A 72,089-nucleotide genomic window follows, 5' to 3' on the forward strand; every position below is an offset into this window, starting at 1 on the left:
TGTGCTCCAGAGCCTTGTGAGTACCCATTTGGCTTTTTTCTGTGGCTTTATGCTTATTTGATGATACTATACATGAGGGCGCCCCTTTGTTTTGCCTTTTATAAAGCAAGGATACTTGCCTAGATGTGTTAATTGGCAAATTTTTGTAGCTCTAGTGCAGATATATGGGCCTATTAATCAAAGGTCTTGCAGACCTGATCCACAGTGCGGATCAGGTCCGCAAGACCTCGCTAAATGCGGAGAGGCAAGTACGCTCTCCGCATTTAACATTGCACCAGCAGCTCACAAGAACTGCTGGGTGCAACGCCGCCCCCCTGCAGACTTGCGCCAATCGGCCGCCAGCAGGGAGGTGTCAATCAACCCGATTCGGACTCGATCGGGTTGATTTCTGGCGATTCCTGTCCGCCTCATCAGAGCAGGCGGACATGGTTTATGGAGCAGCGGGTCTAAACTAACTGCTGTTTCTGGTGAGTCTGAAGGACCTCGCCAGAACACGGGCCCCACAAGCTCCGTTCGGAGCTTGATAAATGGGGCCCCATAGTTTATGCTCACCAGTTCAACAGGTTGTTCAGTTTAGGGTGCTAGTAACTTTGGATTGGGCACTGTCAGAAATGCTGAAGATTTTAAGCAACTTGGTTGACTATTTTTGAGATATTACATATTAAAGAAGTGATATTGTGCTATTTTTTTGCTCTTTCTTATTATGAAATTTATTACAATATTGAAAATGTAACAAGCTTTATGATATGTCGCATGCAGGTAGATTTTGTTGTCTAGTAGGTGCTTAATTTGTTCATTGAGAAAAACAAGCAGTGTTTGCTGAGATATAAAGACTAAGGGCTAGATTACAAGTGGGGGCACTACATTATTGCGCTCCCCGCAAACTAGCAATAATTAAACAGCCATTACAAGTGTCTGATTATGTACCCATCCGCAGCTCACGGTAGCAATTAGCGCTTATAAAATTAACCAGAGATCGGATCTCTGGTTAATTTTATAAATCTGCCCCAAATGCCCCTAAAAATACTGTCTAGTGTAGTTTATTAAAAAATAAATATGGCAGCATCTTTACTTTTTAATAAACTTACTGCACTAGGCATTATTTTGGGGTTAAAGTTGGTGGGAGTGGGGTGTTAGAAAAAAAAGGCAGTGAAAAAAAAAGTGCCTTTACATTGCGGTCAGTGGAAACTATGTGTTCATAGTAAACCATGTATGTGACAACACGTTTCGCACCCCCTACAGACGTTACTCATAGACATACTGTAAATATTTGATTGCACCATCACTGTGCAACGTACCCCCTTCACTGGCGCTGAAGTTCTGATGCCGTCTGTGATGATATCTGAATGAGGCTCCCATAGGAGCCTATGGAAGCGCACGTTTGCATTAACGGCTAACTTGTAATACCAGCGTACATTATCTAAATATACGTGTGCTGTTTTTGGGGGCACAATGCATGTTACCAACTCAAAACACTGCTATTGAAACTAGTACACTGCTTTATGATTACGTGTTAAAACAGGGCGGGAAGCTTTATAGTTTGCATACAAACAACTGTTTACAATTACGTAGGCAATACTTTAAAGAATTTTACATTCCAAATGCGAATATTACAAAATTAACATCAATAAAATGCAGAAATAGCTTCATGAACACATGAAAAAAAAAAATTACAACACATTTATAGAGGTTTCTTTCAAACGAGTTGAACAAATATTCCAAACATATTTACATTGCACGCACACAAAATACATTTAAGTAATCAACATTATAATCTTGAATGGAGTTTTTACTCTTACATTACTATATAGTATAAAGAAGTCACCTCTATGTTAATACATAGGCCGCTACTTGAGACAGATGTGTTTAAAGGGACAGTGAGACTTCAATAATTGTACTCATCCTACTATAAATTGTCATTTTGTACTATTATATTAAATTGGATTATTATCATATTGTACAAAAAGAAGAGGGTGCCTCATAGTGTGAATCAGTCTTTATAGGACCGCAAAGTGAAATTTAAAAGGCTTACCGGATAGAGATGCACCATACTGGTGACCGGTGCCAGCTAGCAGGCTAACTCTTGCAGTGGTTAGCACACTGAGTGGTTCAGCCGATCCTCTGTGTCTTTAAGCACCAAAATGCTTTCTGCTGTGTTTAGAGGAACCCTTGTTCCTAAACAATGGGTTGATATAGCGACTGGCTTGCTGTGCAGTTAAAAAGCAATGACAACTCCAGATGAAGTTAAAAATAACAAGCTTTTATTCCAAAACACTGCTACGCGTTTCTCGACCGTAAACTGGTCATTTCCTCAGGCAATACAAATTTGGATCATTATCATATTGTTATGAACTAATAAAAATATTTTATTGAAATTGCAAGATATAGCCAAATATTTTCCTTTATTAAGAGATATACATTAAAGCTGCTAAAAAAACAAACTGCAAACACATAAAGGATGTACACTACACTGCACCTTAAGTTGTTGTCATTAAAAAATGTCCCATTATTACAAACAAATAAAGACACACATGTATTATCATTGGAAACATTTATTTACATTTTTCTAGCACTGGCATATTTGAATTAATACACAAGAAAATAAGGTTACATGGCAGTGTTCAATTAGGAGTCCAAAGGGAGTGTTGTGAGTTCCACCACCAAAAAAAACCAAGACAAGAAATGCTGTGTCCCTTCAGTTCTGCATTATGCCATTCTTCCTCCACTAGGCCATACAGTTATCATCAACTAGGCCTCTGCTAGAATCATTAGATTATAATGGGCAGGGTATCCGTGAATGTCAGTAGACAATATATAGATACTAATATAATAAAATAAGTATACAATCTATCAAATATTAAATTTGACCATGCTCATTTATCTCTGAATACATTCTGTGTATTGCAAATCTGAGGTCAGACATGAGATGCTTTTTCCTGATTAACAGAACATCTGAGAACAAAGGAACTCACTACCTGTAAAGCCTTAGAATGACACTCTCAAGTTTGAAAGCCCATATATGGGGTTTCCTGCCCAAAATGTATAATAAAGGATATCAGGTGGTGACCCCATGTAAAGATATACGAGGCATGCTGTCTGTGATGACCTATTTGGAACTGGCTAAGAGCCCAGAAAGATAGTAATTAACACTTACTTGGCAATCAAATGTTAGATCACAAACAACCCTTTGAAGATTCTCAAAATGCATCCTGGGGTGTTGGAGATGAAATTCTGCACTATTTTCAGATAAGCTAACATAATTTCAAGATATTATGAGCTAACAGACACATGTGATAATTTAACACAATGGCTCACTGGATTTCCTTTGAAGACTAGATACGCATTTAGGCTGGCTAACAAGAAACACATGTTTGCATTGTAACTCTGAAATTCATTTTAAAGTACAACTTAGGTTTAATTTTCAATAAGGTATACCTCAGTCTTGTATAACAATGTATATGTCCATGGATCTGAGAAATGCATTTCAGGTTTGTAATAAATGTAATGGATAACATATTCTTATATTTTTCAGGTATCTAATAAGTATATATATAATTGGTGTTTCAAATAATATCATATGTTTTATACACTCAGCAAGACATATGCAGATATGAAATATTTATATGGGATAGTAATCCAATATAGATATAATTATATGAAACTACATCTGATTGCTGATCTCAAGGTATATGTGATATTAAGATGATAACTGAGAAAGTAATTGAGTCCATGATGAAGGTATTATAATCCTTTTAAATCTTTTCATAGGCCTAGATTTGGAGTTTGGCGTTAGCCGTGAAAACCAGCGTTAGAGGCTCCTAACGCTGGTTTTAGGCTACCTCCGGTATTTGGAGTCACTCAAAATAGGGTCTAACGCTCACTTTTCAGCCGCGACTTTTCCATACCGCAGATCCCCTTACGTAAATTGCGTATCCTATCTTTTCAATGGGATTTTTCTAACTCCGGTATTTAGAGTCGTGTCTGAAGTGAGCGTTAGAACTGTAACGACAAAACTCCAGCCGCAGGAAAAAAGTCAGTAGTTAAGAGCTTTCTGGGCTAACGCCGGTTTATAAAGCTCTAAAGTACACTAACACCCATAAACTACCTATGTACCCCTAAACCGAGGTCCCCCCACATCGCCGACACTTGAATTAAATTTTTTTAACCCCTAATCTGCCGACCCGCCACCTACGTTATACTTATGTACCCCTAATCTGCTGCCCCTAACACCGCCGACCCCTATATTATATTTATTAACCCCTAACCTGCCCCCCACAATGTCGCAGCCAGCTACCTACAATAATTAACCCCTAATCTGCCGACCGCAAAGCGCTGCCACCTACGTTATACTTATGTACCCCTAATCTGCTGCCCCTAACACCGCCGACCCCTATATTATATTTATTAACCCCTAATCTGCCCCCCTCAACGTCGCCTCCACCTGCCTACACTTATTAACCCCTAATCTGCTGAGCGGACCGCACCGCTATTATTATAAAGTTTTTAACCCCTAATCCGCCTCACTAACCCTATAATAAATAGTATTAACCCCTAATCTGCCCTCCCTAACATCGCCGACACCTAACTTCAAACATTAACCCCTAATCTGCCGACTGGAGCTCACCGCTATTCTAATAAATGTATTAACCCCTAAAGCTAAGTCTAACCCTAACACTAACACCCCCCTAAGTTAAATATAATTTAAATCTAACAAAATAAATTAACTCTTATTAAATAACTTATTCCTATTTTAAAGCTAAATACTTACCTGTAAAATAAATCCTAATATAGCTACAATATAAATTATAATTATATTATAGCTATTTTAGGGATTAATATTTATTTTACAGGTAACTTTGTATTTATTTTAACCAGGTACAATAGCTATTAAATAGTTAAGAACTATTTAATAGCTAAAATAGTTAAAATAATTACAAAATTACCTGTAAAATAAATCCTAACCTAAGTTACAATTAAACCTAACACTACACTATCAATAAATTAATTAAATAAACTACCTACAATTACCTACAATTAACCTAACACTACACTATCAATAAATTAATTAAATACAATTCCTACAAATAAATACAATTAAATAAACTAGCTAAAGTACAAAAAATAAAAAAGAACTAAGTTACAAAAAATAAAAAAATATTTACAAACATAAGAAAAATATTACAAACAATTTTAAACTAATTACACCTACTCTAAGCCCCCTAATAAAATAACAAAGCCCCCCAAAATAAAAAAATGCCCTACCCTATTCTAAATTACTAAAGTTCAAAGCTCTTTACCTTACCAGCCCTGAACAGGGCCCTTTGCGGGGCATGCCCCAAGAAGTTTCAACTCTTTTGCCTGTAAAAAAAAAACCATACAATACCCAAGCCCCCCAACATTACACCCACCACCCACATACCCTAATCTAACCCAAACCCCCCTTAAATAAACCTAACACTAAGCCCCTGAAGATCTTCCTACCTTGTCTTCACCTCACCGGGGGTCACCGATCTGTCCAGAAGAGCTCCTCCGATGTCGCTGAATCCAAGCCCAAGCGGGGGGGCTGAAGAGGTCCATGATCCGGCTGAAGTCTTCATCCAAGCGGGGCAGAAGAGGTCTTCCATCCGATTGAAGTCTTCATCCAAGCGTGATCTTCTATGGTCATCCATCCGGAGCGGAGCGGCAGGATCCTGAAGACCTCCGACGCGGAACATCCATCCTGGCCGACGACTGAACGACGAATGACGGTTCCTTTAAATGACGTCATCCAAGATGGCGGTCCCTCGAATTCCGATTGGCTGATAGGATTCTATCAGCCAATCGGAATTAAGGGTAGGGAATATTCTGATTGGCTGATGAGTCAGCCAATCAGAATCAAGTTCAATCCGATTGGCTGATCCGATCAAGCCCAATCAGATTGAGGTTCGCATTCTATTGGCTGATCGGAACAGCCTGCGTTAAATATGCTCTACGCTCCTTTTTTGGAGCCTAACGCAGCCTTTATGTGGGACTCTCAATACCAGAGTTATTTTTATGGTGCGGCCAGAAAAAAGCCGGCGTTAGCTACGCGGGTCGTTACCGACAAAACTCCAAATCTAGGCCATAGAAAATATGATTTTTAAACACATTTTTAAGATCTTATAAATGGAGTAAATTCATGTTTAATCTTGAAATTCTCAGAATAAATTATATTAAACAGACCATATATGGAACATATAATTATTAAAACTAACGCCTAGATTTAGAGTTCTGCGTTAGCTGTCAAAACCAGCGTTAGGGGGTCCTAACGCTGGTTTTGGCTGCCCGCTGGTATTTAGAGTCAATCAGGAAAGGGTCTAACGCTCACTTTTCCAGCCGCAACTTTTCCATACTGCAGATCCCCTTACGCCATTTTAGTATCCTATCTTTTCAATGGGATCTTTCTAACGCCGGTATTTAGAGTCTTGGCTGAAGTGAGCATTAGAAATCTAACGACAAGACTCAAGCCGCAGAAAAAAGCCAGGAGTTAAGAGCTTTCTGGGCTGAATGCCGGTTCATAAGCTCCTAACTACTGTGCTCTAAAGTACACTAACACCCATAAACTACCTATGTACCCCTAAACTAAGGCCTCCCCACATCGCCGCCACTCTATTAAAATTTTTTTAACCCCTAATCTGCCGACCGCACACCGCCGCAACCTACATTATCCCTATGATACCCCTAATCTGCTGCCCCTAACATCGCCGACCCCTACATAATATTTATTACCCCCTAATCTTCCCCCCCCACATCACCGCTACCTACCTACAATTATTAACCCCTAATCTGCCGACCGGGCCTCACCGCTACTATAATACATTTATTAACCCCTAATCCGCCTCACTCCCGCCTCGCAAACCCTATAATAAATAGTATTAACCCCTAATCTGCCCTCCCTAACATCGTCGACACCTAACTTCAAGTATTAACCCCTAATCTGCCGACCGGACCTCGCCACTACTATAATAAAATGTATTAACCCCTAAAGCTAAGTCTAACCCTAACACCCCCCCTAAATTAAATATAATTTTATTCTAACGAAATAAAATAATTATTATTAAATAAATTATTCCTATTTAATATCTAAATACTTACCTGTAAAATAAACCCTAATATAGCTACAATATAAATAATAATTATATTGTAGCTATTTTAGGATTAATATTTATTTTACAGGCAACTTTGTATTTATTTTAGCCAGGTACAATAGCTATTAAATAGTTAATAACTATTTAATAGTTACCTAGTTAAAATAATTACAAAATGACCTGTTCCGATCAGCCAATAGAATGCAAGCTCAATCTGATTGGCTGATTGGATCAGCCAATCGGATTGAGTTTGAATCTGATTCGCTGATTCAATCAGCCAATCAGATTTTTCCTACCTTAATTCCGATTAGCTGATAGAATCCTATCAGCCAATCGGAATCCGAGGGGACGCCATCTTGGATGACGTAATTTAAAGGGAACCTTCATTCGAAACTTAGGACGTCCGTTGAAGAGGATGGATCTGCGTCGGCTGCTTCAAGATGGTCCCGCTCCACGCCAGATGGAAGAAGATAGAAGATGCTGCTTGGATGAAGATTGTTTGCCGGTCCGGATCTCATCTTCTTGCCGGATAGGAGGAAGACTTCGGACCCTCTTCTGGACGGATCGGTGATACCCGGCGGTGGTGAAGACAAGGTAGGAAGATCTTCAGGGGCTTAGTGTTAGGTTTTTTAAGGGGGGTTTGGGTTAGATTTAGGGGGTATGTGGGGTGGTGGGTTGTAATGTTGGGGGGGGGTATTGTATGTTTATTTAAATGCAAAAGAGGCTGTTTTCCTTGGGACATGCCCCGCAATAGGCCCTTTTTAAGGGCTGTAAGGTAAAAGAGCTTTACAATTTTTATTTTAGAATAGGGGTAGGGCATTTTTTATTTTGGGGGGCTTTGTTATTTTTTTAGGGGGCTTAGAGTAGGTGTAATTAGTTTAAAATTCTTGTAATCTTTTTTAATATTTTGTAATTTAGTGTTTTTTTTTTGTAATTTAGTGTTTGTTTTTTTGTAATTTAGTTTAGTTTATTTAATTGTAGGGTACTTGTAGATAGTTTAATTAATTTATTGATAGTGTAGTGTTAGGTTTAATTGTAACTTAAGTTAGGATTTATTTTACAGGTAATTTTGTAATTATTTTAACTAGGTAACTATTAAATAGCTACAATATAATTATTATTTATAATGTAGCTATATTAGGGTTTATTTTTACAGGTAAGTATGTTAGATTTAAATAGGAATAATTTATTTAATAAGAATTATTTTATTTTGTTAGAATAAAATTATATTTTAATTTAGGGGGGGTGTTAGTGTTAGGGTTAGACTTAGCTTTAGGGGTTAATACATTTATTAGATTAGCGGCGAGGTCCGGTCGGCAGATTAGGGGGGTTAATACTTAAAGTTAGGTGTCGGCGATGTTAGGGAGGGCAGATTAGGGGGTTAATACTATTTATTATAGGGTTTTTGAGTCTGGAGTGAGGCGGATTAGGGGTTAATACATTTATTATAGTAGCGGGTGAGGTCCGGTAGGCAGATTAGGGGTTAATAAGTGTAGGTATGTAGCGCGACGTTGGGGGTGGCAGATTAGGGGTTAATAAATATAGGGGTCGGCGGTGTTAGGGGCAGCAGATTAGGGGTACATAGGGATAATGTAGGTTGCGGCGGTGTACGGAGCGCAGATTAGGGGTTAAAAAAATATGCAGGGGTCAGCGGTTAGCGGGGGCGGGCAGATTAGGAGTTAATAAGTGTAAGGTTAGGGGTGTTTAGACTCAGGGGTACATGTTAGGGGTGTTAGGTGCAGACTTAGGAAGTGTTTCCCCATAGGAAACAATGGGGCTGCATTAGGAGCTGAAACGCTACTTTTTTTGCAGGTGTTAGGTTTTTTTCAGCTCAAACTGCCCCATTGTTTCCTATGGGGGGAATCGTGCACGAGCACGTTTTTGAAGCTGGCCGCGTCCGTAAGCACCGCTGGTATTGAGAGTTTGCAGTGGCGGTACATCTGCCTGTACGCTCCCTTTTTGGAGCGTAACGCAGCCCCTTCTGAGAACTCTCAATACCAGAGTTGTTTAAAAGGTGCGGGGGGGAAAAAAACACGCATAGCTAACGTACCCCTTTGGCCGCAGAACTCTAAATCTAGGCGTAGAGATTAAAAGTATGTAAAAATATAGGCATTTGATAAAAAAATATAAGAACTGTATTTACTGTATAGCAATGTTGAAAATGAAACTGTTTGTCTTGTCTGCTGCCCCCGATGACCTAAATCCAGAATTACAACCAAAAGGCATTTGGCTGTTAAACATGACATTTCCCAGTAGCCAATCAGAGAAGTGTGCATATACAAATCTATTGAATGATTAAGAGATGGGGAGGAGTTTTGTCTCCCCTGCACACAGAGAGAAAAAATCTTGGCTGAATTTTTTTTCTTGGTAACTGTTGCAATCCTGCTGGCTGACCATTTTGCTTATAGAGAGACCTGTGTGCGAACACATTTTTCTGTAAGACAAATACGTTGGAACGCTCTTTGTGGATAAGAAACTATCATGATTAATTCTCTTACAAATGTGTATAATTCTCCTATAACATATGACTATAGACATATTTGGGATATTAATTCTCAAACTGGTGAACCTTGTAAAGTATAAGCAACCGTATATTTAATATTTTAAATCAAAGATATTCTAAAGCTTTAGTTAGATTGTAGTAAGTATACCTGGTATTAAATATTAATGTTTAGAAAGAATTTCGTATTTTAGTATCATAAATTAATTACAGTTATTACTATATATATATATATTTTAGAATTTGCTTTATTGTAGCTACATAAGAGATCATTTCAGGTTAGACATATTGGCATATAAATTGGCTGTTTGCATTAATAATATATACAATTTCTGGTGTTTTTAATTGAATAATTTGTGGGCTAAATAACTTAATTATACTTGTCTGAAAGTTATCTTAAATCTATTGAAATCCAGTAAGAATTGTGTAAAGTATCTTGGTATATTGTTTATCTAAACACTGTGAAATTAGCAGTCCATATTCAGGTATTTTATTGTGGTATTTTAATGCGATTCATTGTGAGTAAGGTTAATATGTGTATGGTTGATTCATAATCTAGTTCCTATAAATATAATTCAATGTGTTTATAAATTTTAACTAATCTAAAGAATTTAGGAATAATTATTAATTTCAATTGGTTTCGTATATACCTTTTTTAATTGGGGGTTTGTTTTAAAGAATAATAACAAATAAATTATATTATAAAACAATTCCTTATGCTGCTCGAGGCCTGACGACGCTACTCCTCCTTCCACTGACAGGACTGCGTGTGTTGCAAATGTTTGGGGTGGTACTGGATACTGTGACGTGGTGCATGCCAGCGCTGAGCACACCGCAATAAAGATCCCACAAACCATGGGCAAGCAACACTCAAGGGAAATGTTAAAATCCAATGTTTTATTAGTATAGTTAAAATGACACATTCCAAGAGTTAGGGGACAGAAAGCAAGGCATCTTTACGCATTTCGTGCCTGTCGACACTTAGGTCATAGGATAATGTGAGCACCCACAAGTTAAAGAATTAGTATAAAGCGCCTAGAAAATGCTGAGTGATAACTGGCCCTACAGTCCTGGTCAGACTCCAATAAAGTTAAAAAGCCCTTAGTACATTAAAACGACATAAAAAAGCCCATAATGGGAGATTAAATGTTTAAATCTTAATTTAATACAAATAGTAATGACATAGAAATAAATGTAAAACCAAAATAAATTACAATGATAATACGATCCGGATATAATAGTCTCCTAAAAATGTTCAATGGAATGTCCAAAAGATTGTTCCTATAGGTAAAATCCTGAAAAATGCTTTTGAAGTCACACAGTCACAAAGGGTTTGTCCTCCAAATGTTGAGACTGGCAAAACTGGAGTGATGCACACAATGAGAAAATAAAAAACTGACGTGATAAAAACAATCAATGTAGACGGTATGTGCAAAATTGTGAAAAAAAATAGAAAAAAATAAAAAATAAAAACCATATATATGTATGTATGTAAACAAAACAAATGTGTAAAATGTTAGTGTTAAAAATGGTGAAAAAAATTAATGAAAAAATATAATGAAAAAATAGTATAGAAGTCAAAAACATGAGCCAAAAGTGTGAGAAAAAAAGAGACCAAAAAACGTTTTGACTATTATACTATTTTTCATTAATATTTTTTCATAAATTTTTTTCACCATTTTTAACACTAAATTTTTACACATTTTTTTAATATATATATAATATATATATATATATATATATATATATATATATATAGTTTTTATTTTTGACTTTTTCTATTTTTTCACAATTTTTCAAATTTTTTCACATACCGTCTACATTTGATTGTTTTTATCACGTCAGTTTTTATTTTCCTCATCGTGTGCATCACTCCAGTTTTGCCAGTCTCAACATTTGGAGGACAAACCCTTTGTGACTGTGTGACTTCTAAAGCATTTTTCAGGATTTTACCTATAGGACAATCTTTTGGACATTCATTGAACATTTTTAGGAGACTTATTATATCCGAATCGTAATTATCATTGTAATTTATTTTGGTTTTACATTTATTTCTATGTCATTACTATTTGTATTAAATTAAGATTTTAACATTTAATCTTCCATTATGGGCTTTTTTATGTCGTTTTAATGTACTAAGGGCTTTTAACTTTATTGGAGTCTGACCAGACCGTTGGGCCAGCTATCACCCAGCCTTTTCCTAGGCGCTTTATACTTATTCTTTATCTTTCCACAGTTCATTTGAGACCAGCTAGGAGGCCTCACGTATAAAGCTTAAAGGTAACCACCTGTGGCTCTCATCTATTTGTCTTAGCACCTCCACAAGTTAGCCCTCTTATTGGCCTTTCATGCAATCATCTAAAGGGTTCACAAGCTGAACACTATTAAAATCACTTAGACCATCAAGAGAGGAAACAGTGTTGCTTACAAAAAACATAACAATGTAGCAAATTAAAATCAGTAAAAGAGACAAATATCTCAATCACAATTTGAATTAGAGATCTTATTGAAAAGTATATAACATAAAAAAGAAAATAAGATTAGACGTAAGTATTGTTCAAATTTCAGAAAGAATATATAGAGAAATGGATATAAAAATGAGAATGAAAAGAGAATTATTTTCAACATCTCTACAATCATTTTTATAGTTGGAACTGAACACCAATCATCCATTCTTATAAATAATTACTTAAACATCAAAAACACTCTTTGATAATATCAAGTGAATCTAAATATTGCAAATTATATAAATGTGTGAAATATTTGGGATATGAAATTCCATAGTATCTTTATAATCCATAAGCATAAAGAACTAGTAAAGTACAAAAGAAAACATATATATGTTATTAAAGAGAACATATAATGTTAATGAGCCAATAAAGCCCATTATTCATTATTAATATATATACATATATGCAAAAACACACAGCCTAAGTATATATTATACGTTCCCCTTCCAAATATCACATATAACGATTCAGTATGAAATACCAGACACAGACCAAAACCATTTATCATTTTCATTTTTTTTTAAATATATGTAAATAGTATTAGTCAATGAAGTAGTTCTTTATTCATGCCATGGGGCATCTTTGTTTTTAACATGAATATCTAATATAATTCCTTTTTCATCAGGATTTTATTCCTATTCCCACATCTTGGTGGCAATTTTGCCAAATCAATTATTTTAACTCCTATTCTAGGTTTATTTAAAAAGTGATAACAGTTAAAATGCCTAGCCATACTTGAATCTTTGTTGTAATTCTTAATGTCTCTTTTATGTTCTCCAATTCTCGACCTCAAGCTATGAGTTGTTTGACCCACGTACTGTTCATGGCAAATTAAGCATTCTAAGAGATACACCAAGAACTCTGTGCCACAATTACCATAGTGTTCAATTTTGAACTCTTTGCCCGTGGTTGTACTTTTAAAGGATTTACCTTTCAGTACAAAACCACAAATACCACAATTAGTGGTACCACATTTAAAAGTACCCTTTTTGTTTAGCCAATCAACACCAGTACTGTTGTTCCTTCGGGACACCAAGCTTGGTGATAACCTCATTGCCAGAGTTGGTGGCTTTTTAGAGACAAACTTAATGTTGTCAATCAAAGGAGCCAAAATATCATCACTCTTTAAAACAATAAAATTTCTTTTTAAGATATCACAAATCTGTTTAAACTGAATTGAATATTCAGTAGAGAAAACAATGGTTTGTTTACCCCCAACTAAATTCCAATCCTTACTCTTTTTCTTTTTGGCTTTGAAATCCATTTTCCTGATCTCCTCCAGATCTTGTAACATATTTGATTCTTCATATTCTCTACATTTAAGTCTTTCAATGAGTTTACCAGCCTGTATCTCAAACAGAGATTCTGAGTTTGTATTTCTTCTTAACCTTAGGAGTTGGCTTCTTGGAATCGACTTGATTATATGTGCAGGGTGACATGAAGCAGCATGCAAAATTGTATTGCCCGAAGTAGGCTTTCTAAAGGTATCAGTCCCAATAGAACCCAGCACAACCGAACCATCAACTCCAAATCCAAAAAGTTAACCTTGTCATCTAGCAATTCCCCTGTAAATCTCAACCCTAATTCATTGTTATTTACAAATTTAAAAAATAGCTCAAATTCAAAAGGTTCTTCAACAATGAAGATCAAGTCATCAATAAATCTATTGTATTGTATGATATTACTGCAGAATGGATTCACGTCTCCATATAGGTAGTTGAGCTCCCACCATCCAACATACAAATTTGCAAACGAGGGGCAAATTTTGCCCCCATCGTGGTGCCACATGTTTGTAAATAATAGGCACCATCAAACATAAAAAAATATGTTTCAGTAGGAACTCAACCACCTCACAAAGAAACAATTTAAACTCTACAGAGAAATTAATATCCCTGTCTAAGAAGAACTTTATGGCAACTATGCCCAGAGAATGGGGTATACTTGAATATAACAAAGCTGCATCAATGACCACCCATTTGTACCCACTCTTCCACTTAATATTGTTCAGAATAGATAACAAGTGCCCTGAATCTCTGAGATAACTACTCAGATTTATTACCAGGGGCTGTAAAATACTATCTACCCATTCCGAAAGTGACTCAAAAAGTGAGCCAATTCCGGAAATAATGGGTCTTCCTGGTGGTCTTTCAGGGTTCTTGTGAATCTTGGGTAAGAAATGAAAAATGGGCACAACTGGGTGCTCAGGAATAAGGGAGTTAATTTCTTCCTCTGTCAAAACATTCAGTGCAACCACTTGTTGGAATAATCTCCTCATCTTCAATCTAAAATCATGTACGGGATTGTGCGATAAATTCCTATAGGTGATACCATCTTGTAATTGCCTATGAGCTTCCTTAAAATATTCCTCCTTTCTCATAACCACAACATTGCCACCCTTATCCGAAGATCTGATGACAATGTTGTGGTTATCCTGTAGTTCAGCAATAGCTTTCCTCTCCCTAACAGAGAGATTGTGATGAAACCCCTTACTCTTGTTGGTTTCACCCAATTCTATAATTTCCTGTTCAACCTTTTTATGAAAGATATCAAAACAAGAACCACTAAAATTAGTGGAATAAAAATCTGATCTTTTTTTCATAGGTTTAGGGCATTCATCATCATAAGAACAACTATCATGATTATCCAAATCTCTAAGCTGTTCTAATAAACAACTATCCTTGAAATCAAGATAACCCACAATTTCATCAGATGAAAAAATTGTTTCAATGCCAACTTCCTAACCAATTTATTAACATCAATCAATGTTTTAAAAGGAGAAAAGATGTTAGTCGGTGCAAACCCAAGTCCTTTAGACAAAACACTCAAATGTTCCTGGTTAAGCTCAAAATTTGACAGATTAATGACTGTTAAACTTAATCCTTCTTGTGAACTCTTTTTGATTGTCTTTGTTTTTCTTCTCCCAGCTCTACGTTTTTTTTTCCTCCTAAAGGGACAGCTGTGTTCTTAATCTTCGGCTGCACACTTGGCTGTTCTTCCTCCGAGTCACTATCAGAGGAATCCTGTAAAGAAAAAGAGGGATGAAAGGCTCACATTATCCTATGACTAAGTGCCGACAGGCACGAAACGCATAATGATGTCTTGCTTTCTGTCCCCCCAACTCTTGGAATGTGTCATTTTAACTATACTAATAAAATATTGGATTTTAACATTTCCCTTGAGTGCTGCTTACTGTGGTTTGTTAAATTATATTATAACCCTGGTATATACTGACAATAAGGATATCTCGAGACAATTCCAATAATGATAGTGATCATGATTTCATTAAGCATATTTTTCCCCTGATGTTTGACGTGCTTAGTAATCGTCTGTAGTTCTTATTTTGTGGTTTTATAATCCATATGCATCATTTGTATGGCGTCTTTTGTTGTCTTAACTAATAAAGTATATGGTTAGTCTATAGGTATCTGACATATACATAATGTGATGTGTGGTGATGTCAGAGGTTGGTGAGGCACTAGATATGATACGTCGGAGAAACACATATACCGCGTGCCGCAAGTACCCCCAACAGGGCAGGTTTTAATTAAAGCTGAACCAGTACACAGGTGAAATAATCAGCTGATGGTTGAGAGCAAGTTAGTAACCACTGTTACTGGTCAGCTGATTACTTCATCTGTGCACCGATTCAGCAATAATGAAAACCTGGCCTGTTTGGGGTACTTGAGGACCATGGTTGAGAAACACTGCATTTAAGCACCAGCTCATCTGAATACCAGCAGATAAAAGCATATAGTAAAAGTAATCATATATCTCAAATACAGCTCCAATACCAGCAGATAAAACCATGTAGTAAAGTTATAAATATATCTCAAATTCAGATCCAATACCAGCTCCAATATATTGACCTCTCCTGCATTATATTACTCACTAAGTAAAGGATCTTGCTCTGCACTGTGCAAACTACAAATTGCTTTTATGCTTTCTTTTAACTAGATAGGTGTCAGAATGTTCCCATCAGAAACTTCACACTAAAGGGAAAATGCAGAGTAATTAAATTCTATATTTTTTAATTAATATATTTCAGACAACTCAGGACAACAGTGTGTATACTGTATGTGTAAACTATGTTTATGTGTGTATGTATATGTGTGTGTATATATTATGTATGTGTGTGTATGTGTATTTATGTTTTATGTGTGTATTTGTGTGTGTGTGTGTATATGTATGACTATGTATGTATGTGTGTTTTTATACATGTGTGTGTGTATTTGTGTATATGTGTGTGTGTATGTGTCTGTGTGTTGTATGTGTAATGTGTATGCATGTATGTGTGTGTGAATTTCACTTATAAAATGATTAGTTGTAGCACATAATTAGCAGTGCTAATGACTGTTTTCCTACCAATTAATATGTCAGTGTTACAGAATAGGGCTTGTAAGCATAAGCAAGCTAATACAAAGATTACAAAGGGGGCAATACAAGGGGACACCCTCTGCATTTCCTATTTTATTCTCCCTTTACATCTGACCTGGAAAATTGGTTGGGGGGTGTTTGAGTTTCAGCTGCCAAAAAGTTTGCTGAGCTACACAGCAACCTGAGAAATTTTACAGGAGGGTGGTACTACCCCTCTACACACCCCCACCCCATGACCCTAAAAATGCTTCTTTCTGTTTTTTTAAGTAAATACACATCCTCAGCGTGAGTCCCATAGAAGCACTAAATGAAACATCAGCTGCATGATCAGCACATCAATTAAAAATAAACACTCCTTTCTTACTGTAAGACAGGCAAGTTAGGCAACTACAATTTAAACAGTTACCTTTTCCTCCCTCCCTCCCTCGCCTCACCATGTTCACCACGCCATCAGTGGCCCCCAAGTCCCCAATGCACTGTCTTGCCTGCTGTCACCTCTGAACTGACTAGCACAGCCCCTGCAAATGCAATATGTGGACCGGGTGACTGTGGATTACTCAGGTGACCAGTCCACATATAAATTACCTCCAGGCTCCAGCTCCACCGAGTCCACCCACCCATCAAGTGCCCTGCATAGATATTTTGATGCAGCACATCGCAAAGCTCCAGCTACTAATGTGATATATGATATGTAAAGATCACTAGTTCTTCTGGTGCACTTTAAGATTAGCTAAAACTGCTACACCATTATATAAACATTTAGAAGAAGATCCTATGATTTTAAAATCATGCTTTTGCTTAGGGATTAAAATTTTATTTTTTCTACTTCCTGAGATTAATGTGCTTGTATCTAGACCATAAGCTATTTAACAATAGTTCAATTTGACCAATATGCCACTGTGATCGTACATTACTCATCTACCTTTGCCCATTCACAACACATATTTGCTCTTTCCCTTTGCATCTATAAAATACTTGAATCATTTCGGTAGAGGTATATCTTTCTTTTTACATTTGTGGCCATTATGAGACTGAAATCAACATGACAATAAGTGCACGTATGAAATTTGTTTATGTAAAAAATATAATTTTGTTCAGATTAATGGAATACCCATGTTTTCCCTTCTTTAGATTAATTATTTAAATTACATGCACCTTAACATTATTCCATTAAAAATGTATCCAGCAAATATTTGTGCTGTCACCTCTGAACTGACTAGCACAGCCCCTGCAAATGCATTATGTGGACCGGGTGACTGTGGATTACTCCGGTGACCGGTCCACATATAAATCACCTCCAGGCTCCAGCTCCACCGAGTCCACCCACCGACCAAGTGCCCTGCATAGAAATTTTGACGCATGCACACATCTCAAAGCTCCAGCTACTAATGTGATATATGATTTATATCATATTAGTAGATGGAGCTTTGCGATGAGCTGCCTCAAAATTTCTATGCAGGGCACTTGGTGGGTGGGTGGACTCGGTGGAGATGGAGCCTGGAGGTGATTTATATGTGGACCGGTCACCGGAGTAATCCACAGTCACCCGGTCCACATATTGCAGAGGCAGTGCTAGTGTGCCATGTATTTCCTCCGCACCGACATATTTATTATTATTTTAGATTCCATTTACCAGCATTTGCCTCACAGCTTGCTTGTTTATTTGTCTTGCTATTTGTTTTACATCGTATAGTCAATAATTAATGTGCTTAACAAGTAGTGACTACGCTGCTAATGCCTTTTTTATGTTACTGCTTCATTTATTCTGGCGCCAGCAGCTAAGGTGTTAATTGGAGTTACTGTATTACTATTAGATGTGCAGGAAGTTTACATCCATTTTACCTGCATTCACTCACTCACAATGTCCTTTCTCTGTTCTGTACTCGGCATTAAAGCCAGTGATGTGGATACTGTGATACATGTGCTGTATGCTGCCAATTGCCATGTCACTTACGTGTGGCTCCTTCCACTGTCTTGACTGTTTACAACGGATCTAACTTCACTGAGGCCATGATGACTCACGTGACTGCTCACTGGATGCATCTCTCTCCGTGCCTCTGTTCTCTATTTCCCAGACAGACCCACTATGTAAAAGAGAGAGGCTCTTATTGGCTGTGCCCCTGCCGAGGCTGCTAATAAACATAGCCTCTGTATTGAGCATATGGGCTGCACGAACTAAAGAGACAAGCCTTAAATACCACTGGGTGGCAGTCTCTAGCAGCTCATTTGCTCAATACATAACATATCCATATTGCGTAAAGGAGGGATAGCTGAACAGCTCACAGCCGCTCCTTTGCGCAATATGAATCTTGTCTTGTGCCTTGGATCATTTAATAGTTACGTTTATTTTTGACATGACGGCGGTGTCGGGGTGGGGGGGTACATGGGGTACATTGGAATACCTAAAAAATATAAAAAAAAAATTTAAGAAATAAATAAATATTTTTTAAAACATTATTTAAAAAGTGTAATTACACAGATAGGACAGGTGAGGCGCTGCCTCACCTGCCTCCTATGACTGCACATCACAAATACAATTAATTTGCAATTCTACCTGCACCACACATTTTAACAATTTTGTTAAACAAAACACACATCAACCATAATGCAGTGCAAAGTTTATTTTACCACAAATACAATTATCATCCGTATTAACAGCCAATGAGAATTTATAACACATTTTACTAATTACATTAGAAAAAATATATAAATTGGATCACTTCCTTAAATCACATTAGTCTTGAAAAATATTGCCATGGTGGCATCACGCTTTACCCTGGAAGAAAATAAAGTGCTTGTGGCCACCTTAGAGCCACAATATATCTACCTCATTGGATCACAGAGAAGGGAGAAGAATCCACATTAAAGGGTTATCATGGGGAGTGACGTCACAGACGTCACTTTTAACTCTTAACTATGTACTATTATCAATCTATACTACCTATGTCCATCTAATTAAAAATAATTTAGTGTACTTTTTCATTACTGGACTACTAATGTTCCAGATTCCTTGTCTGCATATTTGTTGGGTTTCCTGGTGCCTGACTACTGCTTCATTTGAGACTTCTCTTCTGGATTTTTCCTTTGGCACTGTGTTTCAGTTCTGGAGTGATTTCCTGGAATCAGACCTTGGCTGGTTCCCTGATAATTCCTAAGGAATGTCCCAGGTACTTTTGCTTGTTTCTTACCTGCTATTGCAGAATTACCTATCTACAGCATATCTACATACACTGCCTGTTATTGCAAAGTTACCTGTCTACAGCATATCTACGTTTCCCTGCCTGCTATTGCAGAGTAACCTGTCTACTGCATATCTATGTACCCTGCCTACTATTGCAGTGTTACCTGTCTACTGCATATCTATGTGCCCTGCCTGCTATTACAGAGTTACTTGTCTACAGCATATCTACGTATCCTGCCAGCTATTACAGAGTTACCTGTCTACAACATATCTACATACCCTGCCTGCTATTGCAGAGTTAACTGTCCACAGCATTTCTACATACCCTGCCTGTTATTGCAGCATTACCTGTCTTCAGTATATCTACGTTTCTTGCCTGCTATTGCAGAATGACATGTCTACAGTATATCTATGATCCTTATTGCAGAGTTACCTGACTAACAAGTGTCTACATTTCCTGCCTGCATCTTGTATCCTTGACTACAGCACTGGAAGTGTTAACCTTGACTGCTTTACTAAAACGTCCTGGAAGTTGTGGTGTTTAGCACTCCTTGTTGCAGCATACTCAAGTATTCTAATTGCCTTTGTGTACAACCTGCCTGCTTTGCGACTGTCTGAACTGTGTTACCAACCTTGTATACTTGTCTGCACAGATACTTTGCCTTACATCCAGTGGGCACTTATCTGCCTTGCTAATTAATCTGTTCAATAAACCCTTTACCTTTATTCTTAATATCTTGTACCAGTTTCATAATGCCTAAAAGTAAAAGACTCACGAAAGACACTACACAACTCTATCCCCAGAACCAAACACCTCTGCAAAACAGCTCCAATCACCTGAACCTGATCCTATGAGAGTAAAACATGCTGTAGGGTTTCATTTACCATAAGCATACTTCACATTTCAGGCAATCCACTGCAGGAATTCCAACTAAAACACTATTGGCTAGATTACAAGTGTCGCTTTTAACTGTGCAAGATTTACATATGTGTTCACAAGCTCGCAGTCGTGGTTTTGGCACCCACCCAAATTACAAATTCAGCGGCGGTCAGATTCTTCCAAACTAAGCTTCACAAGTTTTTAAAAAATTGCACTGTCTTTTTAATGGGCAATGAAAAACGCTATTATTCACCTGTATTACAAGTTGCTGGATAATATGTGCGTGACCGCTCTGTGGAGAACATTTCCATATTTTTTTAACCACAACTCTCACCTCTGGTTAAATAATTGGGCTTCTATGTTTTCAATACGTTTCATCTGCATATGGTCAATAATAATTACTAAGGTGCTCACATAGGTCTAGTGCACTAGAAATTAAACAAACATGACAGCCAATAAAGCATATCTACATCTCCCTGCCTGCTATTGTAGAGTTACCTGTCTACTGCATATCTATGTATCCTGCCTACTATTGCAGAGTTAGCTGTCTACTGCATATCTATGTACCCTGCCTGCTATTACAGAGTTACCTGTCTACAGCATATCTACGTATCCTGCCTGTCATTACAGAGTTACATGTCTATAACATATCTACATACCCTGCTTGGTATTGCAGAGTTAACTGTCCACAGCATTTCTACATACCCTGCCTGTTATTGCAGCGTTACCTGTCTTCAGTATATCTACGTTCCTTGCCTGCTATTGCAGAATGACATGTCTACAGTATATCTACGTTCCTTATTGCAGAGTTACCTGACTAACAAGTTTCTACATTTCCTGCCTGCATCTTGTATCCTTGACTACAGCACTGGAAGTGTTAACCTTGACTGCTTTACTAAAACGTCCTGGAAGCTGTGGTGTTTAGCACTCCTTGTTGCAGCATACTCAAGTATTCTAATTGCCTTTGTGTACTAAGTGCCTGCTTTGAGACTGTCTGAACTGTGTTACCAACCTTGTATACTTGTCTGCACAGAGACTTTGCCTTACATCCAGTGGGCATTTATCTGCCTTGCTAATTAATCTGTTCAATAAACCCTTTAACTTTATTCTTAATACCTTGTACCAGTTTCATAATGCATAAAAGCAAAAGACTCACGTAGACACTACACAACTCTAGCCCTAGAACCAAACCCCTCTGCACAGCAGCTTCCATCCCCTGAACCTGATCCTACGAGAGTATAACATGCTATAGGGTTTAATTTACATAAGGATACTTCACATTTTTAACAGGCAATCCACTGCAGGAATTCCAACTAAAACACTATTGGCTAGATTACAAGTGGCGCCCTATCAACTGTACAACTAGATAAACTAAATGTATAAAGAAATACAAAAAAGTTTGTAGCAAAGAATTCCACAAAAATATAATAAGTCTTAACTCAAAAAATCTAATATGATTCGGATAATTCTTATAATATTAAAAAGTTCCATTCCATTCATACATTATAGTCTTTATTGAATAAACTAGGAACACACATTCATGCTGTAGCAAAGGCAAGTGAATTAAAAATACTTAAACCTGGTTTAATAAATAATATAAGTTTGCTGAAATATTCATAGTAATTATTGGTATAAGCCCACTATTGATATTGTACTAAAGTAAGCTAAGCCCTTACAATCCGAGGGCTGTATTACTTTTAAATATTAATAGCTAATACTATTTAGGGGACCCCCTCTGTAGGGAGAAACGTGCTGATGTTTTAAATTAGATGCAGCCAGAAACATTTTAATTTTCTTACAATTTATATTCTCTGTGTTAGCAGAGGTGTCATTGGGACTTGACACAGGACTTCTGAATAGTTGAGACACCAGCTGGTACAACTAACTGGAGCCTTCGTTTGGCATTTGCTGAACCTGCCGTGTTTCACTGCTGGATAGTGACACCAAGATTTGCAACAAATTTTATCACAAAGATTATATGAGTATCTAGCAAGCAATTTGCACTAAGGGCGGATGCTTTTCTTCTCTCTCAAGTCTAACCGAGAGCGGACATACGGATCAGCTGGAGAGTGTGTATAAGCAGCACTGACTAATAGGAGCTGAGCAGTCTAACAGATCCTCTACACGTGACCATAACGGCTGGAGGAAGAGACTACACAGAGGTTAAACGGCTATTCAAGCTGGATGTCCTCTATGTCTATTACCACTCCCGAATAAAAAGGTAAAAATACATCTATGTGCCTAAGAATACATCTATGTGCCTAAGGATCAATCCATTCTTTAATCAGACTGTGTGAACTGCAGTTGTTACCTTCGTCTGAAATCTGTAACATTTCTTGACACTTGTTTGTTACATTTTGGCCAGAATTCGCCTTTTTCTAGTGGTGGCAATATATATATTTTTCCCTACTTGTTTTCTAATTGTGCTAAATCGGAGACGTCCGAAACTTTTATCTATTTTTATCAATGTGATATATTTAGGTAGCAGATATTGATTACATATATTTGCATTATTGTTTAAGTTTATTAAATTGTTTGCTTTTTTACTATTTGGATATTTGTGTTTCCTTATTTGCCATATATTGGTTTTTCCCTTCATCACAATACTTTTCAGTTATACATTAGTTGTTATAACGATCATTAATATCTGAATCATAATGTTTTATTATTCAATCCAATTACTAATATTGATGGTATATAAACCACTGTCTTTTGGTCTACTTATTAACCTTTAGCCTGTGAGTGCTCTTAAAGATTGTTTTATCTGTTTAAATAGTTAATAGTAAGTAGTTCATAGGTAGTAGGATATAGTTGTAACTTGTTAATATTTTGCATACCTTCCTCCTAAGTTTTTTCTTTCTGCTCATATATGTTTTCATCTATGTAAATAATTGTTTAAACAAAGTGTTCATTACCAAAAATTCCCATGTCTATATCTATGATTACATTATTTTTTGTTTTGTTAATGTTTGACATTTTACATTGCAAATAGTTAATTAAATATCAAGTTACCTGAGGAATCTGATATCAGTATATTGAAATCTGGCATTTCTGGCACAAATGAATCTTGAAAAATATTACCATAATCCAGAGTGTTTGAAATATAGGTTAAACATTTGACAATGGACATTTAAAAAAAAAAGTTCTTACCTGCTGAACACTCATCTTTGCCGTGTTCATTTTTTTCAATATTTGCAGGATGGGAGGGCGACACAAAACCAACATGAGAAGGATGTGATGGTTCCTCAGAGCAAATATGAATCTGTTGTGAAATGTTTGGAATCTGGAATTTCTGACCTCAAAAGGTTCAGGAAATCTTTTTCATACTGTTCAAATTTTGGTCATCTAATTTTTTCAATTATGTTCTTTGCTTTTACTTTTTTTAAATTTGCCTAATTGTTTTTCTTCTTTAAAACATTTCTTTGGATGACAGAAATCCTTTCCAGACATTGCGCGACAGATTTTTCATTCTGTGTAGTCAAGTTGACAATATTTGCGTTTTCACTTCACATGACATCCCTTTCATGTGGATTCTTCTCTCTTCTCCGCGATCCAATGCGGTAGATATATTGTGGCTCTAAGGCAGCCACAAGTACTTAATTTTCTTCCAGGGTAAAGCGTGATGCCACCTATGGCAATATTTTTGAAGACTAGAGTGGTCTAATTTATATTTTTTGTCACGCAATTAGTAAAATGTGTTATAAATTCTCATTGGCTGTTAATGCGGATGATAATTGTATTTTTGGTGAGGCCAGGGGTTAGTAGGGGTTAATAGGTTTATTTAGTGGTAGTGATGTGGGAGGCCAGAGGTTTAGGGGTTAATAACTTTAGTATAGTGGCGACGATGTCGGGGAGCGGCAGAATAGGGGTTAATAAATTTTATTAGTGGGGGCGATGTCGGGAGCGGCAGATTAGGGGTTAATAACTTTAATATAGTATTTGCGATGTGGGAGGGCCTCAGTTTAGGGGTTAATAGGTAGTTTATGGGTGTTAGTGTACTTTGTAACAGTTTAGTTATGAGTTTTGTGTAACAGTTTTGTTGCGTAAAACTCATAACTACTGCTCTCAGATGGTGGTACGGAACTTGTCGTTATAGGGTGTAACACAAGCTTTTTAGCCTCACCACAGCGGCAAATCTCGTAATGGCAGCGTTATGGGAATTCCATAAAAAAAACTTCATTTTTTTGAGTGTGTGACTGATGTTGTGTTACAGTTAAAAGGCTTGCGGTACAGCTGTACCGACAAGACTCGTAATGGCTGCGTTACTGTTTTAATGCTGAAATGGCCATTTTTTCAGTGTTTAAACACAAACGCAAAACTTGTAATCTAGGTGATAGTGAAGTATGTTTGAACTTAAGCTAATTCACACAGTGGTCCTACCAAAGGGTTACTCACACTTTACAGAGCCACCCAGGCTCAGGTGCAGACGCACACCCAGTTTTATACGGCCAGGTTCCCAGTATATCACCAAACGCAGGCCGCTGCTTTAGAAAGATAACATTTATTTTAAAAACATTTAAAACATATAGAAAGCCACAAATATGCCCCTTCACACAATGTCACTCGGGTATCTGTCCACCTAAATAGCCGGATGGGAGCTCAATCACAACCCCTTTCCTGGATGGAAGCAGATGGTGTGCTGAAATGCTATGCCAATGAAACTGCTTGGTAAGTGATACACTCGATACCTGTCCTGGTGACTGACAGTGGAGGCGTGGCTGTGACGTTCTGATAGATACCCGAGGCTCTGTAAAGTGTGAGTAAGTAGTAACCCCTTGGCGGGACCACTGTGTGAATTAGCACTAGTTCAAACATACTTCACTATATTATCTTATCTTTGTTTTCTTTAAGGCAAGAAATCACCTAATCAACCACAATTGGAGATATCCTGTGGAGGATATATATCCTTATATTTGCATTTGTTTTTCACTTTTTATTGTATATACTTTATTAGTGAAGGCAACAAAAGACTCCATAGAAATGTTGCTTATAGATTATAAAACCACAAAATAAGATCTAAAGACGATGACCAAGCACGTCAAACATCAGGGGAAAAAATATGCTTAATGAAATCATGATCACTAGCATTATTGCAATGTCTTGAGATATCATTACATCCAGTGATTCTAGCAGAGGCCTAGTTGATGTTAACTGTAAAGCCTAGTGGAGGAAGTATGGCATATTGCAGAACTGAATGGACACAGCATTCTTGCCATGGTTTTGGTAGTGGTGGAACTCACAACACTCCCTTTGGACTCCTAAGCGAACACCGTTGTGTAACCTTATTTTCTTGTGTATGAATTAAAATATGCCGGTGCTACAAATATTTAAATAAATGTTCCAAATGATAATACATCTGTGTCTTTATTTGTTTATGTTTATAATAACGGGACATTTTTAAGACAATTACTTAAGGTACAGTGTAGTGTACATCTATTATGTGTTTGTAGTTTGTTTTTTAGCAGCTGCAGTGTATCTATTTTTTAGTAAAAGAAAAATATTTGTATATATCTTGTAATTTGAATAACATTTCTATAGTCATTTATACCACAATGATAATGTTTAAATATTTAAAATAATCAAATTCAATGTAATAGTACAAAATGAAAATGTATAGTAGGATGTGTGCAATTATTGCAGTACTCTAGTAGGGGCCTATGTATTTACATAGAGGTGACTCCTTTGTGCTATATATCAAATGTAAGAGTAAAAACTCCATTCAAGATATCATGTTGATTACATAAACTTATTTGTGTGTGTGCAATGTAAATATGTTTGGAAATCTCTATAAATGTGTGGTAATATTTTTTTTTAACGTTTGTAGGAATCTATTTCGGCTTTTAAGCGATGTTAATTTTTGTAATATTTGCTTCTGCAATGTAAACAAATTATTCTAAAGTATTGCTCACGTAATTTCTGTCTAAACAGTTGTTTGTTTGCAAAATACATAATGCCTCTGCCATGTTTAATACATAATCATAATGCATGCACACGTTTATGTATTAGGCTCCAACATGAGTTTCTATAAAAACATGGCGGAGGAATCAACTCTAAGCGCACTTCAGCGATCATTGTAAACTGTGCTAAAGATGTAAATCCAATTAAAGTGACCATTGCCCTTTCTTGTGATGCCCCTATAATTAGATTTTGTAAATGCATATGCACATAGTAGATATGTTAATACACAGTTGTTCTAAGTGTTTTTCCAACACATTAATGGTTCTCACCATTGTAATTAATTAGTCCATTTTAATTTAAAAACGTGTTCATATCTCCTCAATTAATTATGTCCCAGCCCAAATAGGTCTTTGAGGGATAGAAAATCCCTTTGAGATAATATATGCTAACCCATAAATGGCATGAGCAAGTGACTTTTCTACTTTCAACTTCTCACGCCAAAACACCATGAGCAAGGTTGATGATAAAAAGGTCTTGTCAGCGCAATTAAAAGACATGTGCGATTCGTTTCGGATCGATTCAGAAATTCCGAATTAAAATACTGCTGAATCTACCGAATAAATCCGAATTAGTTCGGATTTATTCGGTAAATTCGGATGGCCATGGATTACACTAGTATTATACAGTATATTAGGTTATATCACTCTGCTATGGGTTACACCTAATATACAGTACATAATACTAGTCTAATACACAGCATATCCCACCTAACACATACCGAAATTCTGAATTACCGAACCGAATCGAACCGAATCCAGCCGAATTTATTCGAATCCGAATGAATCTGAAACGAATCCGAAACGAATTAATTCGAATTTTTCCGAATTTGAATCGATCTGAACCAAAATTCTAAAAAATCCGAATCGATCCGAAACGAACCGAAACAAATTTTTCGATCATGCACAAGTCTAGCAATTAACAGGTTCGGGGAAATGCGATTATGCACTCCAATTGTAATCTAACCTTATAGAAGTTAGCTATAGCGGCACAGAGGAGACGAATAGAACTTCCAGTGGACATTATTATTTATTAATGAAACTAAAAGTTAATCTGAGTTTAGTTGATCACTTATTAAAAAAGTGCTAAGCTCACCCTTTCTGTTCCGCGGCAACTCGCTAAAGTCAGAGCCTCCGGCTGCCCACGGCACGGAACTCTTCTCTCAATGAGGTGAAGTTTCTAAACCAATAGCCGTGCAAGTCATCTGACAGTGTTCTGTATGCTAGCATGATTATTTATTTAGAGGTGGAAACATTAACTTTCTTTAGCAATAAGTTAATGTTTCCACCTCTAAATCAATAATCATGCTGTGCCGTGGACAGCCTCGGGCTCTGACTGTAGTGAGACAGGGTGAGTTTAGCACCCTTTTTTTTTTTAGAAGGGATCAATGAAACTCCAGTTTATTTTTAGTGATGGTAACCCTAGGGTTTTTTAAATGACCTGTTAGAGCCTGCCAACTATTTCAGCATGTGCTCTGCAGTGATAGAAATGCTTTGCTTTATTTCCCAAAAATAAAATGTCTCTTTTTCTAAAAACATATAATGAACAATTAGCACCAAATAATCAAAGCCAAAAGCTGAAATAAGTGGATTTTGTCAAAGGATTTAGCGCTGTATATCAAAAATAGTTTCATATAAACGAGAAACAAGATACTGAGGTGAACAACTGTTGGAAACAAGCTTCAAAATCTGCTAGTTCATGGTCAGTGCAAACTATATTTTTCTTCCATTTCTTTAATTGTGGTTTTCTGCCTTTGCTCAGAAACCGCAGTGTTCTAGTTTAGTGTGTGCATGACACAAATGCAAAGCGAAAGGCAGAAGTGACCCATGTCCAACGAAACTTCTAGTTTTAAATTTGTACTCACATTTTATTTTTCCAATTAGAACAGAAATATGATATTTTGTTTTGTAGGTGTTTTGGTCACAATTACTAAGTGAAATCATCTAGAAAAACATTGCACAGATTCTCACTGATTCAGCCATTGTGCTTCATAAACAATGCTTTTAACAAAGCAAAATAATATGCCTATTTAGTTTTACAAAATCTGTGTGCAGAAAAAAAATAAAATCTTAATTCAACCTTATTGAGTCTTAGACAGAGGGCAGTACCCCTCCAAATTTTTATCATCTAACGAAATATACAATATGGGCTAGATTACAAGTATACATTTTTTTGCATAAGCAAAAATTCAGCTAGGATTTACATTTTTACGCTTTTCGGGTTGCGTTCGTATTCTACGTAAAAAAAAACACCATATTTTGCACTAGCGTTAACCTAGCGTTAACCTGAATAACGTGAAAAACCAATTGTAAGTATCCGCGTGCGCATTCATGTATTCCTCTATAGAGATCAATGGAGTAAAAAAAAGTGGAAAAAAAAATAACACCCAAGATTGCGCAAATGCATTTTCGCATTCTCCATAGAAGTCAATCAAGAAAAAAAAAATTGAAAAAAACACAAACCCATGGTGCAACCAACATAGCGTATTTGAATGAGCAAATTTGAAATATTTACAATAAATACATGAATATTGCATAAAGATGTTTTATCATGTTTTTATCTGCTTAATATTTATATATGTTTACATATATATTAATGGTTTTATATGTGCATATAAGACTGTAAATACACATATACACATATAAATAAATTCATATATATGTACACATACTGTATATAGACATGTATCTATGCATACATATACATCTTTAGCAATGTATATAAATATATATATATATATATATATATATGTGTGTGTGTGTGTCTCAATGTTAAATCCATTTGCCTGCCTTTTTTTTTTCTAACACCCGAGATCTCCTATCATTGAGCTTTAATAACTTTTTCGTTCAAAATGTTTTTTAAATACTTTTTATTAGAGAGTGTTAATATGAGTATAACTGTACTTTGTAATGTATTTTTGAATTTTTTTGTGCAACTTTTTAGTTTCGGAGATTGCGTTAAGGATTAAAAAGTAAAGCTTTTTACAATAGGATGAAACGAAAAAGCTTTCATCCTATTGACTGATTTGAATTTGAAGAATAGTTAAAGGTAGTTAGGATATTTTATATTTAATTTATGATTTTAATTAAGGTTAAGTTAGGGGGTGTTAGGTTAGGCAGTTTAGATGTTAGTTTATTACTTTGCGTTGTGGGGGATGGCGGTTTAGGGGTTAACAGTTTTATTTAGTGTTTGCAATGTGGGGGGATGGTGGTTTAGGGGTTAATAGTTTATTTAGTTAGTTTGTGTTGAAGGGGGATGGCAGTTTAAGGGCTAATAGTTTATTTAGATAGTTTGCACTGAGGGGGGTGGCGGCTTAGGAGTTAATAGGTATTCTGGTGCCAGAGTGCTGAATGTAGGTTAGAATCCCAAACATTGCCAACACTAACTAAACCTATTAACCCCTAAACTCGCCAGAAACAGCAGTTATGAAGCAGCGGTCACAAAGACCGCTGCTCCATAACCTGTCCGCCTGCTCTGAGCAGGGGGACAGACATCACCGGAAATCAACCCGATTGAGTACGATCGGGTTGATTGACACCCCCCTGCTGCCGGCCTATTGGCCGCGAGTCTGCAGGGGGCGGCGTTGCACCAGCAGCTCTTGTGAGCTGCTGGTGCAATGCTGAATACGGCGAGCGTATTGCTCGCTGTATTCAGCGAGGCCTGTCAGACCTGATCCGCACTGTCGGATCAGGTTCGACAGACCTTGATAAATATGGGCCATTGTATTCATAAATATATAAAAACCAACATGCATATAAACAGACACATGAAGACAAACAGACATACAAAACACATGGGCCCCTCACAAATGAGCATAACTAGCCGGCTTAGCAAGTTCCATATGGTGCACCATAACATGTAAAGTTCAGCATAACGATGCATAAGCTGAATGTTAGTAGCATAAAACACTCAAAGCGGGCAAGTCAGAACTCAAAGTATAAACTCTGTATAGGACGACCAAACATGAAGTGTCCTCATGAACACTAGCAGGGTAATAATCAGGCAGACTGCCGATAGCAGCCGCCAACTTCACCGGTCAACCCGCCGTCAGCAAGCAGTCAACTCCACCGGTCTTAGATCAAGTACCTGTACCTTTGCTAGTTAATGGCGATTAAGCGACTCACTCCACTTCCACAAGGTCAAATCTTGTGTGTTTTTCTCCATCACAATAGCAGCCGGGAGCTTCTTCCGGGTAATAGTCAGGTGAGAAGTTGATCCTCTTATTGGCTGCTGATTCATAAAGCGGTTGTAGTTTAGTACTCTGGTACATCCAAAGAAACAATGTCCTTTAAACTAAATGCCGTACTACTTGGATATTTTAATCAGCATACAAGGACAACAAAAAACAAACAACAAATACACAATCTCAAAGACATTAAGACATAAATCACAGTGCAAATAACAATTCTAAATCTACTTAAATAATAATAAATCTAAATTAGTTCTTTTATATTGGGGTACCGTTGTGTTCCTATTGGCTGAAAAATGCAAATCAACCAATATGAATGAGAGCTGCTTAAATCCTATTGGCTGATTTGAGCAGCCAATAGGATTTAAGCAGCTCTCATTCCTATTGACTGATTTGAATTTTTCAGCCAATAGGAATGCAAAGGTACCCCAATATAAAAGTGGTACCTTGCATTTAATCTTCAGTGTGCGGCGGTCGATAGAATGAAGAGGACCTCCAAGTCGGACCGATGGAACTCCACCTGGACCTTCACCCCCGCGCATTCACCGATCGCTCCGCCTCTGCTGGGATGAAGATAGAAGATGCCGGTCCCGCGATGGATACAGATGGAGCCACCTGGATGAAGATGCTTCGCCGCTGGGATGAAGATCTTTCGCAGGTCTTCAGCAACTGTGAGTACCAATTTTGGGGTTAGTGTTAGGTATTTTTTATGTTTTTTTGGGGTGTTTTTTTTTTTAGATTAGGGCTTTTTTTTAATGGGCCAAAAAAAAGCTGAACACCCTTTTAAGGGCAGTAAAAGAGCTGAATACCTTTTTAAGGGCAATGCCCATACAAATGCCCTTTTCAGGGCAATGGGTAGATTAGTTTTTTTTAGATATTTTTTTTTAATTTTGTGGGTTTGGGGGGGTTTGTAATGTTTGGGGTGTTTGTTTTTTAGCAAAAGAGCTGTTAACTTAAAGGGACAGTAAACCATAAAAAAAAGTTATATAATTCTGCACATAGTGCAGAATTATATAACATTATAATAGCGCAAACATTGTAAAACCAAATTTCCCCTTTGAATTTAAAAAAATAACTGCTGTTTTACAGACCCGCCCTCTGTGATCTTCTGAGCGGGTCTGTTTTTTTCAAACAGCGCATCGGGCCAGCTGTATAGTCACAGCCCGGCCCGACCGCGCCATAGCACTAAGTGCAGCTCGCTCCTGCTGGAAATTTGGTTTTACAATGTTTGCGCTATTATAATGTTATATAATTCTGCACTATGTGCAGAATTATATAACATTTTTTTTATGGTTTACTGGCACTTTAAGGGCAATGCCCTACAAAATGCCATTTTAAGGGCTATTGGTAGTTTATTATAGATTAGTTTTTTTTATTGTGGGGTATTTTTTTTTAAACAGGGGTATTAGAATAGATATCATTTTTATTATTTTGGATAATTTCGTTTGTTATTTTTTGTAATGGGATTTTTTTTATTTTTGGGGTGTATTTATTATTTGTAATGGGCCGAAAAAGAGCTGAATGCCCATACAGATGCCCTTTTCGGGGCAATGGGTAGATTAGGTTTATTTTTATTTTGTGGGTTTTGGGGTGGGGTTTTTTTTTTTTTTTTTTTTTAAAACAGGGTATTAGAAAAGGAATATTTTTTATTGTTTTGGATAATTTCTTATGTTATTTTTTGTAATGGTAGTTTTTATTTATTTTTGTAATTTTAGTTTTTATTATTTTTTGTAATTGTAGTTTAAATTTTTTAGTAATCTTACGGCTAGATTATGAGTTGTGCATTAGGCTTAAAAAGCAGTGTTGTACAAAAGGATAGTGTGAGACTGTGGCTATAGAACCAAACAGAACAGCCGACCTCACTTACCGCACCTCTCACTAAAAAGTGCAGTTGGCAATGAACAGACAAATGAAAAACAGGATGGAGGTGGTGCCTACGGCAGTCTGTGGTTTATAAATGGGGTTCCCAGTGGGTCATAAAGGTTCTCATAAAGTGCACAATTTGAAACAGTTATGCTTTGCAATAAAATTGATAGTTTATTAACACATTCTAAAAATAACCATAATCATAAAATCAAGCTGATATATTCTAAAAGATAATAAATTGACACCGGTGTCTATATAAATATTTTTAAAAAACTAAAACAATCCAAAACACTCTAATAGGCTCTCTGAGACTGTATAATATAATTGGATAAGTTCCCAACAAAGGTAACAATGTCAATCGGAATTGAAGGGACGCCATCTTGGATGACGTCACTTAAAGGAACCGTCATTTAGTAAGAAGACTTTGATGGAAGAGGATGCTCCGTGCCGGATATCTTGAAGATGGACCCGCTCCGCACCGGATGGATGAAGATAAAAGATGCCGTCTGGATGAAGACTTCTGCCCGTCTGGAGGACCACTTCGCCCGGCATGGATGAAGACTTCTCTCGGCTTCGTTGAGGATTTCGGCCCAGTTGGGTGAAGACTTCTCCCGGTAAGGTGATCTTTAAGGGGTTAGTGTTAGGTTTTTTTAAGGGGGTATTGGGTCGGTTTTAGAGTAGGGTTGTATGTGTATATGGTGGGTTTTAATGTTGGGGGGGATTTGTACTTTTTTTACAGGTAAAAAAGCTGATTACTTTGGGGCAATGCCCTGCAAAAGGCCCCTTTAAGGGCTATTTGTAATTTAGTGTAGGGTAGGGCTTTTTTTATTTTGGGGTGGCTTTTTATTTTGGGGAGGCTTTTTTATTTTGTTAGGGGGATTAGATTAGGTGTAATTAGTTTAAAAATATTGTAATTTGTTTATTATTTTCTGTAATTTAGTGGGGGGTTTTGTACTTTAGATAATTTTATTTAATTGTATTTAATTGTATTTAATTTATGGAATTAATTTAATTATAGTGTAGTGTTAGGTGTAATTGTAACTTAGGTTAGGTTTTATTTTACAGGTAACTTTGTATTTATTTTAGCTAGGTAGTTATTAAATAGTTAATAACTATTTAATAACTATTGTACCTAGTTAAAATAAATACAAACTTGCCTGTAAAATAAAAATAAACCCTAAGATAGCTACAATGTAACTATTAGTTATATTGTAGCTAGCTTAGGGTTTATTTTACAGGTAAGTATTTAGTTTTAAACAGGAATAATTTAGTTAATTATAGTAATTTTATTTAGATGTCTTTTAATTATATTTAAGTTAGGGGGTGTTAGGTTTAGGGTTAGACTTAGGTCTAGGGGTTAATAATTTTAATATAGTGGCGGCGATTTTGGGGCGGCAGATTAGGTGTTAATAAATGTAGGTAGGTGGCGTCGATTTTAGGGCCAGCAGATTAGGGGTTAATAATATTTAACAAATTTTTGTGAGGCAGGAGTGCGGCGGTTTAGGGGTTAATATGTTTGTTATATTGGCGGTGACAATGGGGGCGGCAGATTAGGGGTTAATAAGTGTAGGTAGGTGGTGGCAACATAGGGGACAGCAGAATAGGGGTTAATAAATATAATGTAGGTGTCGGCGATGTTGGGGGCAGCATATTAGGGGTTTATAAGTATAATGTAGGTGGCGGCGGTGTCCGGAGCAGCAGATTAGGGGTTAATAATTATATGTAGGTGTCGGCGATGTCGGGGCGGCAGATAAGGGGTTAATAAGTGTAAGATTAGGGGTGTTTAGACTCGGGGTTCATGTTAGGGTGTTAGGTGTAGACATAAATTTGATTTCCCCATAGGAATCAATGGGGCTGCGTTAGGGAGTTTTACGCTGCTTTTTTGCAGGTGTAAGACTTTTTTTTAGCTGGCTCTCCCCGTTGATTCCTATGGGGAAATCGTGCATGAGCACATTACACCAGCTCACCGCTAACGTAAGCAGCGCTGGTATTGGAGTGCGGTAAGGAGCAGAATTTTGCTCAACGCTCACTTCTTGTCTGGGTTGTAAAAACCCGTAATACCAGCGCTGTCTGTAAGGGAGCGGTGAGCATAAACTGCTCGTTAGCACTGCACAGCTCAAAACGAAAAACTTGTAATCTAGCCGTTAGTTTTTTTTATTTTTAGTAATGTTAGTTTTTTTTATTTTTAGTAATGTTAGGTTTTATTAGTGTAAGCTTAGGTTTTATTTTTATTTCACAGGTAAATTTGTATTTATTTTAACTAGGTAGTTATTAAATAGTTATATGGCAGCTAGCTCAGGTTTTATTTTTATATCACAGGTAAGTTTGTATTTTTTTACAAATAGGTAGTTAGTTAATAATTGTAACTTTAATTTAGGTCTATTTTCTATTATGTTAAAGATAGGGGATGTTAGGTTTAGGGGTTAATATAGTTTAATTTAGGTTGTTGAGATGTCCGGGCAGCGGTTTAGGGGTTAATAGGTTTAGTTAGTGTTGGAGATATGGGGGCGTCGGTTTAGGGGTTAATAGGTTCATTTAGTGTTTTAGTTAGTGTTGGCGATGTGGGTGTATGGCGGTATAGGGGTTAATAGGTTTAGTTAGTGTTGGCAATGTCGGGGAACTGCGGTTTAGGGGTTAATAGGTTTAGTTAGTGTTTGCGATGTTGGGGAACTGCGGTTTATGGGTTATTAGGTTTAGTTAGTGTCGGCGATGTCGGGCAACTGCGGTTTAGGGGTTAATAGGTTTTTGTTAGTGTTGGCGATGTCGGGGAACTGTGGTTTAGGGGTTAATAGATTTAGTTAGTGTCGATGATGTCGGGGAATTGCGGTTTAGACATTAATAGGTTTAGTTAGTGTCGGCAATGTCAGGGAACTGCGGTTTAGGGGTTAATAGGTTTATTTTGTGTTTTAGTGTCAGCGATATCTGGGAACTGCGGTTTAGGGGTTAATTGGTTTAGCTAGTGTTGGCAATGTGGGGGGGGGGTGGCGGTTTAGGGGTTACTAACTTTATTTAGTGTCAGCGAAGTGGGGGGCAGTGGTTTTAAATAATTTTGTTTCGGCAATCGGCGGTAACATAGTTATGTTTAGTTAAATTGTTTTTTCAGATCCTTTCGTTTTTTCAGATCCATTTCTTTATTCATATGCATTTCTTCTATTTTTTAATAGTATAATGAATATGAATAAAGAATGGATTCGAAATAAACGGATCAGAAAAAACTATTTAACTTAACATAACTAATTTGCAGAAACATTTTTTTTAAAAACTTAACCAAACTAATTTGCTAAAACAAAATTATTTATTTAACTAATGAAAATGAGACGGAACCAGAATTTTAGCGTTGCACATGTCTAGTATTTTTAAATATATATAGGTATAGATATATTTTTGACCAAAAATTAATTATATACATATAGCAATATTTATTTAAGAATAAATAGAACACATTCTTCTATGTGAAGAACATTGGAAAGTGAAATATTAAAATTTCATGTCGGGTTGAGCGCAATTGTTTAAATGCAATCAGGTTAGCGCGCGAGTATGGGTGTCTCCAGTTTTTGAGCTCCATTGAAGTCTATGTGGGAATATGTAAACGAGTTTGCGATATTCTAAGTTCCACTTTTTGCGAGTGTCAGGTTAGAGCTTGTGCACATTTTTTACTTTGAACTCATATTACGAACGCAACCTGAAGTGTGCTAAAATTCTTCGTCCAGAGCTGTTTACACTTGAGCGAGAGCACTAAATAGTGCGTAAAGGGACATAAAACCCAAACATTTTCTTTCATGATTCAGATAGAGCATTTCATTTTAAGCAATTTACTTCTATTATCTAATTTACTTTATTCTCTTGATAATCTTTGCTGAAAAGCATATACAGATAAGCTCAGTAGCTGCTGATTGGTAGCTGCACATAGATTCCTCGATTGATTGGCTCATTCATTTGCATTGCTATTTCTTCAACAAAGAATATCTAAAGAATAAAACAAAATTAGATAATAGAAGTAAAATGGAATGTTACTTAAAATTGTATTCTCTATCTGAATCATGAAATAAAAATATTGGGTTTAATGTCCCTTTAACTCATAATCTAGCCCTTAATGTTTTAAGAAATCAGTATGTATTCTTTTTTTTTTGCAAGACCCTTCTAAAGGGTTGGAGTAATAGCCTTTATTTAAAATAGACCAATATCAGCAAGCTGTGTTGTCTCACAAGTATTTATCCCACTATCCTCATAATCAGGAACATCATTTAATTCTCTCTCTCACGCTCTATATTTAACAATTATAATTTTGTATTCTTAATAAACAGTCATCTCTACACTCTGTAAGGAACTGAATGTATGATAAAAAAAAATGTTTTATCAAAATTATAGCCCAGTCCTTTCCTTTTCAAATAGGCATCAATTATAATAAAATGTAAAAAAGATTTAAGTCAACCTATCTGCCACTTAACAAATCGATTCACTGCTAGCATTTCATGATCTCTCTGAAATTTACGAAATTGTTTTTTGATGGTTTTATAAAATAATTATATATTAATAATGTATATATACAAAACATAAAACAATAACATAAAGCATATTATAGACAAAGACAAACTTTTATAGCTTATTATCAAGGTCAGGGAGAGAGGATTATTTATCTTCATAATCATGTATGAAAGAGTTGATTCCCAAACCTATTGGACATAACAAGAGGAGCGGGCAAATCCAAGAATCACATCCATAAATCATCAATCATGTAGACAGTCCAAGATGGGTGTCGGGTGGCAAAGTAATGGGGCACACAGAAAGTCTAGATAACAGGACATGGGCATAACAGTTAGGGCAAAAAAGGAACCTTCAGGACCTTCACACTGAATAACCAAGTTTCTAATAGTGCATTCACAGGCCTTGTAACACTTCCTGTACAGCTACAAATTTCTGCCACAGGTTCACTTACAATGTTAGAATTACACCATCTTTACACTGGTCCCACTATTTGTATTCTACTTACCGCTATCAATGCAACATACTGCACTAAACTTAAGGCACTCTGCTCATGAAATAGCACAGAGCAACATTCTCCCTGGATACCAGACATCCAATAGTGCGCCATAGAGTCCTGACAGTGCTAACATCAATCCTCTTCTTAGGGCTAGATTTATCAAAGGCTAGGCGAACTCTGTATGTGCTTCGCCTTTACCTGCACCCTAGCTCGCCTCCGGAGAAGCACACATGTGCGCCTGAATTTATCACAAAAATAGACGTAACTTTGCGCAGGCGAGCTGGGGCGTAATAATGATAAATTTCGCCTGTCAGAAAAAGCATTTACTCCCTATTTACTCCCTATTTATCACAGTACATCCCTATAAATATTTACGCCGCCATGTTTTGATTATTAAAAAAGCGTTTTTTAGGTATCTATTTAGCTTATATTTATATTATATAATGTTTATGTGCTGTTTTTGCCATATGTTGATAATTTAAGATCACAAAAATAAATATATCAGTATATCGATATATATATATAAAACTGTTGGTACCCATATGCGCCTGTGGAAGCACAAATTTCTTGCAATAACAGTCTCTTTTTGTTGCTGAGCCTTTGAAAAATTAGTTAAAAGAAGAAAGTACTGCAGCACAAGATGTAAAAGCATGTATTATAATGGTGTTCGCCTCCGTCTGTATGGCGAAATATACAACACGCAATTGAAGCCGAAATTTCAGTTACCTATCAGCGCAAACAAGTCGTATTTCTATGACTGCATCTAAAATTACGTCTGTAAGCAATGTGTATTAGCACTGTCGGGAGAGCGCCCATGTGCCTAGGCGAAGGCAAACAGATTTCTTTCAGATTTGCACAATTAAAGGTGCACAGTAGTTTACTGACTATAGGGATCAGTGCGTATGAGTTATTTTGAGCATGATTATAGGAGAATTACTTTGATAAATCTAGTCCTTAGGGCTAGATTTATCAAATGCTAGGCGAACTCTGTATGTGCTTCGCCTGCAACTGCGCCCTAGCTCGCCTCTGGAGAAGCGCACATGTGCGCCTGAATTTATCATAAAAATAGACTTAACTTTGCTCAGGCGACCTGGGGCGTAATAATGATACATTTCGCCTGTCGGCAAAAGCATTTACTCCCTATTTACTCCCTATTTATCACGGTACATCCCTATAAATATTTACGCCACCATGTATTGATTATAAAAAAAGTGTTTTTTAGGTAACTATTTAGCTTATATTTATATTATATAATGTTTCTGTGTTGTTTTTGCCATATGTCGATGATTTAAGATCACAAAAATAAATATATCAATATATATATATATATATATATAAAACTGTTGGTACCCATATGCGCCTGTGGAAGCACAAATTTCTTGCAATAACAGTCTCTTTTTGTTGCTGAGCCTTTGCAAAATTAGTTAAAAGAAGAAAGTACTGCATCACAAGATGTAAAAGCATGTATTATAATGGTGTTCGCCTCCGTCTGTATGGCGAAATATACAACACGCAATTGAAGCCGAAATTTCAGTTACCTATCAGCGCAAACAAGTCGTATTTCTATGACTGCATCTAAAATTACGTCTGTAAGCAATGTGTATTAGCACTGTCGGGAGAGCGCCCATGTGCCTAGGCGAAGGCGAACAGATTTCTTTCAGATTTGCGCAATTAAAGGTGCACAGTAGTTTACTGACTATAGGGATCAGTGCGTATGAGTTATTTTGAGCGTGATTATAGGAGAATTACTTTGATAAATCTAGTCCTTAGGGCTAGATTTATCAAATGCTAGGCGAACTCTGTATGTGCTTCGCCTGTAACTGCGCCCTAGCTCGCCTCTGGAGAAGCGCACATGTGCGCCTGAATTTATCATAAAAATAGACTTAACTTTGCTCAGGCGACCTGGGGCGTAATAATGATACATTTCGCCTGTCGGCAAAAGCATTTACTCCCTATTTACTCCCTATTTATCACGGTACATCCCTATAAATATTTACGCCACCATGTATTGATTATAAAAAAAGTGTTTTTTAGGTAACTATTTAGCTTATATTTATATTATATAATGTTTCTGTGTTGTTTTTGCCATATGTCGATGATTTAAGATCACAAAAATAAATATATCAATATATATATATATATATATATATTTATATATATATATATAAAACTGTTGGTACCCATATGCGCCTGTGGAAGCACAAATTTCTTGCAATAACAGTCTCTTTTTGTTGCTGAGCCTTTGAAAAATTAGTTAAAAGAAGAAAGTACTGCATCACAAGATGTAAAAGCATGTATTATAATGGTGTTCGCCTCCGTCTGTATGGCGAAATATACAACACGCAATTGAAGTCGAAATTTCAGTTACCTATCAGCGCAAACAAGTCGTATTTCTATGACTGCATCTAAAATTACGTCTGTAAGCAATGTGTATTAGCACTGTCGGGAGAGCGCCCATGTGCCTAGGCGAAGGCGAACAGATTTCTTTCAGATTTGTGCAATTAAAGGTGCACAGTAGTTTACTGACTATAGGGATCAGTGCGTATGAGTTATTTTGAGCGTGATTATAGGAGAATTACTTTGATAAATCTAGTCCTTAGGGCTAGATTTATCAAATGCTAGGCGAACTCTGTATGTGCTTCGCCTGTAACTGCGCCCTAGCTCGCCTCTGGAGAAGCGCACATGTGCGCCTGAATTTATCATAAAAATAGACTTAACTTTGCTCAGGCGACCTGGGGCGTAATAATGATACATTTCGCCTGTCGGCAAAAGCATTTACTCCCTATTTACTCCCTATTTATCACGGTACATCCCTATAAATATTTACCCCACCATGTATTGATTATAAAAAAAGTGTTTTTTAGGTAACTATTTAGCTTATATTTATATTATATAATGTTTCTGTGTTGTTTTTGCCATATGTCGATGATTTAAGATCACAAAAATAAATATATCAATATATATATATATATATATATATAACTGTTGGTACCCATATGCGCCTGTGGAAGCACACATTTCTTGCAATAACAGTCTCTTTTTGTTGCTGAGCCTTTGCAAAATTAGTTAAAAGAAGAAAGTACTGCATCACAAGATGTAAAAGCATGTATTATAATGGTGTTCGCCTCAGTCTGTATGGCAAAATATACAACACGCAATTGAAGCCGAAATTTCAGTTCCCTATCAGCGCAAAGCAATAATGAATTCCAAACAAGTCGTATTTCTATGACTGCATCTAAAATTACGTCTGTAAGCAATGTGTATTAGCACTGTCGGGAGAGCGCCCGTGCGCCTAGGCGAAGGCGAACAGATTTCTTTCAGATTTGCGCAATTAAAGGTGCACAGTAGTTTACTGAATATAGGGATCAGTGCGTATGAGTTATTTTGAGCGTGATTATAGGAGAATGACTTTGATAAATCTAGTCCTTAGGGCTAGATTTATCAAATGCTAGACGAACTCTGTATGTGCTTCGCCTGTAACTGCGCCCTAGCTCGCCTCTGGAGAAGCGCACATGTGCGCCTACATTTATCACAAAAATAGACGTAACTTTGGTGAGCTGGGGCGTAATAATGATACATTTCGCCTGTTGGCAAAAGCATTTACTCCCTATTTACTCCCTATTTATCACGGTACATCCCTATAAATATTTACGCCATCATGTTTTGATTATAAAAAAAAGTGTTTTTAGGTAACTATTTAGCTTATATTTATATTATAGAATGTTTCTGTGCTGTTTTTGCCATATGTTGATGATTTAAGATCACAAAAATAAATATATCACTATATAGATATATAAAACTGTTGGTACCCATATGCGCCTGTGGAAGCACACATTTCTTGCAATAACAGTCTCTTTTTGTTGCTGAGCCTTTGAAAAATTACGTAGACATGTGCATGGCGAAAAATTTCGGTTCGGATCGATTCGGAATTTTTCTAAGTTCGGTTCGGATCGATTCGAATTTGGAAAATTTCGAATCAATTCGTTTCGGATTCGTTTCGGATTCATTCGGATTCGAAGAAATTCGGCTGGATTCGGTTCGATTCGGTTCGGAAATTCGGCAATTCGGTAAGTGTTAGGTGGGATTAGACTAGTATTATACTGTATATTAGGTGTTAACCTAACATACTGTATAATACTAGTGTAATCCCAATGGCCATCCGAATTTACGAATCGATTCGGTTCGATTCGGAAAATTCAGCAACAATTTAATTCGGAAATTCGGTTCGATCCGAATCGCCGAATTTGCTGAATTTTCCGAATTTCCGAATCGAACCGAACCGAATCGCACATGTCTAAAAATTAGTTAAAAGAAGAAAGTACTGCATCACAAGATGTAAAAGCATGTATTATGATGGGGTTCGCCTCAGTCTGAATGGCAAAATATACAACACGCAATTGAAGCCGAAATTTCAGTTCCCTATCAGCACAAAGCAATGATGAATTCCAAACAAGTCGTATTTCTATGACTGCATCTAAAATTACGTCTGTAAGCAATGTGTATTAGCTCTGTCTGGAGCGCGCCCGTGCACCTAGGCGAAGGCGAACAGATTTCTTTCAGATTTGCGCAATTAAAGGCGCACAGTAGTTAACTGAATATGGGGATCAGTGCGTATGAGTTATTTTGAGCGTGATTATAGGAGAATGACTTTGATAAATCTAGCCCTTAGTGTGGCTGCTGAAATAAAACACAAGTAATTGTTTGCTTATTTGCTGTCCCAGTAATATCTCATTGGCTGCTGAGTCTCCTTTGCTTATATGCTCCTCCCCATTTCCATTATGTGTTCCCAGTCCATCCTTTAATTTTTTCAAATGTGCTTCATTCTCTAGGTATCATTTGTGGAAAGAGACACACTGCTGGGAGCTAGCTGAATGCATTGAGTGAGCCAATAACAAGAGGCCAACAATCAGTAGCTAGCTCCTAGTAGAGCGTTGCTGCTCCTGGGCCTACAAAGGTATGTGTTTCAACAAAGAGAACAACACAAATGAGATAATAGAAGTAATAATTTGTAAAGTTTTCTAAAACTGCATGCTCTCATGGAAGTTTAATTTGACTTCACTGTTCAGTCTGGAGTGAGCACAATGTTATCCACATGGCACACATGAACTAGCAGTGTCTAGCTGTAAACAACTGTCAAAATGCACTGGGATAAGAGGGCTTAAAAATTAGCATATGAGCCTACCTAAGTTTATCTTTCAACAAAGAATACCAAGAGAACAAAGCAAATGTAATTATAAAAATAAAATGGAAAGTTGTTTAAAATTGCATGACCTGAATCATGAAAGTTTAATTGTGACCATGGTGCCTTTACATATATATTAGATATGAAAACATACACCTAGATTATGAGTTTTGCGTTAGAGGCTATGCGGTGCTAACGAGCAGTTTATGCTCACTGCTCACTTAAAGACAGCGCTGGTATTACGGGTTTTTACAAACCCGGCGTTAACCGCAAAAAAGTGATCGTAGAGCAAAATTTTGCTCCACATCTAACCTCAATACCAGCACTGCTTATGTTAGCGGTGAGCTGGCTGAACGTGCTCATGCACAATTTCCCCATAGGAATCAATAAGGGAGAGCCGGCTGAAAAAACCTAACACCTGCAAAAAAGCAGCGTTTAGCTCCTAACGCAGCCCCATTGATTCCTATGGGGAAAATACATTTATGTCTACACCTAACACCCTAACATGAACCCCGAGTCTAAACACCCCTATTCTTACACTTATTAACCCCTAATCTGACGCCCCCGACATCGCTGACACCCACATTATATTGATTAACCCCTAATCTGCCACTCCGGACACCGCCGACACCTACATTATACTTATGAGCCCCTAATCTGCTGCCCCCAACATCGCCGACACCTACATACTATTTATTAACCCCTAATCTGCCGCCCCCAATGTCGCCGCAACCTACTCTGCCTCGCCCAACGTCGCCGCCACTATATTAAAGTTATCAACCCCTAAATCTAAGTCTAACCCTAACCCTAACCCTAATACCCCCTAACTTAAATATAATTTAAATAAATCTAAATAAAATTACTATTATTACCTGAATAATTCATATTTAAAACTAAATACTTACCTATAAAATAAACCCTAAGCTAGCTACAATATAACTAATAGTTACATTGTATCTAGCTTAGGGTTTATTTTTATTTTACAGGCAAGTTTGTATTTATTTTAACTAGGTAGAATAGTTACTAAATAGTTATTAACTATTTACTAACTACCTAGGTAAAATAAAGACAAGTTTACCTGTAAAATAAAAACTAACCTAAGTTACAATTACACCTAACACTACACTATAATTAAATTAATTCCCTAAATTAAATACAATTAAATACAAATAAATAAAATTATCTAAAGTACAAACCCCCCCACTAAATTACAGAAAATAATAAACAAATTACAAGATTTTTAAACTAATTACACTTAATCTAATCCCCCTAACAAAATAAAAAAAGCCCCCACAAAATAAAAAAAGCCCTACCCTACACTAAATTACAAATAGCCCTTAAAAGGGCCTTTTGCGGGGCATTGCCCCAAAGTAATCAGCTCTTTTACCTGTAAAAAAAGTACAAATCCCCCCAACATTTAAACCCACCACCCACACATACAACCCTACTCTAAAACCCACCCAATACCCCTTTAAAAAACCTAACACTAACCCCTTGAAGATCACCTAACCGGGAGAAGTCTTTACCCAACCGGGCCGAAGTCCTCAATGAAGCCGGGAGAAGTATTCATCCATGCTGGGCGAAGTGGTCCTCCAGACGGGCAGATGTCTTCATCCAGACGGCATCTTCTATCTTCATCCATCCGGCATGGATCGGGTCCATCTTCAAGACATCCGGCGTGGAGCATCCTCTTCCATCGAAGTCTTCTTACTAAATGACGTTTCCTTTAAGTGACGTCATCCAAGATGGCGTCCCTTCAATTCTGATTGGCTGATAGAATTCTATCATCCAATCAGAATTAAGGTAGAAAAAAATCCTATTGGCTGATGCAATCAGCCAATAGGATTGAGCTGGCATTCTGTTGGCTGATTGGAACAGCCAATAGAATGCCAGCTCAATCCTATTGGCTAATTGGATCAGCCAATAGGATTGAAGTTCAATCCTATTGGCTGATTGCATCAGCCAATAGGATTTTTTTCTACCTTAATTCCGACTGGCTGATAGAATTCTATCAGCCAATCGGAATTGAAGACATGCCATCTTGGATGACGTCACTTAAAGGAGCCGTCATTTAGTAAGAAGACTTCGATGGAAGAGGATGCTCCGCGCCGGATGTCTTGAAGATGGACCCATTCCGCGCCGGATGGATGAAGATAGAAGATGCCGTCTGGATGAAGACTTCTGCCTGTCTGGAGGACCACTTCGCCCGTCTTGGATGAAGACTTCTCCCGGCTTCGTTGAGGACTTCAACCCGGTTGGGTGAATTCTTCTCCCGGTAAGGTGATCTTCAAGGGGTTAGTGTTAGTTTTTTTTAAGGGGGTATTGGGTGGGTTTTAGAGTAGGGTTGGTTGTGTGGGTGGTGGGATTTAATGTTGGGGGGGATTTGTACTTTTTTTTATAGGTAAAAGAGCTGATTACTTTGGGGCAATGCCCCGCAAAAGGCCCTTTTAAGGGCTATTTGTAATTTAGTGTAGGGTAGGGCTTTTTTATTTTGTTAGGGGGATTAGATTAGGGGTAATTAGTTTAAAAATCTTGTAATTTGTTTATTATTTTCTGTAATTTAGTGGGGGGGGGTTGTACTTTAGATAATTTTATTTATTTGTATTTAATTGTATTTAATTTAGGGAATTAATTTAATTATAGTGTAGTGTTAGGTGTAATTGTAACTTAGGTTAGGTTTTATTTTACAGGTAAATTTGTAGTAAACTAGGTAGTTATTAAATAGTTAATAACTATTTAATAACTATTCTACCTAGTTAAAATAAATACAAACTTGCCTGTAAAATAAAAATAAACCCTAAGCTAGATACAATGTAACTATTAGTTATATTGTAGCTATCTTAGGGTTTATTTTATAGGTAAGTTTTTAGTTTTAAATATGAATAATTTAGTTAATGATAGTTATTTTTATTTAGATTTATTTAAATTATATTTAAGTTAGGGGGTGTTAGGGTTAGACTTAGATTTAGGGGTTAATAACTTTAATATAGTGGCGGCAACGTTGTGGGTGGCAGATTAGGGGTTAATAAATGTAGGTAGGTGTCAGCGATGTTAGGGACAGCAGATTAGGGGTTAATAATATTTAAGTAGTGTTTGCGATGCGGGAGTGCAGCGATTTAGGGGTTAATATACAGGGAGTGCAGAATTATTAGGCAAGTTGAATTTTTGAGGATTAATTTTATTATTGAACAACAACCATGTTCTCAATGAACCCAAAAAACTCATTAATATCAAAGCTGAATATTTTTGGAAGTAGTTTTTAGTTTGTTTTTAGTTTTAGCTATTTTAGGGGGATATCTGTGTGTGCAGGTGACTATTACTGTGCATAATTATTAGGCAACTTAACAAAAAACAAATATATACCCATTTCAATTATTTATTTTTACCAGTGAAACCAATATAACATCTCAACATTCACAAATATACATTTCTGACATTCAAAAACAAATCAGTGACCAATATAGCCACCTTTCTTTGCAAGGACACTCAAAAGCCTGCCATCAATGGATTCTGTCAGTGTTTTGATCTGTTCACCATCAACATTGCGTGCAGCAGCAACCACAGCCTCCCAGACACTGTTCAGAGAGGTGTACTGTTTTCCCTCCTTGTAAATCTCACATTTGATGATGGACCACAGGTTCTCAATATGGTTCAGATCAGGTGAACAAGGAGGCCATGTCATTAGATTTTCTTCTTTTATACCCTTTCTTGCCAGCCACGCTGTGGAGTATTTGGACGCATGTGATGGAGCATTGTCCTGCATGAAAATCATGTTTTTCTTGAAGGATGCAGACTTCTTCCTGTACCACTGCTTGAAGAAGGTGTCTTCCAGAAACTGGCAGTAGGACTGGGAGTTGAGCTTGACTCCATCCTCAACCCGAAAAGGCCCCACAAGCTCATCTTTGATGATACCAGCCCAAACCAGTACTCCACCTCCACCTTGCTGGCATCTGAGTCGCTGGCATCTGAGTCGGACTGGAGCTCTCTGCCCTTTACCAATCCAGCCACGGGCCCATCCATCTTGCCCATCAAGACTCACTCTCATTTCATCAGTCCATAAAACCTTAGAAAAATCAGTCTTGAGATATTTCTTGGCCCAGTCTTGACGTTTCAGCTTGTGTGTCTTATTCAGTGGTGGTCGTCTTTCAGCCTTTCTTACCTTGGCCATGTCTCTGAGTATTGCACACCTTGTGCTTTTGGGCACTCCAGTGATGTTGCAGCTCTGAAATATGGCCACACTGGTGGCAAGTGGCATCTTGGCAGCTGCACGCTTGACTTTTCTCAGTTCATGGGCAGTTATTTTGCGCCTTGGTTTTTCCACAAGCTTCTTGCGACCCTGTTGACTATTTTGAATGAAACGCTTGATTGTTCGATGATCACGCTTCAGAAGCTTTGCAATTTTAAGAGTGCTGCATCCCTCTGCAAGATATCTCACTATTTTTGACTTTTCTGAGCCTGTCAAGTCCTTCTTTTGACCCATTTTGCCAAAGGAAAGGAAGTTGCCTAATAATTATGCACACCTGATATAGGGTGTTGATGTCATTAGACCACACCCCTTCTCATTACAGAGATGCACATGACCTAATATGCTTAATTGGTAGTAGGCTTTCGAGCCTATACAGCTTGGAGTAAGACAACATGCATAAAGAGGATGATGTGGTCAAAATACTAATTTGCCTAATAATTCTGCACTCCCTGTATTTATTATTGTGGCGGCGATGTCCGGTTCGGAAAATTAGGGTTAAAATTTTTATTTTAGTGTTTGCGATGTGGGAGGGCCTCGGTTTAGGGGTTAATAGGTAGTTTATGGGTGTTAGTGTACTTTTTAGCACTTTAGTTAAGAGTTTTATGCTACGGCGTTGTAGTGTAAAACTCTTAACTACTGACTTTTAAATGCGGTACCAGTCTTGACAGGAGAGGGTGTACCGCTCACTTTTTGGCAGATTCGTAATACCCGCGCTAAGCAAGTCCCATTGAAAATATAGGATACGCAATTGACGTAAGTGGATTTGCGGTATTTCCAAGTCTGGCCAAAAAAGTGAGCGGTACACCTGTACCTTCAAGACTCGTAATACCAGCGGGCATTAAAAAGCAGCGTTGGGACCGGCTAATGCTGCTTTTTAAGCCTAAAGCCAAACTCATAATCTAGCCGAAAGTGTTTCTAAGTTTTATGAATATGTTACAGAAATTACTTCAGGTATTTGCATTTGTATTTTAGCTAAACTAAGCTTCTAATTCACTGCTACGGTAAACCCTATGAAATGTTAGAAAGCCCCAAGTACATCACATTACAGCATTTTGTTACTGGTACTACAATTTAACTGCACATAACTGTAATGTTCATATTTACCTGTTCCTTCTAAAATTTTATGAAACATCATCCTGTTGGTCTGCTCTAGCAAACATCTTGATCGCGCACACACTCATGTTAGGGAACTGTAAATCTAGCATTTACTGCTAAATCTTCAGGTGGAAGGGATGGAAAAAAAGGGACAGTGCATCTATATTACAAACAATTACTAGCTGATCTTATCAGAAAGCATAATAACCATAATAATGAAATGCTGAATAAACAATAAAGCAGATAGTGTAATGTAATTTTAGAAATCTGTATATTGTTAATGTAACTTTTTAAGAAAATCTGTATTATGATTCCAATGTCTCGTCATTTTTACTATAAAATGCAAATGATTGGTAGAACAGGTACAAATCCCCATATCCAGAATGCCAAATTCCCACCTTGTTATGAAAAACAAACTTTTTAATTAATATTTTTTTAAACATAAAATTATCAAAAATTACTGGGGGTTTTCCTTGCCAACAAGTAACAATCTTCTATGACTGTGTCTTTTTTTTTTGTGTTCTATAATCCAATTTATAGTCTATATTTTTTAAAACAACAAATATTGACTTTCCAATCAAAGTACTGTTTTTTTCTTTATGAGATTACTATGTATTAAAAAGTATTACAAATTGTATAAAACTACCTTTAGGTTATAGGTATAAGCTATATTACAAAATGAAGATACAGGTGGCCCTCGTTTTACAACGGTTCAATTTACACCGTTTCAGAATAACAACCTTTTTTTCCAGTCATGTGACTGCTATTGAAAAGCATTGAGAAGCAGTGCATTTATTAAAATAGCCAGTAGGCGGAGCTGTCCGCTTGTGTTGCAGCAAAGCCAAGGATGCTGAAATTAATCAGTTTAACCAGACCTGAGCTATCGAGCAGATTTCAATGGAACAAGATCTTCCTGTCTATAAATCAGTCCAGATTGGAATGCATAGAAAGAACTATTTGCAGAAAAATGCAAGTGAAGTCTGTGTTGTGTGATTATTGTATTAGGTTTATAATGCTGTTTAGCAAATGTTTTTGTTCATTTTGCTTAGTTTAATTATTTATTCTGTGTTGTGTGATTATTTTATTAGGTTTATAATGCTGTTTAGCATTTAAAGTATTCATTTCAAAGCTTTAAAAATAATGTATTAGGTGTTACTTATGACAATTTTGAGAGGGGTCTGGAACCTATCTCCCTCACTTCCCATTGACTTACATTATAAACTGGGTTTCAATTTACAACGGTTTCGATTTACAACAATTCCTTCTGGAACCTAACCCCGGCGTAAACTGAGGGCTACCTGTATTGCCTAAATGATGTAAGAAATCCCCTCTTCAAACTGTCCTATTTTAAAGATACAAGTATTTCAAAAGCCAAACCTTTTCCGGTCCCAAGCAGTTTAGATAAAAGGTTTTCTACCTGCAGTCAGTTAGGGGGAAGGTTTGTTCTATTTTTGGAAATAAAATATTTGTAAAATCATCTTTTGTGCCTGTTTGATTAGAGTTGTCAGGACAAGGAACATTACACAGAACGCCCAGCGGGGTGGGTTAGTCAATTCCGTCCATGGGGACTGATGACTGTGGAGCAAATTTAAAATGTGATCAATGAGTTAATACCCTGGTGAACTGTCCCACAATAGGCCTTTTCTTCAAAGAAAGATTCCTGCGGTACCAGCTTTAATTAATGTAAGAGGATTGACAAGAAACAGCCATGCATCTCAGAGAAAAGAGTATGTTATGATCTAAGTCTTCCAGTGATTATGTGGTGATTATTATGCATAAGGATAGGTGGCAATACAAGTTTTTTTTTGGTTTGTTTATGTTTTTAAAAAACAAGTGAATGAGCATGGCTCACTATAGAAATGACACCATGTTAGTGTCTATATTTTAAACACCATATTAAAAAAAACTCCAATTCATATTTTATTCAAAAAGTTGATGTTTCCACATGCTTATCAAACACCTAAGAGGGAGTATGTTGCCTGCTGAGGTGAAATATGCTGATGAAAGGTAACACTGCTCTCCCTTATCAGCGCAGGACCAGATTGCAAGTGATGAGCTATTTAGCGCTTTTGCTCATGCACAAACACCTCCACCAGTTTAGTGTGTTTATTACAAGCTGAAAGTAAAATGTAAATGTGACTTCAGATATCACAACTGCTTTAACTTCTTCACCCCATAGACTTCACAGGCGGGTGCAAACTGGAAAAAAAAACTAACACTTCACATAGAAGAAAGTGTTCTATTTATTTTTAAATAGTTATATATATATATATATATATATATATATATATATATATATATATATATATATATATATATATATATATATATATATATATATATATATATATATATATGATGTATTTTTGGTAAAATATATATTTACACACACTGTATACTATATATATATATATATATATATATATATATATATGTGTATATATATATATATATATATATATATATATATATATTGTCATGGGCACCGGACTGCAAGGGTTAAACCACTACCCCCCTACTACCTCACCCCTGTTGTTTCTCAGAAGACTCAGAGCCACCGCAATCTCTAGGAATCTTTGTGTGCTTGTTTTTGCCGCAATCTCTAGGAATCTTTGTGTGCTTGTTTTTGGGTTCCTACTTTGTCAGAGAAGAGCTAGTCTCTGACCTGTCCGGGCTCCTGGAACTCCCGGTTAGCCACCACACAACAGACACCTGCTTAACCCATCTCCGGCTGGCCGGGCTCCTGGAATTACCAGTTGGCCACAGAACAGCAGGACACCCGCTAACTTTTCCCCTGGTTGCCCCAGTGGCCCTTTGCCCAGAGCTCGGCTCTTTTGGGGATGGGTAGCCCATAGGGAGGACAAGGGGTGGTGGAATTGCCGGTGGGGAGCTACTTGGGGAACTGGGGGTTTTGGACACCACTACCCCCAATCTTTACTGGGCTGTAACTCCGGTCTCCAGTAACGAATCACAACACTTTTTGGACTGTTGCATCTGGGGACCGAGACTGCCACCCCTGGGTACTGGGACTTTGTGGTACTGTGGCTGCTATGGAGGCGCCAGCCTGTCTGGAGGGGTGGGAATGGTGGGAAAATTGTGCGATTGCCCTTTGTCTTATCAAGATGAGTTCCTGTATAAATGTTGTGTGTTTGTCACAATAAAGAGTTCTTCTTTGTTCCACCTAAATGCTAGTTGTCTAGTTATTTGGGTGGGGATTGCTAAAATCACTTTCTCTCCGCTACATAGAAGCTGGTTCCAGGTGTTGGAAAATCGTTTCGGTGGAGCTACCCAGTCGGGGTAGCAGGGCAGCCATCACAGTGGTGGCAACCACCGGAAGACTTCTGTGGATGGAGCACTATGATTGGCTCTGGAAAGAAGCACTGAATGCCTTGCTGTGCACTAGAAGGATAGCTACCGGCAGCAAGACAAGAGACACCATCATAGCTGAACTGATGACCAGGCTAGGTCCCCCGATATAGAAGCGGGTGGTAGCCAAGACAGTGACTCCACGGACACCTCCTCCCAGGGGACTACGACATCCAGTCTGGATGATCAAATCCGATGGAGAATATCCCTCCTGGTGCCCAACCCATCCCTAGAAGCTGTCACTAGGACTATATGCGAGGCCAGCCAGATTCGCATGCTGGAGCTCCAGAAAGATCTGGGGGGAGCCATGTTAGCCCCCGAGAACCCGAACCAAGACCAAGGAAGCTACCTTTCAAAGCATTTAAGAATGATGGGGCCAAAGAGGTTGACTGCTACCTCTAAGACTTCGAGACCCAGTGAAGGTTGCATGGGATTGCCGGCTCATACCGAGTCCCAATCTTGGCTGGAAAGCTGGCCAGCAAGGTGGCAGAAGCTTTCCAGACTGTTCCTCCCAAGGAGGAGAAGGACTATGACCAGGTGAAGGAACGCACCCTTACCCGGTGCGGGCTCACCCCAGAGGCCCATCGACAAAAGTTCAGGGATCTACACAGACAAGACGGGCAACCGTATACCGAGTGGACCCCCTGGTTAGCCAACTCCTTAAACTCCTGGATTACAAGTTGCCACATAACCACACTGGAGGAGGCACTGCAGCTCATCTTCCTGGAGCAATTTTACTCCTGCATCTCAGTTGAGTTCTGGGACTGGATTAAGGATAGGAAAACAAGGACTGCTTATCAGGCGGCCATCCTGGCCAACCAAGATGTGGATGACGAGCTCTAGGCCCATGCAACCCTGGCTCCAAGCTGGGCCCCAGTATCTACCCAACAACCGCAACCCTGTCTGATCCCTGCTTCCCACGTCGGACGCATGGACTCTTGCAAGTGTTTTGAATGCAGACAGGTGGGACACCTCTGATACCACTGCTCACACAAGATAACCACAGCCTCTCCATACATGCAGCCAAGGCACCCCCCAACCCCACAGTGGGCTTGAGCTACAGCCCCAGAATACCAAACGTCACCCACTACACTTATGAGGACCACACCTGTCGAATGGGACAGTGAGGAGATTGGGGTTTTGCAGGAGGTGGGAACAGCATCCGTGAACAATCACCAGCATCATTGCCAGGAAGTTTTGGTCAATGGACAGGCTGCCCAAGGATTAAGGGACACTGGTGCTACTCTCACCTTGATACAGCCTCACTTGGCCCCCAACTCAAGCCGCGCATGGAAAACCATTGGTATCCAAGTGGCTTGCAGCACTGTTTTCCAGGCTCCCATAGCACAAGTCTATATGAACTGGGGTGCAGGTGCCCATGCTGTGCAGGTGGGCATTATGAGGAAGTTGCTGGCCGAGGTGCTTTTAAGCAATGACCTCGGCCACCTTGTCTCCGCCTTTATGGGAGATACTCTCCTGGAGGTGGCTGCAGTTATCACCTGCCAGCAGACACGACAGCAAGGCATTTCTGCAGGACTGGGACCACAGGTAAGACCAGTTTCCCTGACTACCTCTCAACCCCATCCCCCCATCCCGACCTCCTTCCCAGCCTCTACCCATTCCTGACGAACCGTCCCAACTACCCCCTTGCCTCAGCCTCCTACCCTAGACCTACTGCCCGGCCCAGACCTACTGCCCAGCAAGGCTATTATTCCCCCTGACCAACTTCCCTGGGCACCCCTGTCTGATTTCGCCCAAGCCACCCTTAGTGACCTGACCCTAGCCCAATACAGAGACCAAGTAGAGTCCGACCCCCAAGGACCCGGTGAGGAGCGCTTCCAGTGGGTGGGAGGGCTCCTGTACCGGATCTCCAAGAGACGGAAGAGTCAGGTGCCTAAACGACAGCTAGGTGTACCAGAAAAATTCTATGCTATGAATAGGACATGACATTCCCCTAGCCAGGCAATTAGGGAAGACCCAAGCCCATCACCGCCTTGATCAGATCTATTACTGGCCCAGAATCAGAGCAGAAATGAAGGATTATTGTAGAATGTGTGAACTATGCCAGAAAGTAGGGAAAACCGGTGACAACAAGAAAGCTCCCCTGCACCCCCTCCCCATTATTGATGAACGCTTCAGCAGAGTTGCTGTGGATATAGTAGGTCCATTAGCCTGACCCAGTCCCTCCGGAAATAAATATATTCTCATTGTGGTGGACTATGCCACCCGTTACCCGGAGGCAATCCCTCTGGCCAATATCCAGGCGGAAACCGTGGCAGATGCCCTGCTCCGGATATTCACCAGGATAGGCTTCCCTCGGGAAATGATCTCCGATCAGGGAACACAGTTTACTGCGGACATTACTAGGCAGCTATGGAAGCTGTGTGGCATTAAACCCCTGCACAGCATGCCATATAACCCTTAAACTAATGGGTTATGCAAGAGGTTTAATTGAACCTTAAAGCAAATGCTGAGGACCTTCTCCTCCATCCACAAAGATTGGGAAAGTTTATTGCCGCACCTCCTCTTTGCCTACAGAGAGGTGCCCCAGGAATCCACAGGGTTTTCCCCTTTTGAGTTAGTTTATGGTAGGCAAGTACTGGGTCCCTTGGACCTTGTTAGACAACACTGGGAAGGGAGCTCTGAGGAGGAAGGCCACTAAATTGTGGAGTACGTCCTCCGCCTCCGGGTTAGACTGAAGGATCTCACCGAACAAGTTCGGGGGAACCTCCAGAGTGCTCAGAGTAAGCAGAAGCGGTGGTACAACAGAAATGCTCATACCCACACACTGACTCTGAGACAGAAGGTGCTTGCCCTGAAGCTTATCAAAACAGACAAGTTACAGGCTGCCTGGCAAGGCCCTTACTGCGTAGTAGAGCAAATTAATGACACTGCCTACCTAGTAGCCAAATGCTCAGATGGCAGGATCCAGAGAACCTTCCATGTGAACATGCTGAAGGCATACTCTAGGCGAGCCCAAGATGTGGCCGCGATATGTGCCCCGGCTGTGAAGGACTCAGAGAGTATCCCCATGCCGGAGCTTCCCCTTCCCAATGAAACCACCCAAGGAATAGCTGATATTGCCCTAGATGAGAGGTTAGCGACTGCCCAGAGGCAGCAAGTCCAGCACTTGCTAGAAGGCCAGCAAGAGATGTTCTCTAATGTCCCCGGGTATACCACAGCAGCCATACACGGAGTAAAGACTCTGGAACAGATCCCCCTGAAGCAGGCCACTTACAGAGTCCCCAAAGCTGTCAGAGACAGTATGCACTGGGAGCTACGGGGAATGTTGGACCTCAGTGTTGTTGAACCTTCCAACAGTCCCTGGGCCTCCCCGGTTGGACTGGTACGAATGAAATATGGCACTACCCGGTTCTGCATTGACTACCGTAAGCTCAATGACAGAACCACTACCGATGCCTACCCCATGCCCCGATTTGATGACCTCCTGGACAGAATTGCCCAAGGTCATTTACTGACCACTCTTGACTTCTGCAAGGGATACTGGCAGATCCCTCTAGACCTTGAGTCAGCCCCCAAGTCTGAATTTATCACCCCTTTTGGCCTCTACCATTTCATGCCATTTGGGATGAAGAATGCTTCAGCCACCTTCCAGAGAATGGTGGATCGCCTGCTGGATGGCCTCCAGGACTATGCCTGGGCATATCTGGATGACATTGCCATCTTTAGCAACACATGGGAGGACCATTTTGTCCACCTAAGCATCATCCTAGATCGCCTCAGGGCCACCGGGCTCACTCTGAAGCCAGACAATGCACTATACAGTGCTCGGAGGTCCAGTACCTAGTCTTAGCATTCCTAGGAACCGCTGGTTATTATCTTTGGTTCGTCCCTAATTACAGTACCCTGGCAAAACCCCTGACTGACCTGACCCGTAAAAGACTGCCTGACAGGTCCTGTGGTCCCCAGAATGAAAGACTGCTTTCCAGAGCCTCAAGGCTGTTTTGGTCTCTGCCCCTGTCTTGGCCGCTCCTAACCCCAACAAACATTTTTGTGTTCATTCAGATGTCTCCATGTTCAGGTTGGGAGCAAGCCAAGTGGATGAAGGAGGACAAGACCACCTCGTAGCCTATATCAGTAGGAAGCTGTTACCCCGAGAGGTGGGCTACGTTGCAGGGAAAAGGCCTGACCCTGGTATGCGCCCTCAAGAAACTGCAACCATACCTATATGGAAGGCCTATCACTGTCCTCACAGACCACAACCCTCTGGTGTGGCTGAACCGAGTATCAGGAGATAATGCACGCTTGCTAAGGTGGAGTTTAGCTCTGCAGCCCTTCAACTTCAATGTTCAATACAGGCCGGGAAAAAGCGAAGGAAATGCTGATGGACTTTCCTGGCAGACTGAACTAGAGTGCTCCTCGGACAGCCCCAAGTAGACCCGTGTAGATCTAGCCGGGTCTGCCAAACTTGAAGGGGGGAGTTGTCACGGGCACTGGGCTGCAAGGGTTAAACCCCTACCCCCCTACTACCTCACCCCTGTTGTTTCTCAGCAGACTTGGGCTCCTCAGAGCCACCGCAATCTCTAGGAATCATTGGGTGCTTGTTTTTGGGTTCCTACTTTGTTAGAGAAGAGCTAGTCTCTGACCTGGCTGGGCTCCTGGAACTCCCGGTCGGCTGCCTCACAACGGACACCCGCCTAACCCCTCTCCAGCTGGCCAGGCTCCTGGAACTCCTGGTCAGCTACAGAACAGCAGGACACCCTCTAACTTTGCCCCTGGTCGCCCCAGCGGCCCTTTGCCCCACAGCTTCGCTCTTTTGGGGATGGGTAGCCCTAGGGAGGACAAGGGGTTGTGGAATTGATGGAGGGGAGCTACTTGGGGAACTGGGGGTTTTGGACACCCCTAACCCCCAATCTTTACCGAGCTGTAACTCCGGTCCCCAGTAACGAATCACGGTCCTTTTTGGACTGTGGCATCTGGGGTCCTAGAGCTTTAAAATGTCCACCCCAAAACCTCCGCCCCTGGGTACTGGGACTCTGTGGTACTGTGGCTGCTATGGAGGCACCAGCCTGTCTGGAGGGGCAGGAATGGTGGGAAAATTGTGGGATTGCCCTTTTTCTTATCAAGATGAGTTCCTGTATAAATGTTCTGTGTTTGTCCCAATAAAGAGTTCTTCTTTGTTCCACCTAGTTATTTGGGTGGGGATTGCTGAAATCACTTTTTTTCCACTACATAGCGGCTGGTTCCAGGTGTTGGAAGATCGTTTTGGCGGAGCTACCCAGTCGGGGTAGCAGGGGATCCATCACATATATATATATATATATATATATATATATATATATATATATATATATATATATTGATATTTATATTCTGATGTTAATCCACAGTCAATAGTGACAGTTGCATAAGCATGAGCTTAGGTACAAGGTAATACAGTAATGAATGTACAAATTTCAATGAAAGCTGCACTTAGAATATCAATTAAACAAAATAAGAGTTTAATTAAGTTTATACCGTTTGATACTTGTTGGTCACACGTGTAGCACCTGAGATGTTTCAAGTTACAAGAACGTTACTTCCTCAATCTGATTATTTTATTTATACTCCCTTATTACAGGAGTATATTAACCTTACTCTTACTGAGAGACAAGCTAGTGCAAGAGCCCCCATTGGTTATATAATGTTATGGACAATGTGTATTTAGTACTTGTATTTACACATATCAGTATATATATAAAAAGAAAATCTAATTACATAATACAAATTGCACAGATTTAAATGGTAGATTTAGCAGCGGAATGAAAGTCTTCAACCTACAAAGCGAAAGTCAGAGAGGGTAAGCACAGTTGGCCAGTCCAAATTAATGTAACATAGCTCATGACTGAGCTCTGTGAGGAAACAATCATAAAGTACACCACTCTTGTCACTGTGTATAAATACTTTTTTTCTCTCCTTTTAGCGGTTGTGTAAATTCTGTTCTCCTAATACTACTCCATTCCCTATCCTCCCACTAAAAGCTACTATTATTATTTTTTAGCAGTGACGTTTTCACTGGTTGGCTAATACGCATGTATGTCATATGGAGACTTTTATGCTTAATGTTCTCCTTTTCTGCTATATAGTTGTGCTTATTTTACAATGTCTATGAGTAAGGCGTGTAATCAGCCGAAACGCGTTAGACACACAGTCCTGTTGAGAGACTTTGTTTTTACCGTTTTTTATGAGGACTGTATTCTGCTCCTAATAAAGTAATAATGTTTTATATATAACACCTGGAGGTTTGCCAGAGTATTTTTGTTCTTTTCATGCTTTGCCTTATTTTACAATGTTTTAATAAATGCTTTTATTTACGACTATTGGAGCTGGCTTTATTGGGAAAACAGTGGCAGCAACTGAACGTTGGAGTGTCTGGAGGTCAGCCAACTGACAGGCTGAGAGTTGTCAGTGTGCTTCTGCTAGCACGAGAGAGTGATTTCAACAAATGTGAGTACCCTTATTTCCAGCACTTTAAGGTCGCAGTTTGTTGAAGAGAGATACACACAAGGGCGCCTCTTTGTTTTTCTAGATCTTTTTTGTGACTTTCTGTATGAAGTGGAAGAAGATGGCAGCCTAAGGAGAAGTTCTAAGGGACTGTGTGTTTATATATCACCTCTACGAACCGAAGACTTGAATTGTCTAATCTGGTTATTTTGTGTCTATAACCGCATTATTCACTTTTCTTTTTATTATTATTTGTGATTTGCCATTTTATGATTTGTGATTTATGACATTGCTTTTTATTCATCGATTTTATATCGCCCCCTTCAGTTTGTTTTTTTTTATATTTGTTTTTAGCAGTGACGTTTTCACTGCTCGGCCAATCCGTATGTATGCCTTATGGCTCACCTTCAGGTGAGCCATAGGGCATACATGCGGATTGGCCGAGCTGTGAAAACCTCACCACTAAAAAAATAGTTTCTTCCAGTGGGCCAGCAGAGGAGAATGAACAGAGTAGTATTATTGGAAGATCATTTAACCATTTAACAACTGCTAAAGGGAGAAAAAAAATGTTTTTATACACTTGCACAGTGAAAAGGATTACAAATATTCAATTACCTTACCTTGGGTGAGATTACATATATGCGGCGTTGCCCGCAAAAGCCGTCAACACCGGTTTTTAGTTCGGTTTTGCTATGACATATATGGCGCTGCATATAAATGCAGAGCGTATATTTCACCCTTCGCCCGCTATTTTTACTCCCATAAGCTAACATAGAACCGCGTCGCAAATCGGTATCACATATTCAGTGCAAGGACTAACACAGTAAAAATGGAAAAATTTTACTACATTTTCACCTTGCCACACATAGGCAGACGCAGCAAGCCTTGCGCTGAAAATGTAAGCAGCGTAACCCCCTGAAAATAATAACTAACACCTAACGAATGGGCAATATCTACCTGTCAACCGCCAACCCCCTTTGCAATAACTAATAAAACTTATAACCCCTAATCCACCATTCACCCACATCTCAATCTACCTAATAAAACTATGACCAACAACCTGCCATTCACCCACAGCGCGATCTACCTATCAACACTATTAACCCCTAAACAGCTAACCCCCACAACGCAAATATACCTAATTAACCTATTAACTCCTAAACCGCCAACCCCCCCACAACACAAATAACTAATTTAATTACTAAGCCCCCTAACCTAACACCACCTAAATTAACCCCAAATACATTAAATTAAAACATACTAAATTACAATTAAAAAAAAAACTTAACATTATTTTAAAAATAAAAAAACAATGTTTAAATTAATCTAAAATTAAAAAAAAAAGTCTACAATAATATAAAAAATAAACACAATTATCAAAAATAAAAAAATTAAACCTAATCCCTATGAAAATAAAAAAGCCCCCTCAAAATAAAAACACCCCCTTAACTAAACTAAACTACCAATAGCCCTTAAAAGGGTCTTTTATATGGCATTGCCCTAAGTTAAACAGCTATTTTACCTCTAAAAAAATACTAAGTCCCCCCTAACAGTAAAACCCCCATCCACCAAACCCCCAAAATAAAATAAACCTAACACAAAAAATAAATAAACTACCCATTGCATTTGTGTGGGCATTGCCCTTTAAAGGGCATTCAGCTCTTTTACTGCCCTTAATGGGCCAGTAAACCTAAGTGCAGAATTATATAACATTATTTTTTAGGTTTACTGGCCCTTTAAAAGGGCATTCAGCTATTTTACAAGTGCCCATTAAATCCCTAATCTAAAAAAAAGTCTAACCCCCAAATAGGTACTCACAGTTCCTGAAGTCTGGCGGTGAAGTCTTGTTCCAGAGGGTGAAGTCTACTTCCAAGCAGCCAATATCTTCTTCCAACGCGTCCATCAGTGTCTCCATTTGCGCACGCATCCTCAAAGGAATGCTGGCAGCCCGAGGCACTCAAAAGAATGTTGCAAAGGTGGATTCTTTCACCACCTTGTCATTTTCAGAATTCACATGGATGCAGCAAAGGCAAACGGAGCATTACAAAAACAAAAACCTAACCGCCCGCAATAAGTATTAAAAAAAAAACCATAATCGTCCGCAATAAGTATTAAAAGAAAAATATAATTGCCCGCAATAAGTATTTTTTTTTTTTTTAATAAATTTTTTATTTGAGAAAAACACATAATACAAGAATATCATACAAATGTAGCATTTTCAATGATACAGACAAAAGAGAAATAATAACAACCACTAGTGCAGTTTTGATAGTTTCAGTACAAACGATATTCCAATGTTGCATGATACTTCAGTTAACATTTTTCTCAGTTTTATATTAATAAAGCGTATTTAAACGTAAATATAAGTAAGTGGGAACATATACTCTCATAGAATAGCCTCAAGAAGGATAACGGGGTAAGAAATGGAGAAAATAAAAATATTGGGTCAGAAAGGGGGATGGAAAATAGGTGTATACAGTAAAAAAGTAGAAGTATATTATATTAGAAGGAGGTGACCAAGGTCTAATTAGTGTCAAGCTTGTTTAATTAGAGAATTTTTCCCACCATGGTGCCCAAGTTGCGTGATAGAAATCTAGTTTATCTAGGGCTGAATGGGAGTAAGCTTCCATTTTTGATAAATAGTTGACTGTAGCTAAAATTTGTGAGGTGGTAGGGGGAGAAAGTTGTTTCCATGCTTTCGCTATTTCTAATTTAGTGGCCATTAGTACATAGATAGATAAGGCTTTATGTGTAGGGGTAATGGCTGGGATATTCAGGTGCAGCAGGCCAATTTGGGGACTAAGCTGAAGAATGATGCCTAGGGAGTGTAGAAGGTTAGTTACCCAAAGCCACATGGAGGAGATTCTAGGACAGAACCACCAGATATGTGCCTGAGTTCCAAGTTGTCCACAGCCCCTCCAGCAAACAGGGGAGTGAGAGTCATATATTCTATGAAGGGTGACTGGTACTAAGTGCCATCGTACTGCGATTTTGTAGTGGAGTTCCCAAAGGGATGTGCAGTGTAATAACTTTCTAGTAGACTTAAGTTCTCTGTACCAGGAGTCGGCGTCAGCCGTGAAGTTAAGTTCGGTCTCCCAAGCTATAAACTGCAAAGCTTTTTGTTGTGAGGAGGGATCCAGTAGTATCTCGTAGTGGAACGACAAGGTTCCCTTAATTTTGTGAGGTAGAGACCATCGCTGCTGCCACACTGTGGCAGGTCTAAGGTTCTCTCTAGGGAATACCCATGATCTGACTATGGAACAAAGTCGGAAGGCCTCAAATTTCAACGGAGCTGGAATCCGTAATTTATTGCAAATCGATGAATGGGACATACCTCCAGTATGATCGTAGAGATCAACTACACGGTCTGCTCCAAGAGAAGACCAGCTGGAGATATGAGTATCAGGTAAGCAGAAGAGAACACTATTAATGGTTTGACATGGGGAGGGATGGGGAGCGATCGAATTTAAGTGTCTCACCTGATCCCAGAATCTGAGGGTATCTAAAATCACCGGGTGTGTGGTATAGAGACTTTTCCAATAATGGGAGGGAATCCAAGGGAGGTCTGTCAATCCCACGTCTGAAGGGAGAAGCGACTGTTCTACTTCTCTCCATGAGGCTGGGCTATCATTGCGACCCCATTCTATCAGATGAGCTAGGTGCGCCGCTTGATAGTAGAGAATGATGTTAGGCATTCCTAGGCCTCCTCTATCACTAGGTCTTTGAAGAGTTTGTCTCGACGTTCGAGGTTTCTTGCCCTTCCAGACATAACAAGTGATGAGGCTCTGAAGTTTATTAAGAATTGGCCGAGGTAAATTAAGTGGGATAGTGCGGAATAGATAGATAATCTTTGGAATATAAGACATTTTAATGGCCGCGATTCTGCCAGTCCAGGAAATTTCGCGATAATCCCATGAGTCCAATAGTTTTTTCCATTCTGGCATTCTCTCCGTAAAGTTCTTGAGGATGACAGTGGAGACATTTGGGGAGAGATGAATACCTAGTAATTTTAGGGAGTGGGGTGACCATTGAAATCTATATCTTTCGCGCAGAATAAGGAGATCCTGAGGTGTAACATTGATATGTAAAGCCTCAGTTTTAGCAAAATTTAGTTTATAGTAACTTAGGGTCTTGATCTTAGAGATGATTTTGAACACAGCAGGAAGTGACCTGAGTGGATCTGTGAGCAAAAGAGTTACATCATCTGCATATAAAGAGATAGTGTGTTGATGGGAGCCAATATCCGGGTCCGATCTGATAGCTTGAGCAAGTGGCTCAATAGAGAGAGCAAACAGGAGTGGGGAGAGGGGGCAACCCTGCCTCATCCCATTTGTTATGTCAAAACTATTGGATTGAAATCCTATTCCCTTAACTCTGGCAGACGGACTAGAATAGAGAGCTTGAACTGCAGTAATAAATTGTTCTGGGATCCCAAAGGTGCGCAGAGTTTCCCATAAGTACTCCCACCTCACCCTATCAAAGGCTTTCTCAGCGTCTAATGATAGGGCTAACGTGGGGGTATCTCCTCTTGCACTTTCCAATAATATGTCCAAAACGCGTCATGTGGCGTCTGGGCCTTCTCTTCGGGGTATAAATCCCACTTGGTCTGGGTGTATCAGGGTGGGGGTGATTCGGGCAAGGCGATTTGCTAATATCTTGGCGTAAAGTTTAGTGTCTATGTTAAGTAAAGAAATTGGATGGTAGCTCCCACAGTCCTGAGGATCCTTGCCCGATTTTAGTATGGTGGTAATTGAAGCTTCAAGAAATTCCTTCCAAAAGCTACCCCTGCTTAATACTTCATTAAATACCTTACAGAGAATTGGAGAAATCTGAGGGGAGTAGGATTTATAGAATTGGCTCGTGAAACCATCTGGGCCCAGGGATTTCGCTATTTTAAGGTCTCTAATAGCTAAGGTAACTTCCTCAGGAGAGATAGGGGATGTCAAAGCTGTTGTATCCGCTTGGTACATTTTAGGGAGATTTAGGGAGCAGAGGTATCTACGAATACTATCTGGGTCAAGAGTTTTCATAGGGTCTGAGGAGCCTAGGTTATATAGCTGGTAGTAGAAATGTTTAAAAGCTTCTCCAATATCAGATGGAGACGTTACACAGCCACTACAGGTATTTATAGAAGCTATTTTGGCTTGTGCCGTTCGATTTCTAAGTTTCCTGGCCAATAATGTAGAGACTTTATTATTATTATTATGATAGTAGACTTGTTTAAGTCTTTCTAACAAGCGCTGAGTTTCATTGACTTCCAGTTCCTTTATCTGCTTAATAATCTCTGAAATTTGAGCATTTGTTGTAGCAGAATAGGAGTTAGAGAGTTTGAGCTTCAGAGTTCTGAGTTGACAATTAAGAGATGCGAGCGAGGCTCCTCGTACCTTTCTAATTTGGGCGAGCTTGTCATTAAAAAAACCTCTGAGATATGCCTTGAGAGTAGCCCAAATCACCTCTTCCGACCGAAGAGGAGTTCGATTGACACTCAAAAAGGTGGTGAATGTTGTTAAAGTCTCTGCCTTAATCTCAGGTGTAGTGACCAGAAAATTTTTGAGTCGCCATGAGATGCCCACCGCGTGTAGGGGGGGATTACCTAGCACAATTGTCAGGGAATCGTGGTCTGACCACGAGATCACCAAGATCGTCGCGTCTGAAATCGCATCTAACAGGTGTGAGCTTAAGAAGAAGAGATCAATCCGAGTATGAGACTTATGGGGGGCTGAATAGAAAGTGTGTTCTCGTCTATTCGGATGAACCGCTCTCCAGACGTCGTAAAGGTTATACTGTTTAATCAAGTTTTGGAAGGCTGTAGACAAAGGGTGCAACGTCCTCTCCGATGTAGAAATTGGGGGGCCTGTTCTATCGACCAGGGGGTTCCAAATGAGGTTAAAATCCCCTCCCCAAATCAGTTCTCCTTGGGTCACGGCTGACACAGACTCCAGCAGCTGTCTAAGAAATCGAATTTGCCCTGAGTTGTGTTTATAGATATTTACCAATGTAAATAGTTTATAATTGAGTTTGCAGATTAAAATTATAAAACGTGCTTGGGGGTCTTTTTCTATGTATATCGGTTCATATAGGATTGAGGAGCCAACCAGAATGGCAACCCCTCTAGCTTTGGAGTGGAAAGATGCTGTGACTACAGTGGGGAATTTTCTGTATGTATATGCAAAATTTGTGTTAACTAGCCAATGCGTCTCCTGGATAAAAGCTACATCAACTTTATTGCGTGATAGCATGGTGAGTAATAAACTACGCTTGGTCGGGGAGTTAAGCCCTTGGGTATTAAGGGTTAGAAACTTCAATTCTGACATTGTAGATATAAGACTATATTTCTCCAAGTCCTATCTTAGGGAACTATGAGAGAGTTATGATAAGAGAGAAAATACTATTCTTAAGTATGAAGAGCCCACTTTATGAGCTAAGGGAGAGGGATGCAGCGGGCAAAAGCAGCTCGAATTTGGGGGTAAAGGGAAGTTAGGGAAGGAGAGCAACGGGAGGCTAGAGTTGCTTAGATGATGAACTTTTAATTAGAATGGTTTGTGGTGTAAAAATAGAGGTGCAGACCTGAAATAAAAGGAGGAGGAGAAGGGGAAAACAGAAGAATGTTAATAAAATTAACCAAAACTAAGAGGGGGAATATCTAAGGAAAAGGGCCAACAAAGGAGGGGCAGTTGAGGGTGAAATCTATGATGCAATGCCTGTAGTGACTATTGCAGTAATTCCGGAGTTTAAGGTCCCTAAAGGGACTAATGTGGATTAGTCTGAGGGGGGGGGGGTAAAATTAGTATAAGTGAGGTACTGAGAGGGGGGGTGCCTGATTGAGGTTCTACTTCACTTTTCAGGCTGAAGTCAGAAAGGAAGAGAGTGAACAAAAGGAGACAACACCCAATAAGAATAAAGGCTATGGGAGGAGATTGGTCTATCAAGTACTAACAAAATGTAACAATACAAACATAAATAACATTTCAAACATTTCAAATATAACATTCAGAGCAAGGGGGGGACCCAGATGTACAACAGTATTATAAAGAAGACTGCTGTAAGGGAACTATTACATTTCTTAGCCGTGTAGGGATAAACTTATATAATAGCACCATAGTTGTATATAGATCATGAGAGCAGTTCTAACTAACGTGACCTGGTGCTGTGTGTTTGATGACTCAGATAGTTAGTACTACTATGGGAAAGGTCAAGTGTGCATTGGCTTGCTAGACTCAACCTGCTTATCTTAATGTAGTGTCCGTAGAATAAGACGAGGGGAGTAGGTTATGAGAATTTTGAAGGCGGAGTATAGATAAACACCACCTTCCAGAGGAACCATTATGATTAATTTACAAGATTTTTCTATGTTAGATGGTGACCTGTGTTAATCAATCAATTAAGGGCTAAGATAAATTCTGCTATATACATAATTGTCCCACTATGTTGAGGGGAAAAAGTACCCTATTAAAGTCTAAAGTAGAGTGCACAGTACCAGCAGGCTGTGGAGAGTAGAACATATATCATGTGAGGGTGTACTTAAAGTGGGTTCCTGAGCGTAAAGCTAGTCGTATTTATAAAAAATATCCGGTCTATAAGCTAACTTAAATATAAGCTGGGGAATAACTCCAAGTATGAAATCACGAATTAATTAGGCCTATTATGAATAACATAAAGTGGTTAGATACAACAATACAGTGTAATACAGAATACAATAAAAATCAAAACATATGAGCTAAGTGGTGAATCACTAACAATAACATGGATAATTTACATTTACATTACCCATCCATCCTCTTCCAGTCTCTGTTAGCTGAGAGTCCCGAGGAGATAAACAGTGTCATTTAGTAGGGGATGTCAGGGGAAAAAAGGGCAGAGACAACACATGGGTATAATGGTAGAAGAGCGGGCAGTCCGGGAGATATAGGCCTTGTAAGATTTAGCAAGAGGGATTGCAGTGTGTTGATGATTGAGACTTTCTCTTTACATCTGAGGTCTTTTCGATGGCGGTGATGATGGGGGATCTCCCCTTGAAGACTGAAAACTGAAGGTTTGGTGTTGAGGCTGCCAGGAGGCTGCTGTGGCATTGAGCTTCTTAGTATTTTCTTTGGGAGCTGAAGGATGGTTGTCAGACAAGAGGAGTTTCAGTGATTGCAGAATCTGGAAACCTTGTTCAAGAGTTATGATGGTGTATGGGGTATCATTGAATTGGAAAAATATACGGACAGGAAAACCCCATCTGTATTTAATATTGTTATTACGAAGGCATTGGGTAACTTGATGAAAGAGTCTTCTCCTAGATAGAGTGTGGGCAGAGAGGTCTGGGAAAATCTGTATGTCCTGGAATGTGTCTTTCATGTTCTTATTCTGGAATGAAGCCCTGAGGACTCTCTCTTTAAATGTGAAGCAATGTAATCGAACAATTACATCTCTGGGAGACCCCATGGGTGCATTTCGTGGTCTAAGGACTCTATGAGCTCTGTCAATAAGGCTCTCCTGAGGGGAAGTAGAACCAAGTAGCTCTGTGAAGAGGGACTGTAGGTGGGTAAGCAGCTCCGCTGGACCAAGTTCTTCAGAAACACCCCTTATTCTGAGGTTGTTCCGACGTGATCTATCCTCCTGATCTGCTAATTTGGTCTCCAAACCAGATATCATCTCTGCTAGTGATTGAGCATAACTTAACAGGTTGGAATGGTCAACATGTAGATCTTCTTGTTTTTTTTTCCAGAGACTCTGTTCTCTCCCCTAGTAGGGAAATATCTCTCTTCAACTCAGATACTGATGCCTTAAGTTCTTGCTTTAGAGAAGTGTAGTGTGAGTCCATTTTGTTCGATAGATCCTTGATTGATTCGAGGATAGAAGGGTGGGCTACTCTCTCTGTAGAGAGGGAGAGGGACCGAGAAGATTCTTTGGTGGAGATGATTGAGTCTCTTAAGTCCTCATCAGACAAGTCCTGGTCAAATGAATTCTTGTTTGAGAAATTATCTGAAAGTGTCCGTTTCGGTATGCCCCATTTTTCTGTTTCTTTCTTTGTGAGTGGGCCATCTTACTTATGATAGATCATATAAGTCAGAGACTCTCTAGGTTGGGTTCCTGTGTTGATTTCAGTCATAAATTGTGGAGCAGAGGGTATGTGTCAGGCACCCCCCAGGCAATGGCGCCTAGCCCAACATGGGATAATGACCTGCTGGTTAAGAATCAATTATGCAGTCTGGTAAAAGTCTCTCACTGGTACTGAGTTGTTCCCTCCCTCTATTCACTTAATTTTAATTGAATGTGCTCTGAGAGATGTTTCTATGGTAAGTGTCTCTCTTCCCAGGGGATTGCTCTCTCCCGAGCGAGTAAGGATAAGGGAATTATGGGGTATGACCCATGGGCACAGTGGGCCAACGGGAAAGGGAGGGGAGAGAGGTCAGATAGATATAGTAACAGTTAGTTTTACACCATAGACATCCAGGAAAAAAAAAAAGGAAAAAAGGAAAAATATAGTTGAGATGTTGATGGAGTACAGCTGTGAAGGGTAGTAAGGGGGGATCAGTGGGGGGCTGAAAGTTCCCACAGGTGACAGTTCAGGTCATCTGTAAATCTTTATGCCTGACTTAGTATAGTTAACTTTTCTCAGTAGTGCCAAATAGAGCAGTTCCCTCGGAGCAATAATTTTACAGGTTAAGGACACAGCAGATAAACTCCAGTAGATGTTTCAATCCCCAAATAACTTATAACAGGAGAAGGAGATATAAAGTTTCTCCAGATGCAGTGCTGAGGAGTGTGGAGAGAGTCAGTATCTAAGTAAGTCACTGCAACCAGAAGGGTAGATGCTTTGATTGCAGGGATTTCTAGTTCTTATCTGAAGATACTTTGAGCTGGCTTTAGTAACTTTTGGTAGTGAACAGACAGTATTCGTAACCACAGTAAGACATCACTGATATAAGCGGTATGTGAGGCCTCACTATGTCTGAGCTATGAGGCAATGAAAGTTCAACTGTCTTTGTAACAGTGTTTGTGGAGCCTTGTGTGTAAAATTGCCTTTAGTGTGCTAGGTTTATTTGGGGCAAGTATACTATTCCCAGCTACTTCCACAGCGTAATGTTACCCCACGTGGAGACTGCTTACCCTGAGGACCGGTGCTGCAGCTGTCGCCTCAATCTCCTCTGTCTGTGGAGCTGGGGTGGAGGTTCCAGAGGGTAAGTAAATGCGGTTCCGCCTCAGTGGTGGTTCACAGTGGTCCGGGTAAGGTGGGTAAGGGGAGGTATACACTTGCACTGCGCCGGGTTGGAATGGCGTACCCGACTGAGCAGCGGCAATGAGAAAACTGGTCTCCGATGGGTTCAAAGCAGCCGCGCTCTCTTGATGTCTGCTTGAGGGTGGCTGAAGACACCGGGTGGTGTACGTACTGTCAGCGAGGCTTGATGGTATCAGAGGCAGCCATAGGTGGGTGATACCTTAGAACAGTTGGGGTCAGCCTGTACTTTCCGATAGAGCGGATCCGGAAGTCTGTCTGTGATAGCACCGCAATTAATCGTGGCGCAGTAAAAATTTCCCAAACAAGTTAGGATGTCAGATCTTCTGGGGTGAAATCCAAACTTATAATGCGCAAAGGAATAGTCCCAAAGAGGTTAGGGAGACAAAGGGTAAAAAATAAGGAGGTATTTAGGGGATAAAAGAAATAAAAACAGGATTGGTCTGCAGAGCTCTCCTTTAGTGCGTCCACTTGCTAGAATGGCAAACTCCGCCCCCGCAATAAGTATTTTTTTAAAAAACTAACCGTCTGCAATAAGTATTAAAAAAAAAATTAACCGCCCGCAATAAGTATTAAAAAAACTAACTAACCACCTGCAATAAGCATTAAAAAAACATAACCACCCGCAATAAGTATGGTTATGTTTTACGCCCGCAATAAGCATTAAAAAAAAACTAACCACCCCAAATAAGTATTAAAAAAACAAAAACAACCAACTACCTAATAAAATGATTAACCCCTAAATCCGCCAACCCCAACATCGCAAACTACCTAATACATCAAAATTTCAGCCAATAGGAATGCAAGGTACCCTAAATTGATTGCGGTACCTTGCATTCAATCTTCAGTCTACGATGGACATCGAATGAAGTGGAGCCTCCATGCCGCCGAGGAACGTATATGCCTTCGCCAATGACTGCCACCGTAGATGACCACCGCCAAGGACCGCCCCGCCGTTGAGGATCGCCACTGAGGATCCAGGCATCGGGAACACAGCTCCACACCTCCGCGCCGCCTTCTCTCCGGATGAAGATAGAAGATGATGTATACGTCTTGAAGAAGACATTTTCTACCGGACTTCAGGGACAGTAAAGTACCTATTTGGGGCTTAGGTTTAGGCTTTATTTTTAGGGCAGTAAAAGAGCTAAATGCCCTTTTAAGGGCAATGCCCATACAAATGCCCCTTTAGAGGCAATGGGTAGTTTAGTTTAGTGTTAGTTTTTTTATTTTGGGGGGTTTGGTGGGTGGGTGGGGGTTTACTGTTAGGGGGGATTTAGTATTTTTTTAGAGGTAAAAGAGCTGTTTAACTTAGGGCAATGCCCTACAAAAAAAAAAAAAAAAATTACAGAAAAAAACAAAAGATATCCAAAATAAAAAATGTAAACTTAAACTAAAACCCTAATCAAAATTAAAACACCCCCTAATCTAATACTAAACAACCCATTGGTTGTTTAGTATTAGATTAGGGGGTGTTTTAATTTTAGGGGGGATTTTTTATTATTATAAGGGTTTTAGTTTTAGTTTAATTTTTTTATTTTGGATATCTTTAGTTTTTTTTTCTGTAATTTTTTTTTATTTTAATTTTTGTAACTTTAGCTTTGGGGGTTGTAGTTTTTAAACATAGACTACCCTCTGGGCAGGCTTATCGCCTAGTAAATAATCAATAAAAATACCAAATTTTTTATCGATGTGCAGGCAAAACACCACTCTCGGCTCTACTACTGACCAATAGATTCCTCTCACCAGACTCTTATTTGTCTGGAAGAATCTGATTGGCTTCCCTCGTGCGAGTTTATACGCGTGAGCCGATTGGATGAAGATGACATTTTTCATCATGCAGCGCTCAGCTAAGCGAGCCCTAGCCAGCTGACGTGCGTGAGGTATGTTGGAAGACACACTGCACGCGAATATCTGCGTGTCGCCTCTTCCCCCTAGCTGTGCGTGGCTTCGCGTGCAGTGTCACGGGCTTCAAGCCTCCAAAATTCATTTTGGAGGCTTGAAGAATAAGAATATCGTCAGTATTTTTTCATTTTTCTTTAATTTTTTCTGGTGCATTTATTCGGATATTCGTCTACGAAAATTATTTTTGGTATGAACGTGCATGTGCATTCATCCTAAAAGGAATGCACATCCCTATTAAAAATATAGATTTTAATGTTGTTTCATAATAATCATAACAGGTCCAAATTAAAACTAAAACAAGCAGAAATTTTAATAAGTTTGCTGCTCACAAATTCATTCATCTTTTTCTTTTCTTTCTTTTTTTTTAACTAAAATACAAAATAAAAATATATGTGTGCACTTTATTTATTCCTCTGCTGACCTTGCTAGCTTAGAAAATAAGTACTCTGGTTAATTAAGCTTGATTTTAATCGACCACCAGCAAGTGAAAAAATTGATTGTTCAGGTCTTCCTTCATTTAGGTACTGCCTCTCCCACTGATCGTCTCACTTGTCTTTGCTTAGACACACTTTTTACAGCAGCATTTTATGTCAGGCATTTAAGTTTTCATAATGTCCCATTTAAATTAACATTATGTACCAAACAGCATAATGATCTTGCAATGCACTTTAAAATGCATTAAATTATACAGATATAACTAAGATTTACACACAAGGAAGGAAAAAAATAAAGGACTCTTTTGTGTTACAGCCTATACTTTTATTCTAATGTTTGATTTTTAATTCTGTAAGAATTAAAATATATATTTTTAATGTTTCTCATGCACATTTTTTTGAAATATGGTTAATTTGCAAAGTATTTTAACAGGGCATCCTGCCATGTGCCCTGTTATTTGTGGGTAGGGTTACTACCCAGCCGGTATTTTACCGACATACCCGGTATTTTGAAGGCTCAGGTCAAAGTTGAAAATGAAGAATAAATATATAAATAAAGATGATATCATTAGGAATCTTCTTCTATGTGTGTTATAATCTTATTGTAAACCAATTGTTATTTAAAGGGACAGTCAGCACCAGAATTGTTGTTGTTTTAAAAGATATATAATCTCTTAATTACCCATTCCCCGGTTTTGCATAACCAACACAGTTATAATAATACACGTTTTACCTCTGTTATTACCTTGTATCTAAGCCTCTGCAGACTGCCCTCTTATTTCAGTTCATTTGACAGACTTGCATTTCAGCCAATCAGTGCTCAATCCTCTGTAAATTCACGTGCATGAGCTCAATATTTATGTATATGAAACACATGCACTAATGCCCTCTAGTGGTGAAAAACTGTCAAAATGCAATTAGATTAGAGGCAGCCTTCAATGTCTAAGAAAGTAGCACATGAACGTCCTAGGTTTAACTTTCAACTAAGAATACCAAGAGAACAAAGCAAAATTGGTGATAAAAGTAAATTAGAAAGTTGTTTAAAATGACATGTCCTATTTGAATCATGAAAGTTTTTTTTAGACTTGACTGTCCCTTCAATATCAGTCCTAGCAGCTTTATGTCCTAAGTTATGCTGTATAATTATTTATGTAAATTTATCTTATTAAGCATGGCCAGTATTTTTATCCAGAAAAGGAACAGGAAACAGAAAATGTTTATTTGAGGATTCAGATAGAGTATACAGTTTTATCCTTTGTTGAAGGAGCAACAATGTACTAATGGAAGCTAGATCAACACCTCTAGTGAACCAATAACAAAAGGCTTATGTGCAGTCATTAATCATCAGCTAGCTCCCAGTAAAGCATTTCTGCTCCGGAACCTACCTAGGTATACTTTTCAACTAAGGACAGCAAGAGGACAAAGCAAATTAGAATTGAAATTTTTTTTAAAATCACATGCTCTGTCTGAATCAGGAAAGAAAATATTTGTGTTTCATGTCCCCAAAAACAGTTTTGATTTAATGTAAAAGTAACAGGAAGAGCAATACATACTGTAGGTATTTTAGATCTATTGCTCACTGGCTTGGACAGCTCCCATTGATCTCATAAAATACTGTTACCTCAGGGAAACTACATTCCTGCACTATTGGATATT

The 72,089-nt window shown here is 38.7% G+C and overlaps 1 protein-coding gene across 5 annotated transcripts; it reads right to left on the reverse strand.

The window, feature by feature from the left end:
• Window positions 1-13,641: 13,641 nt before the first annotated feature.
• LOC128649388 (uncharacterized) lies at window positions 13,642-59,826 on the reverse strand. 5 transcript variants are annotated; one of them, XM_053702631.1, is made up of 4 exons: window positions 59,694-59,781; window positions 18,832-18,892; window positions 18,445-18,574; window positions 13,642-15,136 (listed from the first exon to the last, which is right to left on the reverse strand). In XM_053702631.1, exon 4 carries the CDS (start codon window positions 14,713-14,715, stop codon window positions 13,798-13,800), a length of 918 nt encoding a protein of 305 aa, XP_053558606.1. In that variant the 5' UTR covers window positions 14,716-15,136; window positions 18,445-18,574; window positions 18,832-18,892; window positions 59,694-59,781; the 3' UTR covers window positions 13,642-13,797. The 5 variants fall into 5 exon arrangements, with proteins under 5 accessions (XP_053558606.1, XP_053558604.1, XP_053558608.1 ...); XM_053702629.1 differs by lacking the exons at window positions 18,445-18,574; window positions 18,832-18,892 and having other exon boundaries at window positions 59,694-59,826; XM_053702633.1 differs by lacking the exons at window positions 18,445-18,574; window positions 18,832-18,892; window positions 59,694-59,781 and adding an exon at window positions 48,075-48,182.
• Between the last annotated feature and the right edge of the window lie 12,263 nt (window positions 59,827-72,089).

This window comes from Bombina bombina, chromosome 2 (genome assembly GCF_027579735.1).
Source record: "Bombina bombina isolate aBomBom1 chromosome 2, aBomBom1.pri, whole genome shotgun sequence".
Lineage (NCBI taxonomy): Eukaryota > Metazoa > Chordata > Amphibia > Anura > Bombinatoridae > Bombina > Bombina bombina.

Bases quoted from the DNA above. Each gene is read 5' to 3' on its own strand.
- LOC128649388 (XM_053702629.1), bottom strand. From the start codon at position 14,715: ATGAAAAAAAGATCAGATTTTTATTCCACTAATTTTAGTGGTTCTTGT.